Source organism: Nelusetta ayraudi, unplaced genomic scaffold (genome assembly GCF_046127955.1).
Source record: "Nelusetta ayraudi isolate G7.1 ecotype Tasmania unplaced genomic scaffold, CSIRO-AGI_Nayr_v1 ptg000031l, whole genome shotgun sequence".
In the NCBI taxonomy this organism is placed as follows: Eukaryota; Metazoa; Chordata; class Actinopteri; order Tetraodontiformes; family Monacanthidae; genus Nelusetta; species Nelusetta ayraudi.
The window spans coordinates 5784369-5854105 of record NW_027466081.1 but is presented as its reverse complement, the minus strand read 5'-3'; the positions used below and the strand labels follow the sequence as shown (position 1 = coordinate 5854105).

General features: G+C 44.8%; 5 protein-coding genes across 13 annotated transcripts in view; 4 read left to right on the top strand and 1 right to left on the bottom strand.

The window, feature by feature from the left end:
* Positions 1-21922, bottom strand: part of fgf14 (fibroblast growth factor 14) — a 96928-nt gene extending 75006 nt beyond the window's left edge. Inside the window, exon 1 of one of the 2 annotated variants that reach the window (XM_076031090.1) lies at positions 20490-21922. In XM_076031090.1, coding sequence (XP_075887205.1) covers positions 20490-20751 — 262 coding nt within the window. In that variant the 5' untranslated portion in view covers positions 20752-21922. Of the gene's footprint in view, positions 1-6930; positions 7151-20489 lie in introns of those variants that run through there. The other variant, XM_076031092.1, reaches the window with a different exon arrangement.
* An 8604-nt stretch (positions 21923-30526) lies between these two features.
* cdc16 (cell division cycle 16 homolog (S. cerevisiae)) lies at positions 30527-39087 on the top strand. Of its 3 annotated transcripts, XM_076031080.1 has the most exons (22): positions 30527-30660; positions 30855-30954; positions 31132-31206; positions 31373-31491; positions 31665-31851; positions 32760-32814; positions 33674-33771; positions 33882-33920; positions 34022-34162; positions 34485-34644; positions 34786-34880; positions 35478-35611; positions 35855-35934; positions 36050-36099; positions 36182-36255; positions 36347-36472; positions 36697-36849; positions 37018-37081; positions 37174-37235; positions 37578-37713; positions 37832-37922; positions 38282-39087. In XM_076031080.1, exons 1-22 carry the CDS (start codon positions 30641-30643, stop codon positions 38533-38535), a joined length of 2313 nt encoding a protein of 770 aa, XP_075887195.1. In that variant the 5' UTR covers positions 30527-30640; the 3' UTR covers positions 38536-39087. The 3 variants fall into 3 exon arrangements, with proteins under 3 accessions (XP_075887195.1, XP_075887196.1, XP_075887197.1); XM_076031081.1 differs by lacking the exons at positions 30527-30660; positions 30855-30954; positions 31132-31206 and having other exon boundaries at positions 31372-31491; positions 31642-31851; XM_076031082.1 differs by lacking the exons at positions 30527-30660; positions 30855-30954; positions 31132-31206; positions 31373-31491; positions 31665-31851 and adding an exon at positions 32349-32545.
* Positions 39088-40463: 1376 nt separating this feature from the next.
* On the top strand, positions 40464-44142 carry upf3a (UPF3A regulator of nonsense mediated mRNA decay). Of its 3 annotated transcripts, none has more exons than XM_076031077.1 (10): positions 40465-40780; positions 41209-41315; positions 41428-41534; positions 41764-41862; positions 41993-42103; positions 42417-42472; positions 42566-42724; positions 42833-42966; positions 43081-43381; positions 43802-44142. In XM_076031077.1, exons 1-10 carry the CDS (start codon positions 40640-40642, stop codon positions 43988-43990), a joined length of 1404 nt encoding a protein of 467 aa, XP_075887192.1. In that variant the 5' UTR covers positions 40465-40639; the 3' UTR covers positions 43991-44142. The 3 variants fall into 3 exon arrangements, with proteins under 3 accessions (XP_075887194.1, XP_075887192.1, XP_075887193.1); XM_076031078.1 differs by having other exon boundaries at positions 40467-40780; positions 43081-43369; XM_076031079.1 differs by lacking the exons at positions 41764-41862; positions 41993-42103 and having other exon boundaries at positions 40464-40780.
* Positions 44143-46821: 2679 nt separating this feature from the next.
* Positions 46822-50274, top strand: p2ry8 (P2Y receptor family member 8). 3 transcript variants are annotated; one of them, XM_076031086.1, is made up of 4 exons: positions 46822-46964; positions 47042-47138; positions 48301-48612; positions 48734-50274. In XM_076031086.1, the coding sequence occupies exons 3-4, from the start codon at positions 48323-48325 to the stop codon at positions 49464-49466; spliced, it is 1023 nt and encodes a 340-aa protein (XP_075887201.1). In that variant the 5' UTR covers positions 46822-46964; positions 47042-47138; positions 48301-48322; the 3' UTR covers positions 49467-50274. The 3 variants fall into 3 exon arrangements, with proteins under 3 accessions (XP_075887201.1, XP_075887200.1, XP_075887202.1); XM_076031087.1 differs by having other exon boundaries at positions 46827-46939; XM_076031085.1 differs by having other exon boundaries at positions 46823-47138.
* A 230-nt stretch (positions 50275-50504) lies between these two features.
* Positions 50505-57972, top strand: asmtl (acetylserotonin O-methyltransferase-like). 2 transcript variants are annotated; one of them, XM_076031083.1, is made up of 16 exons: positions 50505-50632; positions 51304-51420; positions 52198-52329; positions 52407-52454; positions 52540-52604; positions 52699-52763; positions 53660-53765; positions 54609-54855; positions 54933-55127; positions 55724-55886; positions 55967-56166; positions 56256-56388; positions 56477-56617; positions 56697-56819; positions 57360-57583; positions 57722-57849. In XM_076031083.1, exons 2-15 carry the CDS (start codon positions 51328-51330, stop codon positions 57563-57565), a joined length of 1917 nt encoding a protein of 638 aa, XP_075887198.1. In that variant the 5' UTR covers positions 50505-50632; positions 51304-51327; the 3' UTR covers positions 57566-57583; positions 57722-57849. The 2 variants fall into 2 exon arrangements, with proteins under 2 accessions (XP_075887198.1, XP_075887199.1); XM_076031084.1 differs by lacking the exon at positions 57360-57583 and having other exon boundaries at positions 57722-57972.
* The last annotated feature ends 11765 nt before the right edge of the window (positions 57973-69737 follow it).

Genomic DNA, 69737 nt, shown 5'->3' with positions numbered 1-69737 from the left:
ATTGTGTGAACTGGACTTATCAGCCAGCTTGTCAGCTGTCTCTCAGCTTGTCACACACGGTCCCGCGGCTAAACTTTGCTCTGAGCTAAAACTCATCCGACCAGAGAAGGGGACGCAGGCTCATCGCACATCGCACCAAACAGAAGTTCAGTATTGCCGCTGCAGGTGTCGCCGAGCGACATGCCCAGACTTGAAAGTCCCCCACCTGCTCCAACACAAAATAGCTTTTTTGTTTTTTGCAAAAGCAACGTCGCTAACAGTGCCGGCTAGCTGGCTGGCTGGCTGGCTGGCTCGCGCCGGCTTTTAAACAAGAGTGGTGGTCGGGGGCATTGTGAGCAGAATGTAGGGCAGCCACAGCTTTGGGGAAACAAAGGCCAAGTGGAGCTAAAAGGCTCCAGAAGTTGATCAGCACTCCACCATTTCCAAAAGCATGTTTGTCCAACACAAACGCTTCCCCAATTTCCATCACATGCCCCCGCATCAATAAATCATGTCTCTTTTTTCTCTCCTCAGCGCCACCACAATTCCATTATGAATATTTTACTGTATTGTTTTTTTTTTGTTTTTTTTTTTAATTACACACCGTTAAATAGTTAATACTGTCCCGCCCTCAACCAAAGCCCTCGTGCTTAAAAAAAAAAAAAAAAAAAAAAAGCCATTTACGTCCAAACAGCATGTATGGCGTATAGAGCCAAGTGGAAACTTGGCCATTAACACAAGTTTACATGGAGTAGACGGTGTTGGTTTAGTGCTACTGCTTCCTCTTTGGCTCCTGGGATGTATGGCCTTGTTTTGTTACGGTACTCTTATGATCCATAAATACACTTTCTTCATGAAAAAATTATGATTTGTCTGGCATCAGCTGTCAGCACAGCAATTAGTGCAATATGCAATCTCTTTCTGTGCATTGTGTAATGCCATTACCATTCGGACACAGTGGCCACTGAAGTGTGGGCCTTTTAAAACATAGCCACATTGCGCGTTTGCTGCATGTGAAAAATTTAAATTATTTCACGCAAATATATCAAACAGTATTTGTGTCCCCTGTTGGACACGACCATTAGCATTAAATGTAGGGCACAATGTAAGGGGCGTCAATTCCAATGTTCTAGTAGTGCAAAAACCACAATCTCCTCATAAACCTATTCTATTTTTTTTTTGCAAACAGATGTTAAAGAGGCCATGAGTCACATTTTATCAGCCTATAAACTCACAGCACGATGGTAATGCCTGATTAAAATGTACCGCAGGAACTGAAGCCACGTTTGCTAACGTTAGCTAGCGTGTGCTTACATTATTATACTGCATAATGGTCTTGGACCATTGACGGTGCATTTTTGCCCATTTCTCAGCGTAGTGATTTGTTCTTGTACAATTTTGCCCTCAAAATATAAAGAATTAGGACCAAATTTGGGGATTTCAGACACACCTAACAACTTTTTCACAGAAAATCATACTGACACAAAGAAGGTACAACAATCAAAACCAACACGATGTCTCCAGTCGGTCCGGTGACGCTCCGGTCGGTGGCCCTACGGTGTGCATCGCATCAACTGCCGTGCATTTTCTCTCACATTATAGATCATCTTCGTGCCACGGGGGCCATGACAGAGAGCCTGGATGCACCGCATGGCTGCGGTGATATAGTGGACCATAACAAAAAAAAATGAAAAAAAAGAAGCCATGATCCTTCTTTCGCCATGACATAATGTAGATAAACTGGCATGACTAATGTGTTGCGCACTGTATATCACTCACGGTCATTCTCGCGGGGTCACAAGCACCTTTTTGTTAGGGACGTTGGTGCCGACAGCCGATCGGCTCCGGCGTGCCGGTAAATACTCTCGAACGCCATTTGGCAGCGGCTGACATGTTTATGACAGAGTGCTCAGAGGGGGGGGTTGCTCTAGAGCGACACAAAAAAACCTGGAATGATTCACTTGGATGGCCATTCGTCGTCTGGGGTTGTCCAGGAAAGGCGGCGCGCCAAGTGACAACACGCATGTCTCACCACACCGCGTCACTTTTTCTTTTCTTTTTTTTCCCCCGCTTATGTCATATTTCACCACAATACCATTAACCCCCAGGTGTCCCGTCAGCCGCCTCTTTGTCTTGACTAATACAGTGTTCAGTGGACTGTTCCTCCGTCTATTTTTATCCCGGCACTTCTAATAAGATCAGCTCAAACATATTGATACAGAGAGTCTGAGGAGGCGCTTTTCTGAAGAGCTCAGCAACAATGAGTGGCGTGGTGCAGCGTGTGTGTGTGTGTGTGTGTGTGTGTGTGTGTGTGTGCGACACAAGGACCTTGGTGCTTTGCCGCATGTCCTTGTCAGCTTCTCTTACCTTTTCTCACCATCATTGTGTCTGCCAACATCTCGCATCAATGGGGTAATCGAATAAGGCCCCCGTGCGAATCAGTAAACAGTAAAAATGTGGGGAACTACTGTACGTCGACGACCGTGTGACAAATATGTCTTCATTCATAAACATTTTTTTCTGTACCCGCTTTCTCCTGCGTTCAGAGATCCACTGGTTTGCTGGAATCTACAACCCCGCAAAAAAATAAAAGTAAATTTTGAAATCAAGGACATACCTGTAAAAGCAAAGATAAATGCCTTGATACCATCTGGCTTTCACGATCCAAACTGCATTAAATCATAGTTAACATCTTCACTGCTAGTCTGGTTTTCTTGGGTTTAATGCCAGCAAAGAGCTTGAAGTCTCTGAAATCAGCCTCTCCGGTGAGCGAGACTGATTTGCAAACATCCTCCGTAAGGTTCAGACCCCTCTTGCGATGCATGTCTTGCGTCTCATTACGTAAACGCCGCGCCATCCAGCGAAGTGAAGCTGCTACCCACAGAAAGCCAGCAAGCTCACTGTACCTCGCCGTTCAAAGAACTGCCACTAATGAGAATGCACCAACATTTCTCTGATGTTCAAGAGGCATAAAGAACAACAAAAATATTATTTTATCTATAGGGACCTTCGAAAATGTCCTGCATTCTTTTAACTCACACTCAGGGAGGGGTCTTACGTGACTGATTGCCGAAAAATCTGGATAGGTCTGAAGAAAAGACAAAATTTCTTCTTCCAAAAAGCTAGGGTTTCATTTATTGCTAACCTCCTGACCACCTGGGGGTGTTGTCACCACCCTGGAAGAATTGAAGGTTTTTAAGCGAAGCAAAAAAAAATGTTAAAGACAAACTTTTCCAATTGCTGGGGAGTTCACTGACTGGATCGAGCCACGTTGGTTTAGGTAAACTGGTAAAGTGAACTTTGCATAATGTGGACTTTTATACTGTTCAAACAGTCAAGGCCAAAATATATATCAATATATTTTTAATGGGCTGAACATGACAAGAATGGATTTCAGAATAGATAACCTTGCTGTTGTGCCAGCTCCTGATAGTACACACTTGTTTGTTTTATTATCATAAAAAATCTAAAGGTAGGCCATCAAATTTCAAGCATTTTGGTGGGTGGTACTGTTATATTCAGTATAAGAGAAAAACATGTAGGTCACCTCAAAAAATCAGCTTACTAAAAAGAACTTGTTCACTTTAAACTGGACTGATGAGCAAGAGCACTTTGCCGTCTGGGCTAAAGATCAAGATCCAAACTGGATTATCCACTAATTCTTTGGTCATTATAAGTTCACACACCAGCTCCCTGGTCTGCTTCCATAAATACGGCTTCTATCAGTTGAGCAATATTTTTTTCCTGCTCCATTGAAAAGGTGTGACAATACACCACAGGTTGCGGCTTTGTCAGGTGTTTTGTGCTTATTCCAACCCGCTTGCTGTCTTGGACAAACTGCACAGACGTTCCCCTATTCGTTCTCCCCCATATCAAGAAGGTGACCTTGGCTCAGCCTCCTTTCAGTGCTCACTCTGTTATAAAGCTCAGATCAGACAAATTTTGCTCATATTGATCCCACCCCAGCACTATTCTCCCTGTGCCGATAGACTGCTGATCTGGTTAGAGAGCAGCTCCTGCACCCTCCCGCCGAAGCAAAACCTCTTGGTCGCTGTCAACAGAATCTCAAGTTACTGTCTAGATATGAGGAGACAATTTCTTGCTGCTGTGGTCAGCTAGAGGGCGCAAGGAGGTCACTTGGCCACCGTTGGTAAGACTTTGGCATGAAAAAGATCGGTCCCACTCAGGCTTAAAGGATCAGATTTTACTGACAGGTCGTTTTGGGGCGGGTCTAGGGGAGCCAGAGTTGCCCTTGTGGGGTAAAGTGATACAGCAGAGGAGGAAGAAAAAGAAATAAAGTGCACCGTAAACAGATAAGATGGAGATAAGGCGCCCACAGCGGAGGCTGCAAAAGATAACACTTTTTTAAAGACACAGACTCAGAGTCGAAGGAAAGCTCAAGTCATTTGCAAAATCGACGCAGTGACAAAACCCTCGAAATACCGTCTGCGGGTACCAACAGAAAACCAAGAACGACTTTATCTTGAGTGGATCTGTTGCTGTTGCTAATTGTGCTAACAATAGGTAGCATACAGCAAGTTTTTAGACATCCATCACTGCTGCTCATTGAGCTTTTAAGGCAATACAAAAGCAAGAGAACAAAGAACGTGTTCGCCTGGGGAGGCACAAGCGGCAATCAGTCACTCACTCTCTTGGGAGTTGGAAAGAAAGACAGAAAAAAGAAAGAAAGAAAGAACCGCATTAAAAAAAAAAAAAAAACAACATAAAGACAAAACACATTAATGCCACCAAAGTAAAAAATAAACAAATCACAAGCATCCAACCTTTCACTCATTCTGACTTAGGGCATTAATACAATGTCATGGGTAGCTTTGCTACATTACTTGCAAGTAAATCTACAGTGAAAAGTTTATTTTTCTATCACTTGATTTTGCAACACTTGACAAAAATTGCTGGATATGAAGTCACAAGAGGTAGATTACCAACCCTAAGACTTGATGCTACTCTTTGAAAAAGGGGAATTATATATATCACCAAGTTGAAGGAGGAGGACAATAGGTCAACTTCAGAGTTGCTTTTAAGCCATTCTGAGTTAATCTACAATGTTTCAGACACGATACGTAAGAGAAGAAATACAGCGATGGATGGACAGTTTCATTATTAAACTACTGATATCCAAGCATCTGTCAAACAAGCATTTCATTGACTGTAATTATATAACAGGATGGCTGTGAATTTCACACCTGAACATTCATGACAGGGGTCTTTATCTCTGGCTGCGTCATTATAAAATCGTGGTCTTGCAGAAATAAAAAGAGAAATGATAAAAACAATAATAACTGTCTGAGAACGCAGCCCTGAGAGACACCAGTATGACGTACTAAAAAAATAAATGAGTTCTGGCCACCAATATGAACTCTCTCAAGCCTGTGTTACATTCCAGTGTAATATCAGCTCATAGCTTGTGGTACAGCATGGCATCTTAAACTCAGTGTTAAACCTATTAATTGTTAAGGGAAGAGGATTCTTTTAAATATTTTAAGACACTTCCTGTTTCTTCTTGTGCCTACACTAGACTAGGTGTCTTAGGGGGTTTCATGCTTCCTTGCCGCCTGAGAAAAAAGTCAGCATTTTTACCCCCCAAAAAAGTTGACCTGCCTCATCTTTGTAATGGGTTATGCACAATATTATGGAGAGGTTGTTGTCAACACAGGGTAAATGTCATCTGTGTGGCCATGTTTTTTGTGATACCATGCAAGCATGCAGATAAACAAAAGTAAACAACTTAGATGGGATTTCTGCAGATTTTATAAATGCCAAGACTGATGATATATCCAAGCACATACTGTACATTTGACCATATGCTTTGTGCATTATACCAAGACGTCAGTGCAGCTCAGCAGATCCTAATTTTGCCTAGATTAAAAATAATAAACTGTAATCTGAAAAGGTCAAAAACATTTGAAATAAATGCTAGTTTTTTCACCCTAAACTTATATTTATCCTAATACGATGTTCTCCAAATCCTTGATCCCTAAAAGAAAAGTGTACAATAATTTCACTCTCAGCTTCAGCCATGGTTTTTCATTAGTGCCTGATCTGAGCCTTGTGGAAAAAGTGCCTGGGCCTTTCTGCTTCTCTCTCATTGCACTGTACATACTGTGTTATAACACACTCCCACATTCACCATGAAAAAAAAAAAAAAAAAAAACCCTTCCTCATCTTGGGACGCGGCCACGAGGCATTCAGACTGTCATTAAAGCATCATGCACACCCTGAAAGCGTTTAGCAGGGAGGAAATTCCAATGCTCGCCATCCGTTGGGAATGTTTTAATACTGGTTTTAAGCTGTTGCACAACTCTTGTTATCATGAAGAGACATAATAGTTGGCTCTATTGAGAGCGTCACAAAAGAGAGCCGTGATGTTTGGCCTTGTAGCCGGCGAATCGTGACGGACTCAACAAGAACAGGTCTGTCAGGGCGTCTGCGGTAATGAGGCATTATGGGGGGGGGGGACACAGAGCAGAGGAGAAGACAAAGAGTTTTCTGCCACTGTGGACCCACGGCTATCTATTTACCGCTTCCACCAAAGAAAAGCTATTGTTTTATGCAGGAAAACTACTATCAATACACCCCGGGAGAGCATACATAATAAATACACCTCTTCCTGTTTGCGACGCCGCTGCCGAACAAAAAACAGAGGGCGGGAAGCAGATATGACCGATGGGCAAACACGGTTGAGCGTACAACATGCACAACAAAGAGTGACCTTCAGCTTTGATCATCTGCACTGCAGTGATGAGGTTTCCTGGTTTGTATCAGACAAGCATCTGCGAGACTTTTTCCGTCGCCTCGCCTCACGTTATTATGACTATCTGTGATTTGTCACAAACTCTGTTTCATGAGCTCAGTCACTAAAAAAAGAAACATTTGAATTGTCCGCTACACATTTGTATCAAGACTCTTTCCAATTTTCCTCCCGGGACTTACCACGCTCTTCCTCAACCTTTAGTGCCTTGCGCACTTGCCGCTCCACAATCTTCGCAATAGAAATTGCCTCCATATCTGGCCGCAAACACCTCTCTGATGATAAACTCAAGGCGCTACGGAGTAATCGTGTTCTTAACTATTGAGTTCGCTCCTCTCCGGACTCCTCGTCTCGTCCCGCGGGGGCCTGGCGCAACTTTATTAAGGCAATTGCACGAGACCACCTCGCCTGAACGGTCGCGCCGACTGTCACTCAGCCACGACATTTCCCACGTCCTGATAAGCACGGATTCCCAGATAACGTTGACACTTTCTAAACTGGCTGGGGGTAACCACGCAAAAATGTCAAGTGCTGTCATGTCAGGGCTAAATGGTGTTTGGCGACATGGCAACTCAGTGGTTGCCATGTCGCACAGTGGGGTCACACAGTGCCGGTGTGACCCCCTTCAGCGTGTCCTCAAACCAAAGAAGGCCTCTGGACAATGTTGCCTGGCCTCTTTAACAGTTTTTATTTTTTTTTATAAAGGGATTTTGTTCTGTCCCCAGTGCTCCATGTGGTCAGTAACATCATGTACCCAAGTGCTACACTGTCTTCCCTGGTGTGTAGAGTGGAACTCTGAGAGGACAAAAAAAGAGGCTCTTAATTAGTCACTGCCAACATCATCCCTGTCCCTCTGTCAGAAAAACAGGCTACAGGTGTGTTTGTGTGCGTTTGTGTGAGTGAGTGTGTGTGTGTGTGTGTGTGTGTGTGTGTGTGTGTGTGCGTGCGTGCGTGTCTTTCAGCTTTTTGAGGACTAACCCCTTGACGCATTACCTTCATTGTGAGGACATAGCACTGCCATGGACTGTGTGTTTGGCTGCTCCAACACAGAGACTTTACCTTTACATTTTTTGGGTGAAGCAATGTCATGGGTCAGGGAAAATTTAACGCAAAATATTCCCAAATATATTAATAACCGTATCTGTATAGCATTGTAAATATGCAATTGTGAGGACAGAATATTTTTAATCAATCGACAGACTGAGGGTTTTTTTTTTTTTTTTTTTTTTTTAAGTGAGCATATATTGTGAAGTCCTCACTGGTTCCTCCAATCTTCATCTCCAAAGTATGGGTTAAAGGTTTTTCTTTTGAGAAAAGGTATAATTTGCATGAAGGTTAAGGTAAGATGTAAGGCATGCTGTAGTTTGGGTAATTGTTTTTGAGTTGAATGAGAAAAAGAATGGAAATATTTTCACATGCATTGCGAGCTCTTACTACATGATTGTGTCCCTGCTGCTGATGTTGTTGTTTGTCTCCTGTGGAAGCTTAAAAAAAAAATATATGCAGTGATTTGAGCCCACGACAAATTCAACCACCAGAACAATAAAATGCCATCTTATCATATCACACTGACTAAAGTGTGTTTGTGCATGCGAGTGGTTGTTGAAACCGAAACTGTGCCTCAGAACAGCGATGAGAAAAAATAGTGCAAGGGGGCACTGCTACGTAAGAATGCTTCTAAACAAACGCAGAAATGCTGGGTTTGATGAACAGGACAAATGCCAAGCTGCAACAAAAGAACTTGTACGCCACAAACAAATGCACCCGTATGGAGAGCGGGACAAATAGAGAGAGAGAGAGAGAGAGAGAGTAGAGAGAGAGGGAGAGCGGAGGGAAGACAGAGGCAGCAGCAGCAGCAGCAGTAGCAGCAGCTGCACAATACTGCCTGCTGCACTGCAGCAAAAATCTACACAGCACACCGGAGCCACCACACAACCTCCAGCGCTGCACAGATCAGACCCCTGCACAGCGCAGACAGAGAGGAGTCATGAGGACAAGAGGAGGAACACTTGTTATAGTGGCCCTTTGTTTCATCAAAACCAAGAGTGCATCGTGAAAAATGTCAAAAATGTGCATTAAAAACGTTTATTTTGTAACGCCTGAGAGAAATCACTCAATTGTATCAACGACAAAAGGGTTGACTGTCCATAGATTTGAATAATTAATCCCTCTTAAAGTCTGTAATGTGGTAACATAAGCACTGATAACCAAATTCTGACAATCAACAATTGTTGCAATCAACAATTGTTAAAAAGCACTGTTAATGCAATTCCACATGAATTACGCAATGTTAAAGAAAATAAACAATTAACCACATAATAAATGTAAAACCCAGTATGTTTTTTCCCCCCCAAATATGATACTTAAATCTATTTTTCATTAAAAAAAAAATATATATGTGCCTGTGGTATAAAATACGGCTTATAAATATATTAATTCAAATAGAAACTGACTGACTGACTTCAAGAAATTCAGTTAATGGACTTGCCTAATGTGGTGGTCTCGCCAGTAACGGATTATCTTTGACTGTGTACTTGATAAAAACAAACAAACTCAAACAATGCTATCCATTCGCACATGATCCGTCATCTGGGTTGTTTGTGTTCCAGAGGGTGACAGAGTGGATGAGGACATTTCTGTTCCTGCCGGGGGGGTGGGGGTAACAGCAACTGCTTCATATCAGCCGCAGCAGAGAAACAGCTGCTTGAGTTCAGCCTTCTGATGATGTCAGCGTCACTGTTCTGGGTGTTCTTAAGAATAAAAGGGAGGATATGTGATGTGTTATCTGGTTGTGATTTCAAGTGAGGTCAAATTACAATGTAAAAAATGACAAAAGACCAATGAGTGTTTCCATGAAGTGGATGGAGTTTAAATAATGAAATATGCCATTTTAAGGAAGTGACAGCAGACATAACAAAATGTAATGACGTTTTTGTGACAACTATTGGTTATAACGTGTCTGCAACCACTTTTTATGGGGAAACCACAAAGACATAATCATCATAAACAGCTTCCGCTTCACATCACTATGAGGCATTAGTGTTACTGCCTCAACACTGTTTGCATCTCCCATTCTGCACAATTACCAAGTCAAAAACCACCTCCAGCTAGCGTGCAAAAACTCGGTTGCTGATGACATAGACAATTTTCTTCTAAGTCATGGCATTTCACAAACCATTGCTCCAAAATACACACAGGCAGGTGTGTGGGAACCCAACCAAAGAAGCAGTTACTGTTCTAACAACCATTTACTTCTGAATCCTGCCAGTTCCTCCAGAATACACTGGCAAATTATATGTGCATGGACTCAAGCGATGACGCATCTCGCCGAGTTCATCCTGCTGAGGGGGGGAGCGCAGTCCGGTGATGGACAGTAATAAATGAGATGCAGGCCAATAGTGAGTCATGAAATCATATCAGCGATCAATCATAATCAAATCATTAAAAAATTTACTTGCAGCCCCTCGACTGGCCGACCGACTGACCTCACTCCGAGTTTCCCCCATCCTTCAGCCAGAAGCCTTGATGGGCCCTCTGTCTAATCACACACTGGGCCAGAACACGTTGCGGCCCAGTGGGGCCTGATGAAGGTTAAAAACGTTACATTCTCATCATCAGAGCCACGGGGAACATGACCCAACCTTCCCTGCAACATGCTAATGGGACTGCATCACGCCCGGGCCAAAAACGGCAGTCGGGTTGGGGGTTGCATGACTGACGACATGCAGTGGCACAGACACACACACTGCAGCTGCTTTTAACAAGGGGGAGGATGGAGGCGCTCTGTTAGCATCTTCACAAAGAGATGCATTCAAAGATCTGTGTTTTTGAAACAGTGTTGGGAAGATTAATTTGCAAATGTAATTGGTTAATGTAATCAGTTTCCCTTTTAAACATGTAATAGCAGTGTAACTATTGCAGTTACTTCAGCAAAGTAATGTAACTAATTCCATTTGGCTGCATTTTGATTGCTTTTCTAAATTTTCAATCAAGGTTCTCAACTGTTTAGACCTGACAACGTTCAGCTTCCAGCTGTACTCAAAACGGCTGAGAGACAATTCAACTGGCAGGCGAGTGGAACCAATTGGAAGCATCAGAATAGCATCAAACTTTTGTCTGTGGGGGGAGAAGCAGAAAAGGATGGCGCTCGTGCCAAGCCGGTGCACGAGGACACCAGGCAGAGCGACACACGAAATTCAATTACATGTTTTTCCAGTAATGTGACTCATTACAATTATCTTTATTCTGTGATTAAATTACTCCCTTTTACAGAATAAAGGGAGTAACGAGGTTACATGTGCCCCAACACTGGTTTTAAATGACAGCATTAGCAAGCGGTGAGTTTTCACTGCCGAGGATGCCTCTTTGTTCTTGTAGCGGCAGTTAAATTGTCGTCATCATTTCTTTTTTTATATCCACAAAACACTTCAGCGGTTCGTCACATTCATTTATCGACTGGACTCGTTCCATTTACTGTCTTCCTTCATTCTTTTTTTCCTTCCTCTGCATTTCTAGATCAAGACTGCTGTTGTGGTTTCACTAACACGAGGTCTAAACAGGGCCGTAGCATCACTCTATCAAGCTGACTGACCATTAGCCCGCCAAGATATCATCCTCCCGGAGAGCCCGCGGATCCTCGCTAATGTAACACAACCGCTCGCCGCCCCCCCCCTCCCCCCCAGTGACCGCTAAGGACCCGTCACGCAGGTAATCATGCCTTTCGCAGCTTCTTTGCAAATTGCGCCGTGTTGACCTGCGCGGCAAGAATTACGGCTCTCCGAGCGCTGCATCAACAGGAGTTCAATGGCCTTTTTGAAAGTATCCTGTTGTTATAATCTCCCATTGAAAAATTGTCAGCGAATGAGAAGATAATTGGGAACGGAGGCTGTTGAAACAAGGCGAGTGGTTTCGTCGGAGGGCTGGAGTGAGAGTACGCAAGAAGTTGGCACTTGGCACTACTTGGGCAGCACTTACACATACGGTACATAAAACAGATCTTTATTTTTAAGGTATCATTCCCTTCTTCAAACTGTCTTACAACCTTTCTTGCAATCTAAACAGCTTCCAGTAACCAGCCTACCAGTGTCTTCTGAAAACTTTCTCAGCTGGAGAAAATGCAAGGCCTGCAGCGCTCTTATCTTCCAAATTCTCAATTCATCCTGGGCATAAACATTTCCCAACCGGCAACTGGCTAAATTGCACTAATTTTCTTCTCTTTTTCAACCACAGTGCAGTGGATCGACCCTGGCAACGGAGCTCAGCCTCCCCAGGAGAACCCAACATGTGTCGAAGTCCTCTGAGATCCTGGAAGAACAAGCATCGGGTCTCTCAGAGAACCCCGCGTAGAGTTTTTGTAACACATGGCCACACCTTCGGTCACACAAGCGGGAGACGTGTCACACAGCCTATTAAGGGCAAAGGAGTGAGCCGAATTAGAAGATGATTTATGGGAAGCTCCGGAAGATCCAGAGCACAAAAGCCAAGCAGGAAACGCAGGGGCTGTTGCACATGCTGCTGTAAAAGGCTATTTTAAGACGAGCCTCCAATTCCCAGTGTTAGTGAAACAGAACAGCGCTAACATTGTTACCCAGATATTCCGTAAGCCCCAGCAGCAAATCTCGCAAGGTCAAGTAAATGAAACAGGTAGGTAGAGCTGAAGGAACGCGCCGCGGCACAACTGAAGCGAGGTTTCGACTCCTGCCTGATTTTTTTTTTTTTGAGTAGTTTGAGTCGCTGAGGCTGTCACCCACGGTGTGCTGGAAATCCCTGCGAGCACACGAGCACCACTTCCTGCCAATCCCCAGCGGTCATACAGCAGAAACCAATGATCAATTTCATTGTTGAAAGAAAAGGGTGAAAGATCAACAATTCTCAATGGACTAACATTTGTTTTCGAGTGCGCTGGTTTTAGTGAGCGGGGCCGGGCTGCCGCGAGCAACCGCGCGATTTGTTCGCTCACAGCTCAGCTTCATGGCAGGGAGGGAAGAGTTGAGTTGATACAAGAAGCCAGAGGTGTTACCGAAACAGCTGCTAAATTAAATAAATTCAGTAAAAAACAAAAAATAGCAGTTGCACAAGGGTAACATGTTGTCCCGACTCTTCTTTGCAGCTAGCTAGCTAGCAGATAAAGAAATAAATAAAAGAGTTGGGGGCGACGAGGAACCATGAGTCAGTAAAAAAAATGACAAGAGTTTTGAGCGATTCTTTTTCCGGCATCAGTGAAATAGGCTGAGGACACTTCTGGAGAATCTTAATACTATTATGTTAAAAGCACTAATAAGGTGTCATATTAAATCCATATTCAGAGCTTTCAGAAGACGGCGTGTTATTTTGTTATTGCAGATTGTTATTTTTCAGGTCAGTAGCAGCACAGCTCACACAGCACCTTGAAAAACTCCAACGCAGCAGGATGAACGTGTTCAAAATTGCTCCGCTGTCCTTTCCGTTGTCTTAAGAGGATATATTGATGTCGTTCCAGGCCTACAGTAAACATGTCAGTCTCGGCATCGGCGTAAATACTCTCGCTGACCTTAAGCAGGTGGTTTCGGATTAGAAAGTCTACGAAGCTGACGCATGCAGTCAGTTCACGCCATGTTCTCCATTTAGACCAAGGGCTTTGACAGCGAAAGAGGAAAACCCGCCGCGCGTTCCCGGAATTTCTGGATGAAAAATTTTTCACATCTTAACTCATCTTGTTTTTCTTTTCTGAATCGCAGCCGAAGCACACATTATTACTTTGACTCAGGCACGTGGGGGTCCCGTGTAACAAGCGATCACGCCGCAGGTAGAAAACTGTCTCCTCGGCTCGACTCGCGGAGCAATCAGCTAATCTCCTCAACTCGGCTCTATATCGCCCACCAAATGCACACCGGCATTAGGAGCAAAGACGGAGCGGAGATGCGTTGGATGGTCTAAAGTGGAAAAATACAACCTCCTACCTCGGTTCATCTAAAATGACAATATTTACCGTAATGTTTTCAATCTCAGAGGAGCACGTAGCAATAAGCGCAGCCTTGGCTTGAAATACAGACACATTTCCTGCGTCATGACTCTAAAAACGACTGTTTTTTTTGTTTGTTTTATTGTCTGACGTGAGCTCCAAAGGAGCTGACGGTGAACTCATCACGATGTCTGGGCCGACTAAGACAATTATGTTAGAAATGGGTGTCAAACATGCGGCCCGGGAGCCAGATCAGGCCCGCAAACATGTTTTTTTCCGGCCCGCAAGATGATTTTGCAAAGTTCCATTTTTTTTTTAATAAAAGAGGATGTTGCAATAGCATTTTCTGCTATGCAAACAAACTGAGCAAGTGGGCCCAAGTACAGCCACTCTGCAGCTACGTTGTCTTCCTACCTAAAGAGAAAAGTGCATGCAGAGTGCAGTGTTCCAAGAACAAGACCAAAGTAAAACAAGGAAAAAAGTTGTTGTTATTTTAAGTTATTATTATACCATGATTTTACCAGTCCAGCCCGCTTAGGAATAGATTTTCCTCTATTGGCCAGTGAACTGAAATGAGTTTGACGCCATCATCCAGAGGATCGTACGTAATACAAACACATCCAACAAATTACCCTTTTCTCTGGAGCCCAGAAAGTGTCTAAATACTGAACTAGGTTTAACATTGCCTCTAGTTGAGCCTTGAATTAAATCATCATTCAAAACTTGAATTTGCAACTGCAATCTTTGTCTGTCCCGTTTGGTGGCAAACAGGTGCACACGGTGGGTTTTAGAGCTTTTTAACTGTCAACAGCTGGCTGTTGCGACTGCGAAGCCCAAAGAGTGAACCCAAACAGGGAAGTCGGGAGCGTTAATTAAAAACAAACAGATGCATACGTTGCATAAAGCCGAGAGGACTCCCAGGGTCGGCGGAGCGGCTCTTTCATAATCGTACAATCAATCGGTCCCTTGTTAACAAACACAGACTGCCGCAGCTTTAATTCAAATAAAAACATGTTTAAAAATAAATATATTCAAAAATCTGCGTCAAAGCTGTACGGCTGGCAGGTTTCACAATGTGACTCAGTGACAGTGTGAAATCGTCAAGAGAGGGCACTTCAATAGGCGACGCACCAGCACATTTTAATTCTTGCGCCGATATTAACAAACCTGGAATGAGATGCCGATGTCAAACAACCCGCGTGTCATGTCAATTGGCAAAAGACGCCGTGTCACGCCGGGTCTTTCCGGGGTGCACGGGAGAACTGATCCGTTTCATGGTGGCTGCCCTTGGGATGAACTTCCATCAGGTGTAAACCCGTGGGAGCGCACGGCAGCGGGACCATCCACCTGCGAATCTGGAGTCAAACTCCAGTCCAGTCCGGCCAGTCTGGGCCCACTTCCATCCTGAGGCCACACTCCATTCCAGGTTGGATGCTTCCCTTCTCGCCTTGTGGATGACTTGGATGAAAACTCGATCGTCTCTGTTAAAGGAGGCTCGGGCCAGGCAGCTACTTGAATCTTATCAACCCCTGCAGGTAAAACTTTACGAACGCAGGCAGAGGCAGCTACAATTAACACGGCGGAAACGGTCGACAGTGCCGCTGTTCTCACACCAGCTCCGTGTGGACGACCGGGCTGTGCGGTTCCTCAGCGGATTTATGAAATTGCACTGACCACGAGACCTCAGCCCGAGCCTGGGAACACGCAAAAGCTGCAGCCGAGGCCGTTCCCGGCGAACTTGCAGCGATGTTTTTGTATGCAACCTAGCAACATGCCACAGTGATGGGAGGAGGATATTTTTAGCTAACCCCGCTGTTAGTCTAATTGTAGGAGGTCTTGTTTGAATCTTACCCGGCCCAGTTAATCAGACGGCAGGCCCTTTGTTATATATCAAGTTAAAGACAGATTAGACCTGTAGATTAGATTCATCGGGGGAGGCAGATAAGAAATGCGAATGTCAGATGTTTTGTCTTTGTCTAACATTTAGAACGAGACGACCACAGAAGTGGCATTTTAAGCAGTAACTTGAGTCCTTAACTGTTCAAGTGTCTGCTCAGTAGAGCCGGACACCAACAGTGAACACCTGTACAAAAGAAATATCATTTCAGACAGGAAGAAAGCAATAACAGTAACTGTGTCCTTAAAGAAAAGCTGATCCAAATTTCCAGTTGTGACTGTTTGACTTTTGCTCTCTTCATTTTTGTTCCTGACTTAGAAATAGAGACATTAAACCAAGCCTGGAATAATCCAAACCTACTGACCCTCCTGTCCAGACAAGTCCACTGTAGAAGACAGTTTACAATTACCCAAAAAAAAGCCTTTTAAGTCACCGACTACTCCTACAGACATCTTATTTCACAACATGTAATATAAAATAACATAACAACCACCTACGGTATTATTTTATGTTTGAGGGAGCTGGGCAGGAGAGTAATATAAAAAAACATGTCCACATACACTGCGATAGTTTTCTAGCACCATCACCTGTGAGCCTGACGAGGCAGCACCAGTGACTCAAGCACATTATTTTGGGTCACAGCCCTCAGTGTGAGGTCAGGCCTCAGCCTCGCAGGAGGCACAAACAGAAGCAGCCCGGGCCGCTGTGGCTTCCGGTTGTCGCACGCCACGCGCCACGTGCGACGGCGCCCGCCGAGGCGCACTCTCACGTGGACGACCAGCGCTGCCCGACGCTCGGCGAGGAGCCCCGTGACTTCGCACGGCTAACTTTGTGACTTTGTCCTCTTAATGTTTTATCTCCAAATGCCCTCATTAATACCCCCCCTGACAGTCATCTTGACTATATGATCCACTGGATGACACTCAGATGTTGGGGGGGGGGGCTGGGAGAAAAAAAAAAAGTTTTAAGATGACAGCTGTGGTGATTTGCACAATCATCAGCGCTGCGCAGGCTTCGGGGCGTATCTCCATCCTTGCCACTCAGTCCCTTCGTTACTTAATTGACTTAATGAAGAACGTCCGCTAGGATGTGCGCGGCCGAGCCGAGACACGAGGACGAGCATTAAGGTTTCGCCGGAGCAACGCGATGATCATCGGGCCTCGGGACACGTCAGGCGGATAAGATGCTTGGAAATTGGGTTAAGTTAACTGCACTGGCCTCGACAAATTCGTCACGCCGTCGCGCGGACGCCGCGAGAAAGTGAGCCGTTGCGTTCGGGGTTCGGACTTTGGAGTGGGTTTGCTAATTTGTATTGGAATAAATCATCACTCGGCTCTTCATCTTTATCGAAAGAAGTGTGAAATAGCGGTGGCAGGTTCAAGAGGCTGACTCAAGCGGGAGGAGATGCTCGATCAAAAGCGTGTGATGTGGAAGCCTCGCGCTGCTCTTTGGGTGCCGCGCAGCCACTGGGACGGACCTCTCGACACCAGACTGTCTTTGAAGAAAACAATTTTTCCTCAGCGTATGAAGACGTAAAACCGCCGAACAAGCCAGAAATGTAGATATTTGCCATCAAATAATTTGGATTATGCAGGACGACAAGCCTTCAACTTGAATTTACTTACCCTGTAGAGCAGATGGGTGCCAAATTTGAAGAATAAAAACTCAACCATCCTTTCTGTCAGTCACTGGTGCAAAATGTTTTGGATTGGTTTTAATTTTCAACAGATTTTATAACCAATTTGCTTACATTATGGGTAAAGAGGCTAACGTACAAGGTTGCGAAGTGGCTGAAAAACAAATGGAAGTAGACCAGGAAGACAACGCTAGCACAAGGTGCTAATTAGAATGGATGCTGCTATGGTGACAGTTTTATCAGTGGGTGAAAATTTGCTCTTAAGAGAGCAACATGCAAGTCTTGTGTTCATTTTCCAATGAATGAATGGTGTCAATGTCTTCACTGGTTTACTGCCTGTCGAGCATTCTGCAATCAACTTTTGGAAGCAGATCATGGACTTGCAAGATCGGAGACAACCGCCTATAAAGACTCATTTTGGTGACTGAAAACCATATCTACCATATATATCTTTCCACACACATGACTTCACGCTTCTCATCCTCGAAGGAGCCCTCACGCCAAAGTGTCTCAGCTCTGCTTGTCCATGATTAAGGAAAAAAAAAAATAACCCCAACAGGAAAAAAAAAAAAACACCACTGAGGAAACAGATGCCCCCTGAGGCACTGGACCCAGATTTAACCTCTTTGGATGCACTGGTGATAAGCAGTCGGCGGGCCTGTTTTTTGTTTGAGTTTTCTTTTTTTTCTTCCTATTGTTCGGAGTGAAAGACAGAGATAACGCCGCAGACAGATGTTTCTATGTCGACAGCCTTATTGATACAGCCTGGTTGGCTTAATCTCTCTGTGTTCTCTCAGTCGTGTTACTAAAAATACAGCCAAAGAGCTGGAGCACTCTATCTAGGCCTCTGCAGCTCGGGCCTATAGTGAGCACTATACCAGAGACACCTGCCACGGCTGACGGTGGGACACACAAAGGATTCTCCGCGCTATGGCGACGCTGAGACTTTGAAAAAAAAAACTGGTCTCAGGTGGTGTTGGGGGCAGCTCTGCCGCCGAAAATAATCGGTTTGATTTGTTCACATCTGCTGAGTTGGCTCTAGTTTGCAATAGAAGGGCGAACGCTTACGATTGAGACACGTCTCGGCCCGTCCTGGCCTACTTATTTTCCCCCGCTAAGTGCGTACCGCTTCAGCAGAAAGTCCCACGGCTGAGCCCTGTTGACACCACTGTTCAGCAGAACGCAGGTCCACCGAGGTACTGGCAAGCCAGCTTTAGGTGCACATTGCGTCTTCACATCTGACAAGTTCCACAGGCTTAGTCTCGATCGATCCATTGCATGTCGGAGGGATACAGAATGTCTGTCTGCAGCTTCTAAACTTTGCTGCACTCGCACATTCACAATGGTGAGGATAAAGGTTGTCAAGCTAAATAAAAACCCCTGCCACACAGAGTACTTCGATGTAAATTTACATATAAATATAAAAAAGAATCACGATAATAAGAGCAAATGCATTGGAGTAATATTTTAGGGCCATCAAAAGCATCCAGCAAACCAGTTAAAACTTCTTCTATTTAGCGCCAACTGTTGGTACTCACAGACTAAAAGGGTAATCCAACCTTAAATTCTTTTCAAGAAACAAAAGAAAATTCCAACTTGTGTCACCACTGGGATCTACTTAGATGTATGAGTCACTGCAGTGCCACACAGTCCCACCAGAGTTTTCCCACTCTGCTGCATTCACTCGTGTCCCAAAGTTTATGTAATGAGAATGTGCTAGCAACTTCATCACATGCACAGTGGCACAGGCAATCTAGGCCCTTAAAGGAAGCAGACCTGGCTGCCAGAAAGGGTAGGATTCCACATAAAAGGGAAAAAATATAAAGTGACTAATTTTAAAAAACACAAACATCAGGCCTGTGATAAGGCCTATGAGGACGTGGCGGCTGCTGCTGCTGCTACGTCTCTTGCTTAACAGCTGAATGCGCAGCGAAAACCAGCAAACTTCAACTCGTGCGGCCACTTTTGGGCTACTTCGCCAAACGCATGTGTCACTGCAGTGGCAGCGGGGGGTGCAAACAGTCCTGCGACGGCGCGGCGATGATCTACTATACCGCAGTCGCAGCGTGGAGGATGAGCTGCAGAGCCGAGCGGATCGCCCTCAAAAGACCCACATCAGCTGGTAGCAGCGTCACCCTCCCCCCCCGACCGGACCCCGACCACCTGGGGCTCCTCCTCAACCCACTGCCGCCTGTTGAAAGGCACGACCCCCGGTCGGAAGGGGTGCGCGGCACTGATGAAACCCGTGACATGCTCGTAACACCCGGGGTCGCTTTAATCACTGGACAAGTCAAGATGCGAGGCCACGTCCAACGCTCAAAGTGTTACGGCTTTGGCGGCGGCAGGCTGGAACCTCTGGCGGCGGCGAGAACGGCGACAATAACAATAGTAGCAATTTATAATCGAGGGCTGATCTGGAAAATCCCACGGCCGCCGCACGATGAACGCCGGCGGCCTGCCGCGGCCGAGGGAGCAACGCTTGAGGAGCAGCCTGTCTGCAAAGACTTGCCTGCCTTCCTGCTGAAAACAGCAGCTATGTGTGTGTGTGTGTGTGTAGCCTGTTTTAATCCAGAAGTGGTGTTGCAGAATGTGGTGGTGGTTGTGAGTGTGTGTGTGTGTGTGTGTGTGTGTGTGTGTGTGGTGGGGGGTGCAATGCTGCTGCAGTAAACCCGGGGATGGAATAATCTGGTTAACGTGGAATCACGCTGGACGGAATAATTGAACGTGGATTCGAGCCCCTGCAAAGGAGGAAGAGGAGGAGGAGGAAGGGGGATAAAGCATCCTCAGTGTGTGTGTGTGTGTGTGTGTGTGTGTGTGTGAGTGTTTAAAAAGTTAGATACCGTGGTGATGCGGGAGGAAGAGCCGCTGAGGAGGAGGAGGGGGGGGGCGATGCTGATGTGTTACTCTCTTTTTTTCTAGGGTGTCTGCGCCCCCCTCACTCACTCACCCCCCCCCCCCTCAAAAAAAAAAAACAGCTGATAGTGGCTGCACTGAATAAGTTGCCCTCCCCCCCACACACACACACCACCACCACCTCTGCATGATCCACTTGCTGCATGAACGCGATTCGCAGATCTGTCACCATTACGACAAAAAACAAACAAACAAACAAACGAAGCAGCACGGCACGACGCACGCATTCAGTCTCGCACTCGCTCGCTCGCACGCACGCAGGAGAACAGGAGGAGTGTGGGCAATGGTGGTCGCCGGCGGCGGGTGGGGGGGGGTGTAGGGGGAGGGATAGTGGGGGGGTGAGAGGGGGGCTTACCACTTGGATTCTTGTTTTTCTTGAGACTCTTGCCACAAAGACACTGCAGCATATGCGTTCCTTTGCTGACAATGTTCCACAGAAACCACATTGACTTGGGCGAGGAGCAATCCCGTGGCTTAAACACCCAGATGGAGACGAGGTCCTCGCGGTTGCATAATAAGAGCAGCAGCAGCAGGAGGAGGAGGAAGGAGGTGGAGGAGGAGGAGGAGGAGGAGACGGCGGAGGAGACGGTCGGACCGCTTCTCCGGGATGGTGTCATGAAGAAGGAGCGGGAGGCACATCCGCGGGCGGCGACGCGCTCGCGTTCACGTGGCGAAGCTCGCAGCCGGGCGTCAGTCGGACTTCTTGACAGTGCCGCGTCCGTGCCTGCTGCGCCCCCCCACCCCCCGCTGGCGTGCTGTGCGAAAAAATAAAGAGGTGAAAAATGATGAGAGACACGCGGGGACGCCTCCTCAACTGGTCGACCGGCGGGGAAGCGGACTCTGCCAGTTGCATGTGTTGCGGCGGGAGGAGGAGGAGGAGAACGCAACTCAAAAAGGTGGAGAGCGGTGCGGTGCGGCGCGGCGGCGTTCCGTTGCCCGCCCGTTCACTTCATCACTCTGAGGAGAGCAGCGGAGGAGGAGGAGGAGGAGGTGGTGGTGGTGGCGGTGGAGGAGGAGGAGGAGGATCTGCACAGCATCAAAAGCCAGGGGAGGATGCATCGTATGCGCACGCTGCTGCTCCTGCCGCCGCCGCCGCAGCAGCCGCTGCAATGATATCCCCGAGCGAGCGCAACATTGCCGGGGGGAAGAGAGGGAGGTCGAGGTGCAGTCCGGTCCGGTCCGATCCGATCCGCAGCTGCCGGTGCTGGTGCTGATGGTAGTGGTGGTGGTGGTGGTGGTGCAGCTGCAACAACCAGCTCGCTCAGCGAGGTCAGACAACGGCAGCAGCACTTCTCGTCTCTTCCCAGTCCCACACTGCAGCTCCGCCGTCCTCCTCTTCCTCTTCCTCTTCTTCTTGGCTCTGACTCCTCAAGTGTAGCTTTTATTCTCCCCCTCCTCTCCTCGCCACCTCTTTTTTTTGTTCTTCCCCCCCTTCAAGGCTTTTTCACGCGAGCGGTATCTCCAAAAGTGCGACGACGCGCTTGCAGGAACGCATGCATCCTTTCCTGCACCCACTCCCGCAGCTTTTCCTTTTTTCTTTTTTCTTTTTTTTTTTAGCGTCGGACCTCAGTCAGAAATAGACGGGGAGGGAGGAGGGGTTAAATTAAAAAGAGTGGCTTTCCATTACGTAAACACGTGGTTTCTGCGCCGTCATTTCAGTGATGCTGTGGGATCTTTTTTCCCCTTTCCCCCCTTACCCCTCCCCTTCCCGGCGTGTGTGTGTGTGTGTGTGTGTGTGTGTGTGTGTGTGTGTGTGTGTGTGTGTGTGTGTGTGTGTGTGTGTGTGTGTTGTAAACGAGACTATTGTCCAAAGCCGACTCTGCTCTGAACAAACACATTCGAGGAAAATTTTCTGCACGCGCCTCGTCGTACCTAGCTTCCGCGCTTCCTCCTCCTCAAGTTGACGCAGTTTTTTGTTTGTTTGTTTGTTTGTGTGTTTGTTTTTGTGCTTTAATTGTTTAACCCGACAAGTCATTCGCTAAACTCCACAGTCACAGGTGTGACGAGTCGACTCACCTGTTAGTAGCTTTCCCGGCGACACTTCCGTGTTCCTTGTACTTCCTCTTCCTGTTCCACGCAAAGCAGCAACAAATGGCTGATTTTTTTTTTGGGCGGGCAAATTGGACTTTGGCTAAAATAAGCTGTTATGTATTAATAAGTGTGAGAGAATTGAAAATGAAACATATTTAAAGTAAAGCATTTTCACAATTTATCGACTTAAAAAAAATAATTGATTTTAAAGGTTACTTACAGTTTGTGTTGCCTCTCTATTTACAACCTTTGTTATGCTAAAACTGGGTTGATGGGCGGTGAAGGCGGAGCCAATACCTGGCTGTGGACGTTGTCACTGACCTAGCGAAAGCAACAAGTGGCCCCCTCGTGACATTATAAAGAGAGATTTTCCAGAATGTGGATGTTCTAGCATGAAAAGGTAAAAGAAAGTGTTTGGTTTTCCTCATTTCTGGGGAGTTCGCTGACAGAGCAGAGACACTTGTCAGAGTTAACCTGACATTCATTTCTGAAAGTCAGCTATGTTACGCACTGGGCCTTTGGTTTTGCATCATGTTTATATGAACGTCCTCTGTTTTTCTTCGTCCTCCCCGAGGCTGGCTCGCGTTACTCTTGACAACTGTTTGCCCTGCACCGCCGCTCTTCTCCAAGGATTTGAAGGTTTTCCATCACAGGCCGAGACATTGTTTTCACTCGGATTCACCTGCTCTCAGCAGGCAGGCAGGCAGGCGGGCAGGTTGTCGAGAGGGAGGAAATTTGTCTCAAGTGGGAACACTGTGTTTTCTCTCTCTCTCGCTCTCGTAGATAAACAAGGATGCTGAAATTGATGTAAAACCAGATGTTACTTTTTTGATGTTTTCTTTTGTTTGTGTTTTGCCCGCAGTCTGGTATTGAATTGCAGCTTTGGTAAACCAGAGTTACTCACATGCACACAATCAGGAGACAGTTTGCATGGGTTTTTTTTGTTTGTTTTTTTTTTTGTGAAACTGGACCTATCAGCATCTCAGGGCTGCTCAATCCCACACACAAGTGTTAGACAAGCGCTTGCCAGAACAGCTTCTTCTAATGACTGACGTGCAAAACAAACGCTAACACTGCAAGAAAAACACACGGAACACTTTGTTTCTTTTCAATGACTTTTAACCTACGGTGATGTAATGTAAATACAGTTGCATAAGAATGTTTTGTATTCACAGAGAAGCAGAGCCCCCTTTCATTTTCTTTATTATCTATAAAATCAACCTTGAAGCAACGCACGTCTTCGCCAATAAAGCACCCCAAGTAATGTTGTCCATATATGATTGAGAGAGTGATAGACAAAGCTGTTTTTCCACCAGCGGAGCGAGAGCGTGAACGTTATCAGCTGAAGCGGGTTGATGTGAGACTGCAGGACTTAATCAGAGGGCTCGTGTTGTGCGTCCATCTCTGAGGTGCAACATTTCTCCGCTTTAATGACTCAGTCTTCTGGTGCCCAGGTTGCTTTGGCTGTCTGGGATTAGCAGTGCTGCCAGACACTTCGGAACAACTCCTTCTTCTTCTTTTTTTTGCCTTCTCGACTGTTTTTTGCTCTTAAACGCAGTTATGATTTTGCAGAGTCACCGCTTAAAAGTCTAAAGCACGGGTGGGTTTTTGCAACTGTCTAACCCTTAAGTGCACCTGTGGTGTTTTTGCTACCATCATCGAGAAGAGGTAAATGCAGAGGTAAATGCACATACATATATATATATATATATATATATATATATATATGTGTATATATATATATATATATATATATATATATATATATATATATATATATATATATATATATATATATATATATATATATATATATATATATGTATAAGGGGCTGGGGGAATATATTTCATACAACCAGGATAATATGTAGAATTGCACATGTAGTTGTGGGATGAACATTGATTTGAATCAGCAATATCACAGTGTAGCAATTTCTTTTTTTTTTTTTCACAATGTCAATATGGACAGCTTTGTCTCCCTCCGGGCCGCACAAGTTGATGTACAAGCAATTAATTTACAGTCATTTAAACTGGATGAATATATCCGTTCTATGAGTTCAAATGGACTACGTGGCATTAGCGGCTGCTGGGTGAGTGCACTGCAGGGCTCTCTCCACCGAGCCACTGCAGGAGCCGCTCATGTCGTCCTCGCTATCGATCCGTCGAGTGTAATGTAAAGTATCATTGCACCCTGGAGGATATCGCCGCACAATTTTGTCAGGGATCATTAGAATACTTCTTTTTGATTACCCCGGCTGTGGGCGGCCGCAAGCGGCTCCCGTGGGGCTGTTTGGCTTTTGTTTTTTGTTTGCCTGTTTGTCAAGTTAAAGAAAGGGAATTTAATATGCACAGAGACTGCCTCCTTTGTAGCTTTAATGGTTAAAACACTCACGACTGTCATATCATGGACTATCCTACACCTGCTGAAATATGCACAACTTCAACCCCATTTTTTATATCTTTATTTCCAGCTCGACTTCAGCAGGCGTCTGCTTACAACCTCCGATCCTCGCAAGTTTTCTTTTCCTGATAAAACCGATGCTTCATCGGACGGTGAATACTGCTCTGCTCTCAGTAATGTGGGCCTTGCAGGCGATAAAGTGGAGGGTTCCTGAGTCCTCACAGGGCCGGAATGTCATTGCCTTCACCGCTCGGCAGTAATGAATATCGCCGGTCACAGTGGATTTTAAAGAGGAGCTGCTCATTATGTGCGTGGGATTTCTCAATTTGTTCTGTTGGTCTTTCGCCCTATTAGTCACGATGTGGGTGCGCTGGAGAGGTTTTTTCGCGGAGCTGCGTCTAAACACCGTATATGGAAATGCATTTTGTCGAGGTACCAGTGAGGAGTAAGTGACAGTAAACCAGAACTGAATGCTAATGTGGCGGGTCAGCTGTTCCAGAGGCTCATCCACTCATTCTGATTCAGCAATGCCAAGCAGCAGGTCCTCTGGTGGGCCAGTGGGCCAGTGGGCGGGCTCAGGGTTGGTTTCGACAAAAGCTGCTTGATCTCGGCCCTCCTCAGCCAAAGCACGCAAAAATTTCAAGCGCTTCGTAAAAACACGCCGGTTTTGGTTGCAATTGCTGACACGGGCATGTTGCGATATGAAAACCAAGAAAGGTCAAAGATCATCCGGGCAGCCGGACATGCTATATCCGGAGACATCCGTCACAAAGGCGCGTGGTGAAACGACGAGGGAGGATCATTCTGAGTTTTGATTTCAGGGCGAGGCAGCGAAGTGCCTCGGCCGTCGGATCAGTAAAAGCCCGGGAAGCGTCCCGCCGACAAACGGAGCGACAGCCGAGTAAGTTGATATAAATAATGAATGCTACAGTGGTCACTCGTGCCAAACGGACACCGGGCCTCTTCTCCGACACATGCGCGCGCTTCCTCATCACTTGACTAAGACAAAACTCAAGCGCGACACATACATTGCATGTTTTAATCTAAAAGGCCCCTTTTAACATCCTGAGTTTTCATTCTAGAATCCAGCAGAGCGGCTCTGCTGAGGTAATTACAGTATCCAAGAAACTACAGGTACATTTAGCCTGTTGTTTACAGCTCCCCTCCAAAAAAATATGTTAAAGTTGCTAAAACTGATACTTTGTTTGGAAGGGGAGGAAAATACAGTGGCAGCAAAGTGTTCTCACAGGGGAAAACGGACACATGGAAGAGGTCTCAATGCCCTTTGTGACATCACAAAGGAATGAAAAGTGGAGTGAGCCTCTTGCTAAAAACTATTTTAGCTTCCTGCTGAAGTTGATGTTTTGATGCTGCTTCTGGAAAGAGGCGAAAAACAAGGCGGCCATGAGTCAGTCCTAAAGGGTGGAGCCAATACCAGGCTGGGTGCTTTGTTTGACATCACAAAGGGCTGTTTACGGCTTATTTGTGATGGAATCGTAAACTGGTTTTATTTTCTTACACACTCTTTTTAGGTTTGAATGTATTTTAAAGGGCTTGTATTAATAAACAGGTTTTCTTTAAATTAGAAGTCGAATCAACATGCTCTCATTGCATTTTCTCACTGGCAGCCAGTGGCACGGCACTACTTTACATGGCTGTGATGTCACAGTTACACAGCCAGGCTCATGAGGGCTGGAATCTACCCTAACACGCGGCCGTGCTGGGGCCATGTGATTGATTGTTTCCTGCAGTGCCGATAAGCTAATCAATACTCCGGCTATTTCACCCTCTCTCCCCTGCCACTGATCTGCCACGCGGCGAAGCATTCCGTTCCGCCGCACACTTTATCCTGCACATCTTGTACTGATATAGAAGACACTTTACCAGCCAGGATAAAAAAAAATCACGTTGTAGACTTTTTTTTGTTGTTGTTGTGCCATAAAAAAAAAGCAAGTAGGTGGACAGTAGTAAGTGTGATACCATCAGGATATTTTCAGAGTGAGGCATGAGGCGAATGTTTTCCTGCAGAAACCTCTTCGCCGCAAGCCACAGGGTGCAGTTCATTGGCAGACTTCAGCATCCAGGTCCAGTGAGTTTGTAAGCGATTAAACATTCCCTCTTATGTCATTTATTTAAAACACTGATCCGACAGACTATTGTTTGTGTGTTGTGTTGTTGTTGCTGGTTTGTTTGTTTCTTTGTTGTCTTATTCACTGGTTTTTCCCAATGTAACCAATTGGAACAGCCAAAATGAGAAATATATAGGAAAATATATTATGTCTTAAAAGATGAGTTTTTGCCAGTTTTGAAGTGAGATGGTGAGAGGTTCTAAAGAGTTGCCAAGGGAAACAACATTTATAGCCATGGACGCAACCAAGGTTATGCTTAATGGGGACAAATCTGAGCTGAGATCTCTGTGTGTGTGTATGTGTATGTGAGTGTGTGTGTGCGCGCGCATGTGACTGCAGCCGATTAGTGCGACATGTTGCCGTACTCTGCTCTCATAACTCATTCTGCAGTTACGTAACAGCGCTGTGGGTCTAGTCTAAATTGTAAAAATTGTCTTCTTTCATTTTTAATGCCCTTTCATCGTGCAGATCTATCAAGGATGTGGGCCCGCATAGGTCCCGGCATCTTCCCCCATGCAGGAGGAAGTGCAGCACGTGCAGCAAAGAGCACTTTCAGGAGGATAAAGCCTATTTCCGAGTCAAAGCGTCCCTTCTGCCGTAACTCGGCGCCATTAGCGCAGCAGCAGCAGGCTGCAGTGCCTCAGACTCTTTCCCTATTCTGCAGTCCATTAGCTTGAGAACTGTGTTCACTTTGAAACTAGTTTCTAAATTGACTGAGAAGGGTCTTGGGTGCTGTTAGTGTTCCGGTTCTGCAAACCAGCACGTGATGGAGAAACAAAAAAAAAGGAGATGGAGTCATGCTGGCTCATTATTAGCATGAAGTGCGGTTCCAACTGTGTTTTATGGCGTGATTAAATAGTTTGCCCTCAATTATCTATCATCATGGATGATGGCAGAATAAAGTCGGCTCCTTGAGATGTCTCTTTTTACAATAGGGCAACAGGAACAGTTGGTGACAGGCCCAAAACCATTAGGAGAGAATAAAGTGCAGAGCGGAAACCAAGCATGTTCAAAACCATGGTTGATCTTTTCAAAATTAAGACATCAGGTTTGACTTTTAATTCATTTTCGATACCTGCTTCTTCCTGAGGGTCTGCTGGAGCTTATCCCAGCTGTCATAGGGCAAAGGCAGCGTGACAACCTGGACAAGTTGTCAGTTCATTGCAGGGCCACATAGAGACAAACAACCACTCACATCTATGGACAATTTAGAATGTTCAATTGACCTCACATTCATGTTTTTGGAGTGTGGGAGGAAGCTGGAGAGAACCCATGCAGACACTGGGAGAACATGCAAACTCCACACAGAAAGGCCCCAGGCCCGGAATTGAACTCACAACCTTCTTGCTGTGAGGCGGCAGCGCTAACCACTGCGCCGCCGTGTCGCCCCAGGCTTTTAATTAAAGGGAGGAAATGTGGCATTCAAAATGATACATGATACAAAAAGACAGGAATCAAATAATGTTGAGTTTATGGTCTTTCAAGCACAGGAAATTAAATGTGTTGCTCGACCATGTGTCCAAGTGTTTACATACTGCTCAATCAATCAGTCCATCAAATTTTATTTGGTATTGCACCTCACAACAGCCAAATGGTGCACAATGTGCTCTCCAGCGTAAAGCATAATAAAAGCAGTACTAATAAAACATAGTAATGAAATAAGAATAAAATGCCAAATTAGTGAAACATAATTAAAACACAAAGGTTAAACCAATAAGCAGCAGTCCAGTCAGTGTGTGTATTGTGTATAAAATGCCAGCCTGAATAAATAAGTTTATAACTGAGTCTTAAAAACTGTGAATCCACCTGCTAATCTGATAATCTTTGTGATTATCATTCATTACCCTGAATGTCTGTGTTCACTTGCCTTGTCACAGATGGAGAATGACCTAACACACACTCTCACACGCACACGTTCATGTGTGTGTCAACTCTTCCTGTGCGCCCTCGTCCCAAAGGTGCCGCCTTTCGCGGCAATTATTCCCCAGATGGCGCAACACAGGATGCACCAATGAGACTAACCTGCTGTTCTGCAAGAGCCACGAAAACAAGCATCATCAGCTGCAATGTATGTCATTAGGGTCCAGCCCAATTTATGAATGCAAGGTAAACAGGAAGACTTTTTGCACCTTTTTTTTTGTCCCAGCTGTCTTCAAAGTTTCCAATTCGCCTCACGCGCATGTTAATGGTCTGTGGGAGGAAGCCGGAGAAGCCTCGCAGACACACATGCAAACTCCACATATAAAGGCTCCAGGCTCCAGACCTAAAATTAAACATTGACATGAAAATACTCGAAAGAATCACCCGCTGTCCATCGCACTTAGTCGTGAAAACAAGATGAAAACTTGATGAAACTTTCTTAAAAATATGTAGACACTGAACTCTGTTTTGTTTTTGTTTTGTTTTTTTTAAAGAAAAAAAAGGGTTTGTTCTGTACATTGTTTAAATCTACATATCTAAGACAAGCATATTCACACTTACGACATGCAAAATAGCAGCTAAGCATGCATGAAATACAAAGCTTTAAAAACAAATCCTAATATCTGTCTATTCAACATACTTTCTCATAAACAGCAACGTGGAAGAAGAAAAAAAGTTAGCTTTGTGGGTTTTATCGCCTCTGAGCCATTCATAAGGGCTCCTCTAATGCACTGAGTTACGACTGCACTGGGAGGCTCAATTAATTGGCTTGTGAGTGCGTCAGTGGGGAAATGTCCGACATGAAGCTCTGGCCTCCTGCCACGGCAGCATTTACAGCAAGTGTTTCAGTTACGCCGCACAGCCACAACCGGTAAATGCTTAAATGAATTAAAAGTGCAAGCTGAGTTATGTTGTAGGATTGTGTTTCCGTGCCAATGGCCGGCGGCACACGAGGGGATGATCCACTTGTGGTGGATGTACTTCCTGGTTGTATATTTGGTTTCATTTTAATTCTATTAGGTGAATTAATAGCGTTGCACACTTGCATATTTGGGGTCAATGTGAACTTCTGTTGTTTATTTTGTGATGCGACGCGTAGATCGTAAACCGTAAACTGCTTCACCACAACGTGTTGTGACCAGCTGTGGGCAGCAGGGGGAGGTGTTGCAATGTTGTTTCTCATTCATGAAGTCGCATCGCCTCAATGAGATTCATTCATCAATTTATAAAGATGATTTTCCTCTGTTTTTTTTGTTTTTTTAGCATGCCAAACATGTGATACGTTGCATTCTATAAACTGTATTTACGTTTTTAAACTTTAAATTCATTTTTACTGCAAGGCTGCTTTTCTGACCAGGATTTTGGTAATCTGGCATTGAGTGTGTGACATATTGTGTAAGCTTTCCTTGTATAAAGTGTGTTTACTCTTGGGAGATTATGCCGAGTTGCCATGATACAAGTTTCCAAAGTAACAGTCACCAGGAGTGTGTTTCAATACCGAAGGCTGCAAAACGCCTCTGGCTCCACCACTTCTCCCCTAAGTCTCCAATTTGATGCAATAAAGTAATATCACATGTTAGTTCCACAATTTCTCATACACATACAACAAATCATTTTAAAATAGAAAGCCATTGATTGGCTTCTTCGTGTTTCTAGACACAGACCCGCTGTGCACATCTGGCAGCACAGTTTGTCTTCCGGGTTCATTCACAGCATTGAACTGAGTGAAAGGTTTCCTTTGGTTTCGCAGTTACTGTCTCCGCCGTCTCCTCCATAATTACCCCCGGTCTTTGTGCCCGCGTGCGTTTCCCCGCGCCGGGTGTCTTGCCAAACAAGCACATCATCTGAAAACCATTCATTCATCTCTGCAACCACCGCCTCTCCATTCTTCCCCCATTCCGAAGCTACCATGGCAACCGCGTATGATCGACAGACAACAAGAGCGAGGGCTCTCTGAGCTGCAGTCAACCTGGAGGCTTCGGAGCGCAAACACATGATTATTATGAGCGTGTGAGGAGTTGGGACATGGAGAGGAAGTCACTGAGGTGAGTGGGAGAGAGAGAGAGAGAGAGAGAGAGAGAGAGAGTGAGGGAGCCTGATGATTGGGTCAGAGAGGCACAATCTGGGCTATTAGTCATTTATTTTGATATGCAGGAGTAATGATACATCAACAACAAAAAAAGTGCGTGTTTCCACTGCGGTGGATGTTGAGGCAGGCAACTTTGTTTTGACTCGACAGAACCATGAGTCATCTGGCCTGTCGACCCCTGCTCCCCGCCGGAAATAAATATCTGCAGCAGAAATGGGACAAGGCTTTGTATGAGTTGCACAGAACAAAGGTAAGGAAAAGTATTTCACCTCAGGTTGTTCAGTGACATAAATGATTGCTCCAACTTCTTGCAACAATCTTGCGCTTTGTGTGACTTGATATTACCCTGCAATTCACCAATACTTAAAGGTTTAGGCAAACCTGAGTCTAATTGCTTCTTCTTCTTCTTCTGTTTTTGTTGCCTCAGGTGAAGTCAGTGAAACCAATGACTGACACAAGCGCGCCAAAGACTTACAGCCCCCTTGTGTTGAAGAAACATCAGGTTGTCTTTAATCTTTTAAGAAGTTAATCATTTAGACAGTAGGTTAAGTCTAAAATAACATAAAAAATAAAACATACAAATAAAAACTGTCTATTTATAAAATGCAATGCAAGATTAAACAATTAGGTTTCATGTGTTCAGAGTTGTTTTGTTTTTTTCATCTTAGCTGGACAAGGAGCTGACAGCAAAGATTCAGCGGGAGAACAACATGCTAATGGAGAAGATATCGCACATCACGATGACAACTGGGAGAGTTGACAACTGGAACTATTATGACAAAAAAAGGTTATGATTGGGAAAGAATTATGTAATCAATCAAAGGCCTTTAAGTAAAGTAAAAAAAAAAAAAAAAAAAAACAACTGCCAAAAACATTGACTTAACATTCTCCTTAATGTTATATATAAAATATATGCTTATCTGGTTGTCTCCTAAAGCTTATGTTTATTGTCTGCTGTAGCCTTGGGGAGCAGAGGCGAAATATGGAGTTAATGCGTATTGCCAAGGAAAATCAAATGATCCTGTTCCGGTTGAGTCGGTGCAGGGCTCACTATAGTGTGAGGAGCTGGAATAAGGACTGGCTTGAAACTGCCAAACTGAAGGACAGCATTGCATGTTTCCCACAAGGAAGAACAAACCAAGCAAAGGTTACCACTTTCCTTCTTTGTTATGGATTAAGCAGTCAGCGACTCCTGCACTCACCATGTTAATGTGGATTTTCTACTCTGCAACTGAAATAAATAATGAAAATATTATATTACAAGTAATAAATAAATATTATTTTCAATAACAGGATCGAGGGACAAAATGTAGTGCTGATGATGTGGAACAAAGTAAAGGAAAGAAGAACAAGAATGATGGAACCACGTAGACACACTGTCTCTCAACCGAATGTACCAGTGCCAGTGAAATTCCACTGATTACAATTTTCAGCGGAATTATACATAACAATTATACAATAATAAAAATCCTGTTAAAATGTCACCAGTTTTTTTGTTATGTTCATTTTATATTATTTTATTTGGTTTTACATCAACTCGTCGAACATTTGTAGAATGAGATTTTTCTTTTTACACACTCCAAGTTCATGTGGAACGGTAAAGGCGTCAGGTTTCCCTACGACAAAGTTCCGTGGCGCACTCGCTGCTGAAAGAAGCCGCGGATTTGATTTTACCCAGTTAGCAGGCTAGCACGTAACGTTTCTGTTTTGTGCAGTTTGGTAAATTGTTTTGTCTTTCTTTTGAAATGACAGACCTTTTGTAGACAAACGCAAACACAATCAAACCCGTTAAAATGAATCTGGACAGACTTCGCAAGCGCGTACGGCAGTATATTGACCAGGTAAAAGAAACATTGTGGTTCTTTTCTGAGTTTCTGTGTCGCTAGCTAATGCTAGCTAACCTTCCGTCAATGGAAACTAATGGTGGTGAAGTGCCTGTGTTGCTAGCTCAAAGCTACGTCTAACCCTGTGAGCTCTCACAGATATCATGCGACACAAAACAAGAAAAACCACACACATGAGTGACCGTTGTCCTGTCTGTCTGTGTGTTTACAGCAACAGTATCAAAGTGCTTTATTTTGGGCTGACAAGATAGCGTCTCTCTCTCATGGTAAGTGAATTATGTGGCGGTTACAGCACAGGATGTTAACCTCACCTGCCCTTTCTCTCGACAATTTAAAAATACATATATATATGTATTCATTCTCAGCAGTGCAGGTGTTTAGTAAGGAGATCTTTTTTTTTTGTTCTGTTATTGCTGTGTGGTAGCATCGTCTACACCACCGTCAAAATAAACCCTCAAGTTGTGGTCTCGGGAGATGAAGTTGTCACAATGAATCGCAAAATGCCTGTGCGGATTCTGACAATAAAGACAGTCCACGGTCCGTGGTTAGTTTGTTCAGGTTTCTATATTTGGCTGACATTCAGGTCGTATCCAGCAGCGTCTGCTTGCTGGGTGTGTTGACAGTATGAGGACGGTTAGCTCTCCCGCCAGGAGGACACAGGCACAACATGTATACACGTTGCCGAGATGATGAATCACAATAAGCGACCGGGTTGCTAAATCCGTTTTCCCCTGGCCACATTTTGCGCGAGACGATGATAATGTTTACGTCATATGAACCGGGTAGCTTCATTAGAGTGTGTTCCGTTTTGCTACTGTTTGTATAAGCGAGTGAAGTGTATACGTTGACTGCAGCTAAATGAAGTGACCTTTTTGCCTGTTATATTGATTGTTTTAAACAAGCAAAGTTTAACAATGATATCAAGGCACTTTGGTCATTGCAATACCACAAATTTGTCTCATTACTTCCCCATACAGAGAATATTGTTGCATCTGCAATTTTAGAATATCACTCAAATGAATGTAGCCATGTTCTCCAGTAGCTGAGTCCAGATGAGCAGTGACAGTCTGTCCAATAACCAAACCCTAAACTGACCTGATGGTGTACCCGACTCTTTGCACGCAGAGGACCCCCAGGATATCTACTGGCTAGCTCAGTGCCTTTACTTAACCTCACAGTACCACAGAGCCTCCCATGCCCTCCGCTCCCGAAAACTTGACAAGGTAATCGCATTTGAGCGCGGGCGGGCGATGTGCTTCCCGTCGACAACTAACGACATTATCTACAGCCCGTGCCATCCGCCAATCTGAAAACCTTTTTTTTGTCTGCACAGATGTATGGAGCCTGTCAGTATCTTGCTGCCAGGTGCCATGTAAGTGACCAAATTCCCACATCAACTCCTATTTAGGTCATATCAGTCGGTTATTGTTCGGGGGGATTGGGAGTAACAGCGTTCTGATTTTTTACATCCAGTATGCTGCCAAAGAGTTCCAGCAGGCCTTGGATATCCTGGATGGAGAGGAGCCAGCTAGTAAGAAGCTGCTGGACAGAGGTGGAAAGGAGGACAGCGGGTCATCGGAGTCGGCCAAGGACTGGGACATGTCCCCTGCATCTGTAAGTTACTGGTCATTATGGAGGGATAAAGAACACCGGTGGGGGGGGATGAGGAAAACATGCTTCATGTGACATGTTAAACATTGCAACGGTGGTTTGACTTGGACTCAACTCATAAATACTGAATGCAGTGCTGGTGCGTTTTAGTTTGTAACAAATATAGACCCTCTGCTGCTGCTGCTGCTGCTGCATGCAAGGGGGTCAAACGCAGCACCTGTGTATGTGGGATGCACGTCTGCATATTGTGTGATTCATCAAGACTTCCCCTCCGCTGTCTTTTTTTTTTTTTTTCTTCCTTCCTTCCGTCTCTTGTATATTTTAGATCAGCAGCTCCATTTGCCTGCTGCGCGGTAAGATCTATGATGCCATGGACAACAGACTGCTGGCCACCTCCAGCTACAAAGAGGCCTTGAAACTGGATGTGTACTGCTTTGAAGCCTTTGACCTTTTGACGTCCCACCACATGTTGACCGCGCAGGAAGGTGAGATGGATCAGCCGTGAGGACTTCCTCTCATCTTTAATTTAATTTATTCTTCCCAACATAAATGTTCCATCCGTTCTCTTTTTAAGGAATTATCCGCATCGACCACTAAGTGCTTGTTTTATTGTGTCTTGCCAACAGAAAAGGACTTCCTTGACTCGCTTCCTTTAAGTCAACAGTGCACCCAGGAAGAGGAGGAGCTGTTACATTTCCTCTTCGAGAATAAATTAAAGAAGGTGGGGCTTTGATTTTAATTTTAATGAGGGTTGAAAATTGTTTGCTTTCCTACCACTGGTGAAACCATTGGGCCAAAAGCTGGTGCGAGTCAAATATCAATAATGCATCAAAACTCGATCAGTGATCGGCATTAGTGTGGCCTTTTAGGATTCTCCATGATGGAGGCGCCATGCAAAGATGTAAGCAGGAATGAACTCAAAATCATGGGTATACATATTATGCAAGATATTACATATGCAAAGCAGCAGAAAGCTAAAAATAGATTAATGAATTAATTAATGATTAATCAAGCCAAACATATTAGATTTATTTTTCCTCTACGTGTAATGTTTTTAAAGCAACTAATTGAGCTTTTTAATGCTGGATGTTATTAGGAGCAAGCTGCTAATGTATCATAGCACTGAATCATTAGGTTACGTAAATCCTCACGTCATTTTTAGCCAATCTGGTTTAAATTGTCCCATCTTCTCTTCTACTCTTAGTCTGATTGAGAGCTAAAGACCAGTTCAGCTGTTGCCAAGCTCTATTTACTTGCAGCTACATAATAGATGTGTGACAGTCATTGATATTTTCCTGCTCTTGTCCTCCTGCCACAGTATAACAAGCCCAGTGATTTGGTTGTACCAGCGATGGTCAACGGTCTACAGGACAACCTGGATGTCGTGGTGTCTCTCGCCGAGAGACATTACTACAACTGTGATTTCAAGATGTGCTACAAACTCACAGCAATGTAGGTGTATCGTCGTTTCCTCTCCAAGTGGTTTCGTGTTTAATTCTGGGTCGTCTGTGTCACTCGTGAGAAGGGTCGTGATTCACAAGAACCCACTGAAAATGTGCATACGTCACTACTGAGGGCCTTAAATATATCCTCGGCGCACTGAGGCCTTTTCTTGCTTCACAACTATTTATTTTTGCCACAGGGCGGTGATAAATGGCTAACACGTTCAACACCACACTTGTTTTTGTGCTTCAGGGTGATGGTTAAAGATCCATTTCACGCTAACTGCTTACCAGTCCACATAGGAACCCTGGTGGAGCTTGGAAAGTCAAACGGTAGGTCGCTGATGCCATCTGAGCTTCGTGTTGTTGGTTATTAGCTTTTCATTGCAGTGCTTCATTGCTTCATTGCTCTTCATTTGAGCCTTTGCTCTGTATTTTCCACCCACAGAGTTGTTTTACCTCTCGCACAAACTTGTGGACTTGTATCCCAACAACCCAGTAAGTGTGCATTGACACAACCAGACATCTGTCTAAATGTAATTTTCAAAGCTTGACAACTCAATAGAAAACTTCTTATCAGGTGTCCTGGTTTGCAGTCGGGTGCTACTATCTAATGGTTGGCCATAAAAACGAACACGCTCGCCGATACCTGAGGTACGTCCATTAATGCGCACGCACTGAAGGAAGAACTTCCTGTTTGCTGCTGGCGAGTTGTTGAGCTGCTGTTTTTGTGTGTGCGCTGCAGCAAAGCCACCACCCTGGAGAGGACGTACGGCCCTGCATGGATAGCGTACGGACATTCTTTCGCAGTGGAGAGCGAGCACGACCAGGCCATGGCAGCCTACTTCACTGCTGCCCAGCTGATGAAAGGGTTGGTAGACTTATTGGTTTTGCCTGAGAATGCTAGCAGTGATTCAGATCAAGTTCAAGACCAAAGCAAGGTCAGGTTCCTGTGATACACTGACTTCCTGACGCTGTCGGCTTACATCAGACAAGTCAGTTACAAGTCAATGAATCATAAAAATGTTATAATGGTGCAGCTTTTTTTTTTTTATTGTTTTGGTCATAAAACATCTTCTCCACTGTGTTGTGCAGGTGTCACTTGCCGATGCTGTACATCGGCCTGGAGTACGGTCTGACCAACAACTCCAAGCTGGCCGAACGTTTCTTCAGCCAGGCCCTTAGCATCGCTCCAGAGGACCCGTTTGTCATCCACGAAGTGGCAGTGGTCGCCTTTCAGAATGGAGAGTGAGTCACAGAGCAACAGACGCCCACAAAACACCAGGCTGACTATTGTAAAATCACACAGAATTAAAGAGCTTGCGCTGCTCGTGAGCAACGCGGCAGGGAAACGTGAACGTAATGTTTATTTGAATTTAGTTGGAGTGCTAATTTTGGGTTTATCTGTTGCACCAGCTGGAAGAATGCAGAGCGCTTATTCCTTGACGCAATGGAGAAGATCAAAGCCATTGGCAGCGAGGTATCTGCTAACTTGTATGCATGCTAAGGTGTAATCATCATAAATCTGTTTTGTTGGTTTTTTTTTTTAATTTTTACATGATCCATTTTAAGGTCACGGTGGACAAATGGGAGCCTCTGCTGAACAACTTGGGTCACGTTTGTCGGAAATTGAAGTGAGTACAAAGCGGTTTCTCTAATTTTCTACTCCAGCGTAGAGCCTTCAACAGCCCAGTAGAGTTTACTGAGGTTCTACTTGCAGTTCTGCTATTCTTTGGGTTTGAGCTGTGGTGCCACAAACATAGTGAGTTACTAACAGTACTGATAATTTTGGAAGACTGGCTGGCTGCCAGTCTCGTTTCCTCACCAGCCTGCATCAAAGTATTTTAAGCTCTTGTTGTCTTTCAGCAGAGGTAGAGAAAACACCGGTCAGATAACACTTATATGGATGAGATGTAATGTTTCTTCAAGCATCGTCATGTGACGTTCTCTTCGCTCCATTACATTTGTGGCTGTAGAAAGTACGACCAAGCGCTGGAGTACCACCGCCAGGCTCTGGTTCTCATCCCTCAACACGCCTCCACCTACTCTGCCATCGGATATGTGCACAGCCTCATGGGCGACTTCGAAAGCGCTATCGACTACTTTCACACGGTATGGTTCCTTCTAGCTTGGCCTGCATGGGTATTCTTACCCATTCTGAACCAGGCTACGGAATAGCACGAAAAGCGCCGACTTGGACTCAAATTGGTTTGATGTTTTATCCTCGCAGGCACTCGGGCTGAAAAGGGACGACACTTTCTCTGTTACAATGCTCGGCCATTGTATTGAAATGTACATTGGCGACACGGACGCTTACATAGGTAGGAAACACATCCCGTCTTATTTGTGATATTTGTGTGTTCGAAAAAATATTTAAAACTCAACTTCAGCTTGATGTTGAGCAATTGAGCAGTAGATTCACCTTTTGCTTTGGTGTGATACCACAGGACTGTCTAATTATTATTATGTCATTATATGGGATTATTGTTCTTTAGTGTTGTTTTTTTTTTTTTTTTAAACTGGGCTGGCAGAAATATTGTTTTTAAAAATGCCTGTGCATTTGTGGACACAGCCTGAATCTCTGATAATAGTTTTTAAGATTAAAGATAAAGATTGATGAGCGTTGATCAATAAAACAAAAAAAAAAATCCAATACAATTTGTCACTTGTGTCCACCAAGGCACAGACCTCAACGACAAGGTGCGAGGCAACCTGAACACTCCGGCCCTGATGAAGATGCTGAACACGTCGGAGGCGGGTGACCTTGTCACCACCTCAAAACTAGAGGACAGCAGCATCACGCCCCTGGAAACGCCACTCTCTAATCAGGACAAAATGATGTTGGAGACCCCTCTGCGACTCTCTTTGACTCTGGAGTGCGACATGTACGAGAGCGACGTGATGTTGGACACCTTGTCAGACACCAGCACGTGATGTCATCCTGCCAGGAGGCGGAGCTGACTGCTGTCACAGGAAACAAGTCGCCGCCGTAGCCGCACACGTCCAAGCCCAAGGAAAAACTGATGGAACCAACCAAACCTTGGGGCGTATTCCAAACAAGTATACCTGTGGATTCTCCCTCTTGTGCATAAGATACAGTTGTTTCTGTAAGAGAAAATGCATAAAATGTGTTGTTTTAACATTATAGCGAAGAGTAATAATGTGAATTTGTCTACAGCAGCCGCTGTACGTTGTCCTAGTTTTCTCAAGAATGCACTTTAAAAGGGAGAATTTACATGTGCCTTGGTGAATTGGGAGAGAACTTGGTTTCGCAGCGGATCTTGGGTAACGCCTGAAAATGGATTCAAACGGTCCTCTGACGCTTCTGGGACAGAGCACGCTACAGCTGCACACCTCACAACAGATCTTAAGGACTACAGTCGTTTATTACCGCCTATGGCGGGACACTCTTGTGTTGCTGTACCTGTGGATTTACACCTTTGAAAAAGAGCCAGCTAAATAAAAAGCAGTCTTGATGGAAAATAATCGGTATGTTCAGTTCTTACAATAAACCACGGATTTGTTCAAAAGATTATAAAATATTACATCCTGCAGAGTTTTGTTTAATCTCCTTCGACAATTTGTTCGCTATTTCCCCACCACTTCACATTCAACGGAACAGCTTTCACGGTGAATTATCAAAACGTAGTTATGGAGCCAAGCACAGAGAGGCGTTTCGGTGTTGAGACCAGTTTAGGGGAGGGGTGAAGGTCACTAACGAGGAGCGGCAACGTCCCTCCGACCACCTCCGGAACTCTTCCCCGATGCCGAGCCGCTGCGGCCCCTCCAGGGAGGGAGAGATGGGATGCACGCCGTCCAAGTTAGCCGCGGTTTACGGCGAGGACACGGTCTGTCAGGACCTGGACACCTGCTCCACCTTCGTCTCCAGCCTGAAGAGCTCCGTGTCCACACCGGAGAGAACCCGGCAGCGTGTGGGCGCCGGCGGTAACCCAACATCGCTCAGTGGTGAGTTCAATGCGCGGCATAAAATTCAATTGTTTGATCACCGGCTTTTACGCAGTGACATTTATTGTAGTATTATCTCAGATTAGAGACGGGTCTGAAAAGTTTTTGTGTGAAACATATCCTTAAATATATGTTTGTTTGTTTTTTTTGTTTTTTTTAAATTACTTATTTAGTTCCCAGCCCAAATATCCACGGAAACCAGTGCCACCCTTCCCGCTGGAGCTCTGCTGGAAGCGCCGCCCCAGGAGCCCCCTCTCACCCGGGTCAGCCCAGCACGAAGCCCCGCAGCCCGAGCCCTGACATACGCGGTGATATAACGGCGAGACTGGCGCAGCGCGAAGAGACTGATGATGCGAATGACACAATAAGTCGAAAATTGTCGGAAGCCTCCGACCGACGTCAAACGGTGGCAGCTGCACCCGCTGAATAACAAGCCCACGGATGTTAAAAAGTTCAATACGTAAAGTTATATTTCAATTTTACAGAAGGGGATAGGAATTGGCCCGAACTTAAATATTTTTTGTTTGTTATGTACAATATGTGTTGTCTCTATTTTACTTATAGACCATCCCGTTCGTCACTGTATCAAAATCATTTAATGTGATATATGTGAATACCATCAATAATAATTGTGTTATTGGAAGAGATGATGGAGCAGTAAAAAAAAACAAAAAAAAACAAAACACATTCAATTCAACCGAATAAATGCATTCTCAGAATTTTTTAGTTTAATGCGATGCATTCAACATTTGTTTTTTTGTTTTTTTACCCAACTGCTATCATCAAAATTCCGCTCGAGTCTAACCTTAATGAACAATCTAAAACAATAAAGACAACAATACATCAAAGATCCACATAACACCAGTGGCAAAAAAAATAAAATAAAAACAGGTTTCTTATCTTAGCTCTCACTTCGTGGGGTAATAGTTTTTGCATCCGGAGGGAGCGCGTACTCGCAGTTCGGACTCGCCTCAAGCGGAGCTGTCCCTACACCTCCATACACTCGCGATATTACAGTTCTCTCGCGAGTTCTCGTTGACGACGCTGTCGGGAGAGAGGGAGATGGAGAGAAATGAGGTCTGAAAAGGAGCAAATGACCGCGGGAAAGGAGAAAAACGTCGTGGAGCTGCAGTTCCGAGACATCCCGGGGGAGCAGGAGCACACTCCCGGCAGCGCCAAGCAGAAGGACGAGAAGAAGGAGGTGTTCTCCAAGGTGAGGGGGCCGAGGGTGGGCGACGTGTCGCAGCAGTGTTTACACTCCGTGCGAGGAGAATAAATATGGAGGAGCCGTGGAGGGAGGTGGGCTCGGTTCAGCACCGCGGACAGCGACGGCGAGGTGGAGAAGGACGACTGACGGCTTCTAGAATCGCCTATCAAAGACTATAGTCTGGTGTTCCGTTAGCCTGAATGACCGCTGTCAATAGTGTCACGATGCGTGCGATTGATTATTTCTTCGAAATATTGCGCGCTTAAAATGTTCAAGCATTGAACTTCTATGGAGATGCTATCGATTTTTAAACGACTAAATTACTGTTTTCATCTGCGTATGGTTCCTATTTGACACTATTTAAATATTTAGTATCTGTGTTTTTATTAAAGTTGGCTAACCTAATAATGATAGTCTAAATATGCCCTTTGCAGGTGGTCCTTCGAAGACTGCCACCCAGCCTGTCCAAAGACCAGCTCGAGGAACAACTTAGTCCACTTCCCTCTTTTGACTATTTCGAGTTCTTCCCAGCCGATCAGAGGTATCACCTCTTACAACTCAGATTTTTTTTCTAGACACACCATGATGCTTCTTTCCCTGTAATATGTAACATGGAATAACTGTTGTTTGGCCTCTCCCTTTTCTCTCTGCAGTCTCTACCCCCATCTTTTCTCCAGAGCATACATCAATTTCAAAAACCCCGATGACATCCTGTTGTTTAGGGACCGCTTTGATGGTTATGTCTTCATTGACAACAAAGGTATGTTTTTTTTCATATTTAATTTGACCTAGTTTGTGGAAAAGCGGCAGTTGTGGAGTCGGTGCAGTGCGGCCGTCTTTGTTAGATTAAATACAAACAAAATCGTGTTTGTTTTACAGCTGCAGGCTGAGCGTTATGGCCTTAGAACATTTGTTGCCATTGTTACTATCTGGTAGTCGGTCTCTAAAAGTGACAAAAGGGCTTTTATTGTATTCTAATATTTACTCAGGCCAGGAATATCCTGCGGTGGTAGAGTTCGCCCCTTTCCAGAAGATTTCCAAAAAGAAGCTCAAAAAGAAAGATGCCAAAGCTGGGAGCATCGAGGAAGGTACAGAAAGGCTGATTTTTGGCTATCAATGTAATCAATAATGAATAATCATTCAGCAGTGTAGCTAATTTTTACGATTAAATGTCCTGTTTCCTTCATCCCATCTAATATGGTGCTAAAACTCCCGCAGACCCAGAATATAAACGGTTTCTGGAGAATTATTCCTGTGATGAGGAGAAGTCGATGGCCAACCCCGAAACTCTGCTGGGAGAGATAGAGGCTAAGACCAGAGAACTCATAGGTACAGCACCATGGCCACAGATAGTTGTTTTCTGTCTTGTTTGTTTACTAGTTTGTGTTCCTTAAAAGCATAATTTGTCCTCTAATGGAAAGTATATTAAATACAGTTCTTTTTGAAAAAAAAAATAAATAAAAATATATATATATATACATATGTATATATATATATATATATATATATATATATATATATATATATATATATATATGTATGTATATATATATATATATATATATATATATATATATATATATATATATATATATATATATATATATATATATATACATATTTGTTGTTTTTTTTGATACAGCCAAACGGACCACACCGCTGTTGGAATACATCAAAAACAAGAAAATTGAGAAACAGGTATGAATGAATAAAAAAACATGCTGCGGTGTGGCCATAAATGTAGCCTACGCATAAAACTGAACTCCTCGACGTGGTTTGTCTCCCTTGCAGAGGATAAGAGAGGAGAAGAGGGAGGAGCGCAGGAGGCGGGAACTTGAAAAGAAGCGACAGAGGGAGGAGGAAAAGAGGAAGCGACGGGAGGAGGAGAGGCGCAAACGGAAAGAGGCGGAGAAACAGAAGAAATTGTCCGATAAAGACATCAAAATCAAGGTTTTGTAGTTTCTGTTATTCACAGTCAATAATATATTACTGTTGTGTGGCGTCGCAATAATGTACAAATTTGAACTTGTACCCCTTTTATCTGTTACGTTACCATAGCTCCTTAAAAAGAGCGACAGGGACGACGATGTGGATTCCGACCGAATAAAGGACAAAAGCGACAATGGCGAAACGGAGCGGGGGAAATGGGAAAAAGCTGGGGGGCAAATGAAGCCCAAGGACGCCAAAGAAAAGTAAGAACCACGCACTTTGCTCAATGCCACGGCTGCAATCGAATCACCCGTCACAACAGTTGCTCAAGAAGGCATCTGACGCGACCTGTGCCACTTCCCCTCTTCGTCCACCAGGGGTCAGCCTGAGAGCGACAAGGAGCAAAGGGAGCAGCACGGCCGCAGGCAGAGAGACAAAGATCACCGCGGGAAAGACGAGGAGAGGAAACGGCAGCGGCACCACTACGAGTTCGACAAGTTCATGCGTCGCAAGGACGAGACCAAGTGGGGCAAGGGCTACTGCCAGGACCGGGCCAAGAAGGAGGGCCACCACCACGGCTACTCGTACTGCTCCGACGGCGGAGACAAACTGGGGAAGGAGGACCGAGACGAGCTGAGTAACAGGAAGGAACGTCTCCGTAACAAGGTGAGCGAGAAGGTGAGCATGAGGTCACGCTGAGGGGGAGACAGTGGGAGGGCAGGAAGAAGACAAACGTTCCTGTTCGTGTCAAACCGCACACGGCGGATGCCCCAGGTCATCGCCGTGTCATCTGATGAGTCTGTCTGGTGGTTTGTTCACATCACGATGCCAGTCGTTGCACAAGCATTTGACCGCTAATATCAAGATGAGACAAACGAAAAACATGCATTTCATGCAGACTTAATGCTGGCGATTACACGCAAGAGGGTTTTGCGGTGTTAGAAGAAAAATCAGAAGAAAAAAAAGAAGAAGCTGCAAATACAACACATGCATCATTTCCGTTGGAATAGATAAGTGCATGTCGTCAGGTGGCCACCGGAACGCTGTCACCGCCATCATTCACATTTTGAAACTCCTTGCCTCCCCCTCTCGTTGAAGGACCGTCCGGCCATGCAGCTCTACCAACCCGGCGCCCGCAACAGGAAGCGCATGAGTTCGGCAGGCAAAGGCTACGACTGCATCCCCCTGGGTCACTCGCCCGAACCCGCGTCCGACCACTGCTTCGAGGTCGTCACCCTGGCAGCAGGACTGGAGAAGGTGTTTGAGAAAAGCAAGGAAGTGCAGTGAACGGTTTTGTGTTGATTGAGAGACAAAGAGTGTGTGTGTGTGTGTGTGTGTGTGTGTGTGTGTGTGTGTGTGTGTGTGTACAGATATATATGTATATTTTTTGGCTACCGAGCCCGATTCTAAGGTTGTTGGTCCGATTTGTTCCTATTTAACTTTCAAATATTGGGAAAGAAAACACTGAACTGGTGTTAAATATGATTAAAATGGGTTAAAAGTTAAATGTACAGCACTTCCATGCACGGGCGTAGGAACCAGGGGAGACGGTGGGCCGATATTGAAGTCAGGCACATTTGTTCCACCCAAAAATTATCCTGCAGATAAGAAAAGAAAACTTTTGATTTGGAAATGTCCAAGCTTTTATTTTGAAAGTGCAACACAGCGGGTCCACTGTCCCCACCCCACCAGCTCTGAGACTGGAAGAGGGGCACAGACTGTAGGACTTAAATTAAAGGTCAGTGTATTACTTTCTCACTCTCAGAGGTGTGAAGTTAGATGTCAGAAAGTGTGAAGCGTTATTTTGCTGCTGCTTAAGGCACGAATGACCTTGTGAACCTTGTTTGATGTCAGAAAGTGTGAAGCGTTATTTTGCTGCTGCTTAAGGCACGAATGACCTTGTGAACCTTGTTTCCTTGGTAACCAAAGCTGTTGCATTGAGACCACGTGTAAACAAAACAAAGAACGGCTGGCAACAACTCATCTCTTAACAGGTTGCGCTTAAAAATCATTTTCAAGGTTCCCCCAGACAAAACCCTGTGAGGCGTTGAGGAGTAACCAGTAAATTACAGCATTTACCAAAAACTTTAAACCAGTGGTCTCCAAACTTTTTTAGCAATGGGCAACATGACGGAACTGCATCATGTCGGCGGGCCACGGTCCAGTGAGGGGTGTGGGGGTGTGGGGGTGTGGGGGTGTGGGTGGGGGGACATGCAGACAGAGACACGCAGCGGGCAGGATGTGGCCCGCGGGCCATAGTATATGGTATATAGACAGTGGTGGAAGAAGTACTCAGATCAGTTTGGTAAACAGCACCACTAACAAATTAGAAGTCCTGCATTTAAAATCCTTATATTTTTTTTTAAATAGGCTAGTGGGATGTTTTAATACTTTGGGGACCATTGGAAGAAAGTTATTGAAGCGATTAAAAGCAGTCAAATAAATGTAGTGGAGAGGGTGCAATATTTCCCCCACTGATGATCACTGATGGTAGATGTGGTAAAGAATTACCACAGGTGTATACTGTAACTACAAATGTGCTCAGCACCCTCTTTCCAAGAAACCTTAGGAAAAAGAAAAATAGATGAATGCATTATTTAATGTTTTGCAGTGTAATTATTTCTTACACATTTCTTCACAAACCAGTTCTGCATCTGCCAGCTTTCCGTTGTTAAACTCCTTCCTACGCCCATGGATCGACCGGTTCAAATGTGCACATTTACTTATACAGTGTCACTGAAGACAAGCATTTATTTTTACATGCACAACAGGCCCACTTGCAGCATCAGGGTGGACTTTCCCAGATGCAAGAGTCTGCAGAGTGACAGTTGGTGATTCCACCGGCCATGGCACGCCATGGTGAAAATAAAGGTGTTCAGAAGCAAACGTTGATTGTATTAAAAGAATCTTAAGCGTACTCCTCTGGTATGTAAACTCTGGTATGTGATAACCATTATAGCACAACAGCGATTCTGTGGTGTTAATACCACAGTGATATTCTAGAGGCAGATGCGTGAGCCGATAGTTCCACCGAGGTTTTTGTTTTACTGTTCACTGCTGAGAGCTTACTTCAGCTCCAACAATAGCTGGTTAATTTTAACTGTTTGCACCGAATGCTCATACGACCACAGTGTCATGCATCCCTTCACTGAAGTGTAAATACCTTATATTTTTGTAGTCTCTGCTGTGCATGGATTCTTTCAGAAATCAGATTTGACTTGAATTGAGATTTGTGTGCTGTAAGCTGGTAAATTATGGTAATAATAACAATAATAATAATTTGTACAGCTTTTTACATGTACTTTTTTGGGTCTGAAATGAATTGCCATCTTCCTTTGAAGTGTGTTTCTGGGAAAAAAAAAACCTCCCCCCTTGAAGCTTAGACAAGCAAGTTCTACATTTTTATGCATATTACATCACATCAAATGGTAACTGCACTAATAGAGAATACTTTTTATGGTGTGGTATTGTTTTGTATTAGTTCTTTTATCTAAATGTTAGAGATAATCTTGACCTGGCCTAACATTTGTCAACCTTTTCATTTTGCTCAATTTCCCATTGTTTACGGTGTTATAATAATAAAGCTCCTTGTCAAATATGAGGAACTCAGTGCCTGTGTTGTGTTTTATGCAACTGCCTGGTTGCAGCACCAGAGAGGCGATAGGACCCAATTGCGCCTCGCAACATTGGAGTAGTCGGCTGAATCACTCTGGGCGCTGACAGCCCAAGCTGATACTTTTGTGACACTGGATTCAGGTTCGAAATCCTCTTGGTTTTCCAACGACTCCTTGTCAAAGTCCTAATACAGACAGACATCGCAGTCTGTGTTGCCCTGATTTTCAAAACTGCATTGGAACAATGACTGAGGTCCATGTTGTTGCTCACCGATAAAGGAGAAGTGTGATAATCAACAGGAAGTCAGCTGAAGGAGGGACACATGCCATGACCTTGTGAGCAAAACCTTCTCACTTCATTTTAACGCAGCACGTGTTCCACTCTTGCTGGTGTTTTTTTTTTATTTTAATTTTTTATTTGCTGTATTCCGGATGTTAGATACTTAGAGTATACCTTAAATCCTTCATGTGCACTGATGCAGTTTCTTTGAAATTGCGTTGTAGGCTGTGGCCTGACAGTGGGGAATTCAGGATTATAAAAGTCCCTCGACGACAGTCATTTCGATGGTCAAGGGAGTCTCTGGGCTGTTGCCACGTGCAGAGTGCTCGTCATTCATCGTGGGTGTATCTTTAAGAGCTGCTTCCAGGTTTGAGTCTTAAGGGTCGGCGCCAATGGGACGGATAAAAATTGTCACATGATCAATTTCCTGCCTTCCTTTCTAAGTGTTACAGTAACACCGGGAGAGTCGTACACATACCTCCCGTCTGCCTAAGGTCTCCCCTCGTGCTACCGCTCAACTGTCCCACCTCTGTATCAACAGGTGAGTGTTTCACTGATTCAAACTTGGGTTATCACTCTCGGCTATTGTGACTTACTTACTTTACATAAAAAATAGAAATTGTTTATTTTTGGGAGAGGGGTGGGGGGTTGAGGACACTTGCTGGTCCTCACAAATTGTATCACAAAGGTGACTGTAACAACAAACAACTTTACAAGAATGTGTGTGTGAGTAGATGTACAGGTATGTGTTGATAACAACATTAGTTCAAGGCACTTTGCAACTTTACAAAAATTCCCATCCTGTTAAACTGAAAAATAAAAAACTTTTTTTTTATATGTGTATATATGGATATGTGTATACGTATGTATGTGTTTGTGCATATATATGGATAGATAGATAGATAGACAGATAGATGTATCTACGTATATACATTTATATACATTTATTCACATACAGGTACTACCCGAAAAATTAGAATATCAAGTAAAAGTTGTTTTATTTTGGCAATTTAACATTTTTTTTAAGCTGCAAGACCTGATCAGCAAAATCCAAAGAAATAATAAAAACTTGAAATATATTGATTTGCATATTATTCGTTTATATAATATGTCAAATTCACCTTTTAAGTTGAATTGCAGAAATACAACAACCTTTTCAGGATATTCTAATTTTCTGGGGAGTACCTGTATACTGTATGTCTATTGATAGTGATTCTCTTATGTTTTTGTTTCTATGACTAAGCTTTCGTATTGCTGAAACTGCGTCAGGCAACTTCCCTTCCTCATAAACATGTGCGCCACATGTTATACAGAAAGTGTTTTTCTCTCAGTCAAATAAATTCTCCAAATTGTTGTTGTCAAAAGATAGGGCAAAAAATTTTAAATAAAATAAATGGTTGTGGTTTTCTTGCCACGGTTTGTGAGCCTACAGAGAAAAGGGTTGTTTTTTTTCCTCTGTCGGGAAAAAAAGTGACAGTTGACATGTTTGACCACAGCGTCAGGGTTCTTTCCTGTGCAAAAACCCCAGCCAGAAAACCATATAAGCACTGTGTTTCGCACCTGCAGAACGCAAAACTGCAAACAATGTGCCATATTCATTGGTGGCTTGTGCTTGTGCTGTACTGTACTGCATTTTTTTTTTCTAAATGAATGATTCATTGTTCAATCCTTTTTTTATTTTTTAAATACTCTACTTGCCACAGGTGGTGAGAATCCCTACCGACCATGACTGGGAATTCCTCAAGCAGCCACCTCGACGACGCCACCCTGTCCTTTTTTAAGGATGCGAACAGTGGCATCATCACATCTGTCATCTACATGTTGGTCACAGCCATCAACCTGGTTGGAAACAGCCTTTCCATGTGGATCCTCATCATCCGCACCCCCAAGACGGCATCTGTCATCTTCATGATTAATCTCACCCTCACAGACTTGGTCCTCGGTGTTGCCCTGCCGTTCCAGATCGCCTACCAGCTTCAGGGTTACCACTGGACTCTTGGGCCCAACATGTGCAGGTATTTTTTTTTTTTTAGAAGCATATTGATTTCAGTTCCGCAACTGGCTGCCCAGTGCAAAGTCTGATGTCTTTTAAGATGAAACATATCCTCATATCCCTTCTTTTTTGACCCCCAATAGCATCCTAACACTGGTCTTCTACACCAATATGTACTGCTCCATCCTGACCATGATGGCCATTGGGATTGACCGCTACTTCGGCATCGTCAGGCCAATGCTGTTCAAGCAGATCAGAAAGAGGAAGTCCATCGCTGTTGCCAGCTGCTTTCTCATGTGGGGATTGGTGCTGACTGTTCTTCACCCGCTGATGACCACAGACTTGACCTTTGACATTCCTGAGTTTGGGATTACCACATGCTTTGACGTGCTGAAGAAAAACATGCTTCCCAGCAAGTCAGCTTGGGCGGCCTTTCTTTTAAGCATGGTGTTCATCCTCTTCCTCGTTCCTTTTTGTGTCACGATATTCTGCTACATCAATGTCATACGCAAGCTGGGCAGTGACAACAAGACGGTCCAGAAAGAAAGAGCCATAAGACTGGCCTTCATCGTGCTGATCGTATTTACGGTCTGCTTTGCTCCCAGCAACCTTCTTCTGTTTGCCCACACTCTGCTGAGACTCTTCTACAGGAAATCCATCTACTCGGCCTACAAACTGGCTCTCTGTATGAGCTGCTTGAACAGCTGTCTCGATCCATTCATTTACTATTTTGCCTCCAAAGATTTCAGGCAAAAGCTGAGGCAAATCATGAGGATTCAGAGTCTGTCTGGTACCGACTCAATGAGGATGGAATACAGAGAGAATGGTTACTCCACGCAGGCTCAGGAGAGAGAGAGCACACCAACGCTTGCTTGATGACAAGCACAACAGAATGAATAGATTCAAGACAGAGATAGGAAGGGTGAGAAAGAGTGTGCACAGGACTTCTTCTTCTCTACTGAAGAAGAGAAAAATTAAATTTCACTTAAACACATGCGCACACACACGGGCAAAGAGGCTAAATCTATGATCTGCTTACCTCCACTTCAGTCCGTCTTATTTGTAAGACTTTTCTTTGTTTGTTTGTTCATGTTTTTTTTGGAAAGTTTTATATACGCATTTTGCCTCTGGCAACAACTAGCTATTTTACCAAGATACAATATGTAGCATCTGTAAGCTGAAATCTAATTTAAAATCAAAATGAACCTTTATACTATGAATACAGTAAACACCTGTAAATAGCAAGTCTTATTTCTTTGCCTGTATGATAACTTATATATGTTGGTGTGACAGTGGCCTTGTGGTAGGGTGTCTGCCTTGTGCTGGGCCCTGCGACCCCATGCCAACCTAAACATGCAACAATTTGCTGTGGTGACCCCTGAGGGGAACAGTTTGACCATGTATTTATGTAAATACATTTATGTAAATAAATTTATATTAGTATTGTGTTGATAATAACAGATGTATCAGTCTTTTGGGGCCCATCAGACCAGTTTAGTGCTAAAGTTGGGGTTACACCCTGGACAAACGGGGGGTATCTGGAAAGAGCCCCGAAGACCTAAAAATGAAAACTGTACACAGAAAGCCAAACGTTGTGGTCTCAAACCTATGGACTTCTTACTGTGCAGCAACAGTGTGAACCTGAGTTTGATAAATACATGTATTGAAAATGTTTATTACTCTACTGTTCTCTCTTTCTTTATTATTAGCATTAGTAGAATTGTTAGCAGTGGTATTAGCATTGCAGTTGCTGTCAATTCAATGACAAAGGTGGTAATGACTGGAAAGTACTGCCCACACCACAGTCAATTTCGTAACACAAGCTTTTGTCAACCATTCACTCTGTTTTTTCTTTTTTTAATAGTAATTTTCGTTAGCGTCAGAATACATCCCATGACATGTTTAAAGCCTGCCACTTTAAGGCTAGGGCGGGATAAGAGCCATGTGACCGGAAAACCGGAAGCTAAATTAACGGCGGATCCTCTGTCCTAGTCCTGCGAGGCTCCGGTCCGGGTGGTTACCCCGTGTCTTCTGTCAGACAGGTGAGCCTCATACCTTGTAAATTGTACATATCCAATATTTTTTAATGAAATTTCTATGCGTTCATAATAAACTTTTGTTTGTCTGTTGAAACTTGAAGCAAGTCCCGAGAGTAGAGTTTTTTCTGCGCAGCAAAGAGCATTCAGTTTCGTCCAAATTTGAATTCACAAAAACATTTTTTTTAAAAAAAAGAAGAAGAAGAAAAAAAAGAAGAAAATAATAATAATCAATAGTTGTTCAGCAGAGTGCATGTCATTTCTATGCATTGCGCAGTTTAGCTCGGGCCCAATGTCACATGCAACGCTTGGGTTACGTTCTGAGAATCGTATTGATTTATTCAGTTTACACAGTTGATACAGGTGGTGGCTGCGCGGTCATGACCTCTTGTCACTGACCGGTATAGTTTTCTTCTTCTTCTCTCGTTTAGACCTGCGTGTGATTTGGTAACATAAAAGGCACCTATGATTATGGGCTGGACCAGAGTACACTGAGCTCTTTAAATTCCAGCATTATAAATGACAATGATGTCACCTAAAACACAATTGTGTGTGTGTGTGTGTGTGTGTGTGTGTGTGTGTGTGTGTGTGTGTGTGTGTGGTGGGTGGGGGGGGGGTTTAACCATTGGTTGAAAGTCGGCCACGTTTGTAATGTTTAACTGTGTTCTTTACATCAGGGGCAGTTGCATAAGAAGGCCACCATGGTGCTGAACCCTGTCATCTCCAAGCTGGTCGGAAAACTGGTCGTGCTGGCCAGCGCCTCTCCAAGGAGGATGGAGATTCTCCGCAATGTTGTACGGTGGCTCTCTCCAAATTGTCTCATCAGCTTATTCAGTGTGTGTGTGTGTGTGTGTGTGTGTGTGTGTGTGTGTGTGTGTGTGTGTGTGTGTGTGTGTGTGTGTGTGTGTGTGTGTGTGTGTGTGTGTGTGAGAGAGACATTAAAACTAGGGATGACAATTAATCGATTATCGATTAATTGTTGATTAAGAATTGAATCGATTAAATTAAATTAAATTAAATTAGTCGCAATTAATTTAACTTTTGTTTTACACGGGTAGTTAATATCATAAAAACAGTGTAGTGGCAGTGAAAAGCAATTCACCTGTAGATACAGTGATGGTCACAATATACCCAGAACAAGTTACTTTTAAACAACTTTAAAAAAAAAAAAAAAAAGTTGAATTAGAAGTCAACTTAAAGTCAGAGGATAAATGTTTAGGGTGTTTGTACCTTTCTCTAATGTAAAAATGGAGCACATTGGACCGTCACCATTATTTAAGGGTTGAGTAATGTGTTCCTTACAAATTTTTCATTGTGAAATTTAAGTTATCAGGGAAAAAAAAAATCGCCGCTTATCAATTAATCGTGAATCGATCGATGAGGTCAATCAACTAATGATTAATGAATTAATCGATAAATTGCATCCCTTCCAAAAACGCATCCAAAGTCTCTACTTTGGCAATTCATCGCTTTCCAAGTGTTCGTGTTAAGGGATGGAAGGTCAAGATAGATGCATGACTGTAAACTGGAGTCTCATTTATCTCCACTCTTGTTTTTCTCCTACACATCAGGGCTTAAGATTTGAGGTGGTGCCATCCAGGTTCAAAGAAACTCTTGACAAGAGCCAGTTTAAAACCCCTCAGCAGTACGCTGTGGAGACGGCCAAACAGAAGGCCCTGGAAGTGGCTAAGAGGATGCCCTTTGTGAGTTGACCTGGCCGCAAACGCCATGTGTTGTTATCCCGGCTGTTTGACCAACACTCTGCGTTGATTTGCTTTAGCAACACCTGAAGATTCCGCACATGGTCATTGGAGCCGACACGATTGTGGTAGGAGCAGGAAATCTGCTCTCCTTCTGTTGTATGATTTTGTTGTTGTTTTTTTTTCCGGTAACAGTCACTTTTGTTTCCACAGTCGGTGGATGGCAAGATTTTGGAGAAGCCCGTGGACAAGAAAGATGCTTACAGAATGCTTTCAAGGTGTGTGTCACTGCGCAGGGGTCGGTATTGAAAGATAAGAATGGTCCAGATTTTCCTCAAAGTCTCCATGCCTCCTTTGTTTATTCTCTTCCAGCCTGAGTGGTAAAGAGCACAGTGTCTACACGGGTGTGGCGCTGGTCTTCTGTCACGAAAAAGAAAGTAAGTTACATCAAAAAGCTAGCTGCACTGTTTGCTGCAGAGATTTTACCAAAGTCAGGGGCGCCAACTTTCGCTCATCGACCACTTTTTTTTTTTTTCCACCACGATCTGCAGCGCAAGGAAGCATTGCGGGAGTGGCCTCAATTAAAATGTAGCTGAGCACAAACAAGATCAAAAGATCGGAAACCGTCATGACTAAGCTGTATGATAGTGGTGGAAAAGAGACAATGAAAACCGTTCTCAGAATTTGCAAAAGTCCTTCCTGTGGAGCAATAAAGGGTTGTCTTATCTCATATTATCTTATCTTAGAAATGGATCAACAGAAAAGTTAGAAGGTTAAAATATAAAAGCGATTTAAATCACAGTAAAACCTGAGCGGTAATTTAAATATTTCAGTTTCAGATATGCAGATCGGCAAAAAAACGGCAGTGCGTGGGAGCAAAAACGCAACATAAGTAAAAATCTAAAGTGCCCTAAGGATAGAGAAGGCAAAGAGAAAAGTTTGAAATTATTCTGCGAGTTGTTTCATCTGGCGGGTGCACCGCATCGAAGCAAGCTGTCTGATCTCCTCCACTGCACTTTAACACTTCCGCTATTTGCAGTCAATCTAGCTGCATCATGGAAGCCTACACGACAAGAAGTCATTGTAGTGAAAAACCAGGCAGGGCTCTGTAAATGAATAAACACCAGCCTTTGCACAACAGCCTTCTGTAACCATCTCTTGCAATAAATGGGGTCAGTGCTAGATTGAAGGCATAATAGTATCAAACGTCCCCCCCAGCCTGACCCCAAGGAAGAAAAAAAATAGAAAGTTGCAACAGTAAGCATTTTTGACAGTCGGGGAAGAATCTGTTTCAGTCTGTTTGACAGAACCTCTGAACCTCTGTGCCCGCCAGACGAGGTGGACTACCAGTTATTTGACTTCTACGAAGAAACAAAGGTGAAGTTTGCTGATCTGTCCGAATCCATGCTGTGGGAGTACATCGATAGCGGCGAACCCATGTGAGTTAAAGGCCTTTACCCCGACCCATTGTACGGATGCTGTGTTTGCTTTGAAGGAAGGTGATTGATAGCGCTTCTGTTTGAGTTTAAAGCCAGAGCTGACTTTTTAATTTTTTTTATTTCATAACAGTTTGCTTTGACATCTAGGAAAAAAAATACAACCTCAATTCTAATTGCTGGTGTACAAACATTCAATTTAATGTCACAGTCGTGTGTCTTTAACTAAGTTAAACCCCTATATATATATATATATATATATATATATATATATATATATTTTTTTTTTTACATGCATCATCATTAAAAAATGGCAAAAAAGGCACTGTTGCACTCATAAGGCTGTCGGTTCCTTGTTCGCCGCCCCAGAGTTTAATGGAAACTTTTCCATTTTTTGTGTCTACAGAGGTTTGAAACAGTCACTTGATGGCCCCATTTTATGCAAAATCCCCTTTAGAAGTGTTATTTGTGTCTCTGGATGAACTCCCACGAATGATCAAAGTCCATTTTCTGCTTTTGCGAGCTCCCCTTTTTGTTCAAAGCCAGTACCAGCCCTTTGTGATGTCACAAAGACCACTGGTGACTGACTGAAAGCCTCGCCCAGTTTGTTTTTTTCTCCCTCTACCAAACATGCGGAAGGTCCAACAAAGCATTGGTTCCAACGACGGGCTGTAAACCGAGGGCTAAGTATGCTGAATGGGTCTCTGAAGATCTGAACGGTTTCCCCAAGAATCGACTGTGTGCGGCTGCTCAACCGGAGTCTCTGATGAAAGACTTTGAAGTGGGCTGGACACGAACCAGCAGCCAGTGTCACTGCATTGATTGCTGCACGTGCGTCTGCTTCAGGGACAAAGCGGGCGGCTACGGCATCCAGGCTCTGGGCGGCATGCTGGTGGAGTCGGTGCACGGCGACTTCCTCAACGTCGTGGGCTTCCCCCTCAACCACTTCTGTCGACAGCTGGACCTCCTCTACAACGGCAGCAAGTTGTCCTCCTCCGACTCCCACTCCACCCTGATCCTCAGCCAGCCTTCGCCCGACCACGGTCCCGGCTCCTCCTGCAAACGCAGCCCTCCTGCCAGCCCCGCCCACAAAGTGAGGCTCTCCTTTCGCTGTGGGAGGGGGGGGGAAAGGCCGCAACCTTTGCTAATTGACGGTTTTCTTTCCTGTAGGTGAAAATAAACAGCGAACAAGGCGATGGCTCGAGGACGCCGGTCAACAGCCTGTCCAACAAAACGAGCCCTGGGAAGTCGGCCGAGACGAGGCGGGCGATGCCGCTGAACGTGACGGAGCAGGAGGAGCGCGAGCCCAAGAGGGAGGAGCTGCAGCGAATCATTCAACTGATGGAAGGCTTCAAGGCCTCCAAGGTGAGCACGGCGTTCCTGGTCTGCACAAAAATGTTTCCACATTTAATGGGCTGCACAATTCTTCAATTTGAAATTTTCAATTTTGTCTTCAAATCTCTTAATTTGAATTTGTAAATCTCAGTGCCACTTTACACACATCCATGCACCAGCCAGGTCTGGAGGATTTGACTCTCACCGCAGTCGTGATTTCGAAGTTGCTCAAACAGCCGATCAGCGCGACGGTGCAAATTTAAATTGTTAAAAGTTATGCTTCAATAGTAGCCAAACATAAAGGATCGGCCCCTTACCATTATTTCTCAAGTCGTCTTTGTGCGTTTCGAGGAAACGGATTGTGCAATTACTTCCTGGAATCACAGCCGGTTGCCTAGTTACCAGGGAGACCACAACATTTCAGACAAAAGATGAAAGGCAACTTCAACATGTCAGTGCAGAAGGTGTCAGGTGTGTCGACCTCGCAGTTCGTCAGAAACGGCGGCTCGCGGGGAGGTGTAAAATGAACAGAAATCAAGATAAATCAGTAGAGTCCTGTTATCTTTTCTTTGCTCTTCTCTTCTAAGCAATTTAACTCTTTTGCTTTGTCCCCAAACGTGTTCCAGGCACTTTTCACAGCGTCCAACGTGGGTTTGTTCGACGTGCTCCGACGCAGGCCGGAGCTGGACGCGGCTGAGGTGGCCCAGGAGCTCAAGGCCTCCGTCAGGGGGACCGAGCGCCTGCTGGAGGCCTGCGTGTCCCTGGGACTGCTGAAGAGCAAAGAGAGACGTCAGTTTGATGTTGGTCGGTGGGTGGGTTGGTGGTTGGAGGTCGACGTCTTCACCTTTGCGCCGCCTTTCCTATTCCAGCCAGCCAGACGCCCGTTTATAAAAACACCAGCCTGTCCAAGCGCTTCCTGCTGTCGGACACTCCGTTCTCCCTGCGCGGCTACATCCAGCACTGCGACAAAACCGTGTGGCCCCTCTTCTCCCACCTGGAGGAGGCCGTGCAGGAGGGAAGCAACCAGCACCAGAGGGCTTTCGGCAAGACGTCCGAGGATTTGTTCCAGGTGATAATCTGCCCCCGAGGATGAAAACTGTATGAAAAAAAAAGATCATGTTCTTTCCTCATCGGCGCCATGTTGTCGCTGTTTGCAAGGATGCCGTGTACAACAACCAGGAGGCCAAGTTGAGGTTCATGGGCGCCATGCACAGCATCGCGAGGGTCACGGGGAAGGCCGTGGCGACGGCCTTTGACCTCTCCAGGTTCAAAACGGCCTGCGACCTAGGAGGTGAGGAGAGAAGCCGAGGCCATGCGGAGACGTTGTTCTGGACTGAGAGACGGCGTCTCAGCTGTTTTGATCTCTCCTCTCCCTGTAGGATGCACCGGCGCTCTGGCGTACGAGTTCACCAAAGCCCACCCCGAGCTGACGGTCACCGTGTTCGACCTGCCCGCTGTCGTGGACCTGAGCGAGCACTTCCACCCCCGGCACACGGACAACAGGGTCTCCTTTGTGGCAGGTGCGTTCACGCTAACAGCCGTTACCCCTCAATGAAAGTGGTGTCGGTACCAAGTTTGCTGTTTTTTTTGTATGAACAGGAGACTTCTTCAAGGATGACTTGCCCAAAGCGGACTTGTACATCCTGGCCAGGGTGCTCCACGACTGGTCCGACGAGAAGGTGAACATCCTGCTGAACAAAATCGCAGAGGCGTGCACTCCAGGTAAAGTTGATTTGACCGGCGGTTAAATCCCTCTGCATTACTTATACGTGTGTAGTGACCAGTGCTGGGATGATTGCTTTGCAAAATGTAATTTGTTACAAGTAAAAGTTCCGCAATCGAATATGTAATGGTACTGTAACTATTTAAATTACTTCATCAGAGTAATGTAACTGATTACATTTGATTACTTTTCTAAATTTTGAATAAATGTTCTCAGCAGTACTCAAAATAGTAATTTAACTAATTACAATTATCTGTATTTTGGAATTCAACTACATAACAGTGCCACATGTAACTTGATACTCCCCAACACTGGAGGTAACATGGTTGCACTCTGGTGCCCAATGAAAAGTGAAAGAAAAAGTGTGGCACTTTATTTTTTACCAGCTTCTAGAGCAGCTTTATGCAAATTCTGCACCCCCTCCTACCCAGTCCTCATCGTCGCACTTCATTGGAAAGGGATGCGAGAACTGCCACTTTCATTTCCTCAACTGCTTCAAAGTAAACACGCGCGTCGCGCCCTTCACGCCCTTGTGTCAGGGTGCGGCCTCCTGGTCAGCGAGATCTTCCTGGACGGAGACAGACGAGGGCCCAGGCGCGGGCTGCTCCAGGCCCTGGGCATGAGCGAGGGCAGGCAGAGGAGCGCCGCAGGGTACAGCCTCCTTCTGGAGGGCCACGGTTTCGTCACCGCCCGCGCCAGACACACGGGCAACGTCCTGGATGCTCTGCTGTGCACCAAAGCGTGACCCAACACTTTGCGAAAGGTCACCGCAGCTTCACTCTGCCTTTCTTTCCATCAGGGATGAGGATAGTAATGAGAACTAATACAGCGCACGTCTGCGTTTTATTCTCTCTTCACGTCCCACGTAGCAATGTGTCCTCCTTCTTTTTCCCCCCTACAGGCTGTGCGGTGCTCGTCGCCGAGACCATCCTGGACAGGGAGTCGCCCTACGCTGCCCTGCAGTCCCTCAACATGCTCGTCCAGACGGAGGGACGGGAGAGGACAAAGAGACAGTACGCAGACCTGCTGCGGCAACACGGATTTGGGGCCGTTCGCACAGTTCAAACATCAAACTTCCTCGACGCTTTTATGGCCCGTAAAGTGTAATCACGTGAATCCTGCACATAAATGTTCCTATTGTAATATATCTCATCTCAGTTTGTTTGGGGCTTTTATTATCTGTGTTTTAATGTTTGATACCCTGTATAAGTGATAAAAATATATATATATTTTAAAAGCTACATTAGTTGTAGATTCCAACATTTGATAAGCAGAACTGTCGTGGAAACAGATATTTTGTCACACAGTACATACTTAGGTTTAATATCCTCTGCAATTGAATTGAATTTAGCGGACAACTACTTCTTCAAAGAATCGCAAATTTAGTCAGGAGCTGCAGAGGAATTTCCTTCGTTGGCCGCGTTTCACCAAGGTGCAGTTCCGGCAGACCTCCACAAGGTGGCGCCACAAGCCTGCTGTTCCGTAGTCATGAGGAAATCTTTGTCCTTGCGTTCAAATATCCTCGCTGTTGCGAGGGGAATTTCTTGTTTGTTTTAAGAAAACAGGAAACAGCGCTAAGCCACGAGTATTAATGTCACTGCTTTCGGAGGTTCGCACATTAATTTGTGCTTTGAAAAAAACAAACAACATATAATATATATATATATATATATATATATATATATATATATATATATATATATATATATATATATATATATATATATATATATATATATATATATATATATATATATATATATATTTTTGGGTGATATCCGCAAATAACCAGCGTCAGTTTCCTCGTCGTAGATTTGGATTTTTACTAAGAAGGAAAGTTATCTTGATTGACCAGACAATGTGGAACAAGGACAAAACAATAGAGCCAGAGCAGCGCGGCTGACTGCGGAAGGCCTGGCGAGCCAGAGCTCGGCGGAGTTCCACAGCTGTGAGGGGAACGAGCAGCATGCTGGCCTGAATGTTATTCACTGTCACACCGAGTGTATTCCGTTCGCATCTCCAAAGTAAGTATTTTCCTGGAGGGGCTAGCTAAAAAGCAAACTTTTTGAGTAGGAGCAGAGGGATAGAGTTCCTTAGTGTCCAAGCTCATAAGAGAAGGATACATATATCACAGGGAATGTAGAAAACGTGCTTAAATGTTAATCGAAAATGAACAAAAGCGTTACTACAAAAGAAAGTAATAAGTATACCAATACGTGCTTTTTTAATTTTAATTTAATTTAATTTTTTTAAATGTCGAATGAAAATGAAAACGCATTGCAACAAAATGTGTCTTTGAAGCCTCGGTATTTAGCTCCTTATTGAAATGACTCTGAAAACCCCTTAAAAAAACAAACAAAAAAACAAACAAACTAATGCAATATAGCCATTTAATTACTTACTTACTATTAATATAATTTCTTCAAATTCGTTGGCCCGGATTAAAAAGATACACTGGCCGCATATGGCCCCCGGACCGTCGTTTTCCCCATGCCTGGGCTAGCCGGGCGGGTGGTCGTGTTATTCGGGGCTATTTTCCCGTCAGTCCGGGCTCAGGTTGCTTCTGGCTGAGTTCCATTAACTCACAGTTTTGTGTTTTTGGACAGTGGGGTTGTGTTGAGGAGGGAGGACACAAGTTCAAATTTGACACTCGGCGTAAATAATACCGGGAACACACACACACACGCACATGCGCGGGAATGTCGCGAACAGCACATCTCCTTCTGCACGCTGTCAAAGCCGCAAAGCCTTGTAATGACAAAAAGGCGTGGACTGAAGTATCGCTTTAATGCATGTAATCCACCGAGCAGTTGTGTGTTCCGGGCCAGCTGACTGTGTTTGTCAGCGGACGGGTGACTCACATCTACCGCCAACCTCGATCCTTTCTCCTTCCCGCCATCCTCACCCCCCCCACCAGCCGCTTGCACCCTGTCACCCTGGTGCGTTACCCCGGCCAGGGGCGGAGCTAAGTAGGAGCCAGGCGGGGGGAACAATTGGACAAAAGCCTAACACTCCCCCACACTAAACATCTCAAGTGATATTATTGATATTATTGGTGATTTATTTACAGTATCATTTAAAAAAACAAACAACAACAACAACAACAACATATGTTTCTGAGTTGATGATTAGCCTGGGTTCTGTTATTGGGGAAACAAGATAATCAAAAGATGAAATCAATAGCTGTATTTCATCCATTTTTTCAGTGTTTTAGGAGTCATTTCAATAAAGCGCAAAATATCGTGCGGCTTCTAAGACACATTTTGTTGTAACGCTTTGGTTCATTTTCATTTGACATGAAAGCAACATGTTTTCTACATATCCCGTGATATTTTTTTTTTCTCCTCTGAGGTGGGTCACCAAAACACTCCATCCATCTGCTCCTGCTCCAGCCCCTCTGTCAAATTTTGGAACCCATTGTGGCCCACCAGTCAAAAGGTTTGCCCACCCCTGTTGTAGTGGGTTTACTCTGATTTACACATCTGTACACATCTGCCTGGCAGCAGCTGCTTCAAAACAACACAAAAGAAGAACCGCCGCGCTCGGTAATGCATATCCAGCATCTACATACAAGTCGTGAAAGACTGATGATGTATTGTCTAAATTTAAATGTATTGTAAGCAACATAAGGTACATAACAGTAATTTGCAGCTGGCCTTTGATTAACTGACGAACAGGAGTCAGTCACAAGAAACTTATACGTATCTTTGTGCATTTTTTTTGTGGTTGTAGGGTAATTCAGGACCTTTTCTCATAGTTATATGTATACCTTTAACATAGACTACACCACTGTCCTGACCCTAGGACAGTCAGAACAAAGCTAATATAAGTTGATTATTAATATTTATCATTTGTGAAGATTTCCTGTTCTCTATTTCATAGGAACGGTGACAACACTGAAAACATTTAATAAGTACAAACAACTACAGTGACACTTTGAATAATAATAATAATAAAAACACAGTCCTGAATACATTTCAGCTATGCACTTAATGCCACTCCGATGTGAGTCATGATCTCACCCTGGCAACCCCAAGGAAACATTTCCTGGCTCCGCCACTGGCCCCGACTTTTTGTGTACATGCGCGGACAACAAAAGCCCTCTTAATGAAAACCATTCAAGTCAATCAAGTTTAGCAGAGACCAAAAAGGCCAGCGTAATTTGAGGGAAAATTGCTCCGAACTCCGAAGTAATCTTCTGTAACATGAGCTTTGCGGGCCCGACCGAAAACACTGGCCTGTAACTGTAATGTGTCGGATAAGAAGCTCAGTCATTTTCTTCAAATGCGGCCCCTTGACAAGCGCCGCCGCGGATCCCGCCACCTGCAAGCAATCATCGTTCTCGTGTTAAGTGCTTTGATATTAAAATGAGTGATTTGAGGCCATTCGCCGCTCGCAGATAGCGACATGAAAGCGCTTCCATATGCTGATAGTGGCGGGGATAAAGCGGGCGGCCCTGTGAACCGCCGTGGAAACGACGGGCCGCAAGCGCCAAGTCGTGACTTCATCAAGTTGCATGTTGAGAACGCGTGTGCGCGCCTGTCAAGTCGGAACGAGCGCGGGGATTCAGTGCTTGAAGTGATATTTTTTTTTTTTTTTTTTTTTTTGGGGGCCATGCTGTTGACTTGTGTTCCCACCTGCAACACCAGGTGCGTCCACTTGGGGGCCACCTTGGCTTGAGAGAATTGCAGTTCAGGCGCTGTTTTTTCTTTCTTTTCTTTTCTTTTCTTTTTTTTTTTAAAAAAAGAAGAAAAAACCATATACTTTAAAGTTGCGGTTGCTTTTTGACACTCCTGCGAAAGTAACTGGTGTGGACGTGCAATTTCCATCGCCGAGGCGTTTCGAAATTCGCAAATATCCGTGTCAAACTTTTGTTAGCGCGGATGACAAATAAACAGCGTTGGTGTTTGCACCGAAAGCATCTCTGTGACTTTGGGAAGGATACACAGACTCCAAATGGTTGCGTGCAGACTAACAAACAGTCTCTCTCATCAGTTGTGTGTTTTCTCTCTCTCTCTCCCCCCCCCCCCCCCCCCCCAACCTCCCTCCCATCTTCTTCTTTCTGAATTGCTTCGCCGAACTGAACTCATGCTCGGGCACCTGTTTCAAAGAACGGGCTTTGTTTATCAAAGGCCTCCTCTGTCAACAAACAGAATAAGCGCGATGATGGCTGGCTCCTCGGCCCACATCTGATTTCAGCAAATGTGCAATTGTTCAAAGTGAGTTGTGCTTCATTGATTTGTTTCAAGGCAGAGGAAAAATAACCTCGGGGCTTTTACCAGTTAGAAATAACAATGGAGTCCTTCTCTGCTGTTTGTAGATTTTTTGGCCTGACTTCAGTAGTAGTGGAACATTGGAGGGATTTTTCAGCACAGATTTAGCCGGAGCTGTGTGAAAGAGTTGGCTAATTCTCATTGGAGATGGGGTTCTGCGTTGGCATTTCGGATTAGGGAGCTAGACAGTCTTGTGTCAGGGAAATTGGTTTGTAATGAAAAGGAGAAGCTTTGTAGATGCACCATTTGACTGTTTCTTTTTTGTTCTTTTTTACTACTGGACGCTCTGTGACGTTTTCAGATTTTTTTAGTCCAGACTTCAGGAGCTTGCTTGCTTCAGAAAGCAATCTTGAGGGTGGAATATCAAGCAAACTATGGATATTTAACCCTCTGCTAACAGCAAAGACACATGCGGTTGTTCGTCCTGCTAAAACTGATGCTTTGTTGGACCTTCCACATATTTTCAACGGGACTCAAATGCCAAAGGATGGAATGAACGCCTGGCTTGGGATCTAGTTTCTAAGAGGCATCAATTATGTGGTAGTGCCCTTTGTGACATCACAATGGACTAACATTTTGGAAGCAGAAAAAAAAAAACACTTTGGAGTGACATATTATTGTGAGAAGAATTAGGTAGTGTGTTTTGTGTCGTAGAGTGTATTTTGCAAAACAGTTACCTACCTATTTGTAAAATAATATGCAGAGTTGGAAACATTTGTATATTTCAGAATCTCTCTTAAATCCCCAAATTCAATTTCTTTTCACACCTTGGGCAAGTAAAAGATTTTGGTAAATTTTTTCATGTTAACAATAAGCAAAATAATCATTTGCATTTGTTCATGAGTGTCTGATGCTGACACACCTTTTGAAACGTAACTAAGATTTTGTGTAATATTTGTGATTTTGTTAAATTACAAGAGTGTCTGAAAACTTTCTTTTCCACTATGGTATTTGTTGTCCAAGTTGATAACTTAGCTTAGCTTTGCCAAAGACCTTAAAGCAAGAGGAAACCAGCAAACCCTGCCTGGCTCCGTTCAAAGTTAAGCTTGCTATAGCATCCCTGGCTAATCGCCTCTTGGCTCTCCTTGGGTACAAACATGAGAGTGGTATTACTCCTCTCATTGGACTTTTTGTGGGCAAAGAAAATGAGCCCATTCTGTTTGCTCCAAATGTTGAATTCTTTCTTTCTTGAATTGCATTGTGTCCATGATTGTTCATGAACTCCCTAACTTTTTGATCCTTCCTCTGCCATGGATACGTGACTAGACCGCTCAGACCACGATCGGAACCCCCCCGACCCTCCTCGCCACCGAGGAACACAAAAGAGGAGCGGTTGGGGGGGGGGGGGGGGGTGAGGGAAAAAAAGGCCAAAACAATCCTGTTAACACAGAGAAATATTTGTTGCGGTCAAATATGTGAGACTGTCTCCCCTTCCTGTCTCCATGTGATGTGTGAGGTGTCACTCAGAGATACAGTAGGGGAGGAGACTCTCTGCGCTGAAATGGCTGGTGACAGGGCTTTCATCCGACCCACTGAGGGCCCTTTGTTGTTATTTTGGGATCTCTCATGGGTGCAATCTGAGAGAGCAGCAGACAGACGGGTCTCATCTCTGCACGGGCACGCACACATACAAAGAAGGGGGGCGGGGGGTTGGGGATGGGGGGGAATTGCACGTGCATGAGCTCGCCTGATAAAAAAAATAATAAAAAACAGAAAATGAAAAAAAAAATTAATGACATGCTTACTGTCATGTCAATCAAACTGGCTGATTTTCCGGAGGTGTTAGTTCAGAGGAGCCACTTATTCTCGTTAATTAAAACACAGTTACAAATTTTCATATCAGAAAAGTCAATTGCGGGATCTGAATGTGAGCCAAAAAGAAAATAAAACAAGTTCACAGGAGGAAAAAAAGAAGAAGAAGAATGAAACGTGATATTAGTAAAAATGATGAGGGTTACACTAGGTACTTTTTTTCACCCTTTCATCTTGCAAGTGCAACTCCATGGACAGTAATGCCGGGAGCAAAAAGTCCATTAATGCGGGAAAGAAAAACAGAAGTGATAACTACAAACTTTAGTCATCCACCAACAGGGAGATTCAAGTTATTACAGCAGCAGATTCAAAGCAGAACTGAGACATTTGCAGACAGAGCGGAGAATGAAACTGCTTGGAGTATACACAGAAGCTTTCTTTTTTTTTAAATGAAATCCTATTTGGCATGCACAGGCTCACAGCAGTGAAGATTGAAGATTGGCACATGTGATGTGTGATTATGAGTGCAAAAAGGTCACAATGGTGATGATTTTACGCGACTCCCATGTCTTACTATTTTCCCAGTAAATTTAATGAATTATCGTTCACACTATCAAACCAGCTCTCATAGAAATAACAGTCTTTTGGCCAACGCAGCGCAGGGGTCACAGCCAAAAATGGGTGGGGGGAGGGGGGGGGGGGGGGTTGATTACTTTTAATTGGTTACAGCTACTCACAAGTGGGTTGGCAGGCTACAAAGCTGTCAAATCTCTAAATAACCAGTAGACAAGAAGTCCGGTTCATGGACAATGTGTCACGTCTAGAAGTGGTTTGAACAGCAGAAACATTGGTTTCTGGGGCTGTGGGGATATTAGCATATTAATAAACGCAATTTTTTAACGCCGTTTTCATGCGGTGGTCTTTTTTTTTTCTTCTTTAAAAATCAAAAAAGGGATTTGTGATTACAAACTCCAGCACGGCTGCCCAGAATAAATCAACATATCTCCCGCCGCCGCCGCGTGTTTGAAAATTACGCCGAGCGGCGGCGGAATGAAAGTGCTCGGTTTAACAGCTTCACTCCATTTGATTCCGCCTTCAAACGGCGACAACCATCGTCACCCCTGACGGTGTAAGATGCAAAACAAATGTTTAGCCTACCGGTGGGCTCGTGCCCGATAAGATATTTATGGGGTTGGCAAAGTTGTCTCCGTGTCTGTCTGCGCGCCTGTTATCGCAAAGTTGAAGGTGCCGCCGCCGCGGCCTCCCTGACACGCATCACAGGCGTCTGCCGCTTAAAACAAGCGCGGCGGCGCACTCCCGCTCGCTGCGCGACGCTAACCCCTGCTCTTAACCCCCGCGCGCCCCTCCCCCACCCAACCACCCACCCCTCCTCCAGCAGGAGCTCTTCCTCCAAACAATAACAATCAATTCCCCGCTACATCTGACAAGAGCCGGTAGAATAACTTATAAATGATATGCATCTCCTGCTGGTCCCATGGCAACCGCCTTGACTCCATTGTTGCGCTTCTTTGATCCCGCCAAGCTTTGATTCATTTCTCTTTCACCCTTTTAGCTAAACATATCATGTGAATTTGGAGCTTTGTTCCTGACAGTCCCCGTCTTACCTCGCTCTCTCCACAGGCTCCTGACGCCTCCCCGAGGAGTCGGGCGGAGGAGGAGGAGGAGAGGGAAGAGGAGGAGGAGGAGGAGGTGGTGAGGAATTCCACTGGTTTCAAAGACTCCTGCTCGCCTGCCACGCCTCCCCGGGCATCGCCGCGCTGACCCCAAAGCCCCGAACGCCCTGCCAAACCGTCTCCGGCCCTCGGGGGGTGGGAGCTGCGTGAGCACAGGCACATTCGAGGGATGGAGCGATATCAAGACCTCGCGGTGAGATGGTATCCCGGTAAGAAAGTCCACGGTACGATACCCATTGTCCCATCAATGACTTGGACAAACTGCACTTGGCATTTGCCAATTAGCTATTGAACGTCGAACCTTGCTGAAGTATCGCCATACCGTCCGTCACATGGCCTGAATATTGTTACCGGAAGTGCCTGAGTATTGTGTGTCTCCTCTTCTTCTGTGGTATCCCGGTAAGAGAGTCCACGGTACGATACTCATTGTCCCATCAATGACTCGGACAAACTGCACTTGGCATTTGCCAATTAGCTATCGAACGTCGAACCTTGCTGCAGTATCGTCATACCATCGCATATTGTTACCGGAAGTGCCTGAGCGTTGTGTGTCCCCTCTTCCTCTGTGGTATCCCGGTAAGAAAGTCCACGGTACGATACCCATCGCTCCATTTACGACTTGGAACCACTGCACTTGGCCTTGGTCAAATTTTCAGCACTCCACTTCGCCATCTGTATTGGCAAGATAGGACTGAAAGGATGATGGACACACATTCATTAGGCTTTACTGTGCCCTAATTAACAAATACATAGAGATACAGTTTTTTGCACGTCCCATCATATGAAATTGCCATATGGTGGCATCAAGATCTTAACTAATGTGATTAATCGGAGTTAATGGCACATTGCATCCGTTAGGCACGGGACGAGTGTGTGATGCAGCATTTGGTATCTATTTGGTATTCATTACCAAGTAAATGCACAGCTGGTTTTACTGATGGTTTCATTCCAAAAGCAAAGTAAACAGAGGAACGTTTGCAATACAAACAAGGCAGGCTGGTGACTACTGTATGTTGAGGAGGAATTTAAACTACTCATCAATCTCTCGTGTTCAACTATCATTGGTATCGATGTTACCACTACTGTGATCAAGCCACTTCCCCAAATGTATACATCTTACATGATTGCAAGGAGCTTCTTAATGTCCCTGACAAGTTCCAATAGCATGAGGCTGCCCTTAATGTTCAAGCCTTCAGATCAGCCAATGAGGAGAATAAACATTAGCCTGAAGTTATGGGCCGTTTTTCATTACCTCCCTCTTCTTCTTCAGTTTCACCATCGGAGCCTAATTGGTTGACGGGGCTGCAGATGAGAGTGCGGGTTTCTTACTAACTTCAGCCCACGTCGGCGCTTTGCTGCAGATTCCATTTCGAAAATTCATTGCAGGCGGCCCTCAAAATGAGCGAGACGTCGTATCCACCGGACTCGCGCTGTAATGAAAAATGAAAAGTGTGTGTTTTCTCAGCGCCATCTGGTTTCAATCAGGGCAATATCCTAAACATGACCGGTTTCTTGAATCGGCTACCCTCGGCTTTCCTCCCAGACGATAGCCGCTCATTATTCTGGTCAGGCCGCTGCGACGGCAACATTAAGTCCAGGCTTTTTTCCTTCTCCTTTCTTTTTTATTCACCAGCGAAGGCCGAGCAGAAGTCCAACTATTCCTCCCTCACTTCATTACTGCATTACAAAAGATGTTTTTTTATTGTCGTAACCTGATTCATAATGGTCCAGTTTTTATTAAGGGTAATTTAGTGCACTCACTAATAAGGCCTTGAGAAATGTCTGCTCTTAGCTCTTGATCCTCACTGGCAAACAGCAAAAGTATATTCTATCTCAATAATGGGTCAGTCGCTATAAAAATAAGTTATTGGGACTTTTAAAAATTTGTGTAATATGCATGTATTATTTATTGTATTATTCTTGGCCAGAGGGGCTGCAACACGATAAGGCATTAAAACCAGTGCACAACTTAAAATAAGCATCCTACCCTCTTCACGCAGGGACAGATGAGCAGAGGATGAATAATTTGGCCGGCGACCAACAACAACCTCAGCTACCGTACGATCTCCACGACGTCCCGTGTCTGTTTTGTGCTAGATTCTCTATGAAATTAGCACCACATTTCCCATAAACCTCTGGAATAATGTCTGCAACGAGGGCGTTGCCACATCACACAAACCCCGAGGAGTAATAATAACACTGGCTGCGAGGACCCCGGGCCTCTGCGTACAGTTTTACTGCAGGCAGCCCCGTTTAAAAGCTAATAAAACACATCCTTTCATAAAGGCGGGGAGGAACATGGGGCTTTTATTCGGCTTTCCCTCAGTCGCTCCTCTTTTATGGCCGCATTTTGGATGTGTATTTTATTGGGGTTAATTCCCAGCCACTCTGCAACGGTGCTTTCACTTGTGCCCTCTAATTAGACTTCAGAGCGAGATGGCAGAGCCGTGCTCTTCAACTGCGGAGACACCAGACTTCCTCCCATCAAATTGATGACGGGGGAAGCCGAGCTGAACCCCAGCAGGTGCGTCAAAGGCCAGCAGGAGCTAATGCGCGCCCGCAGCCGGTCAGTCGTCAGACATCTTAAGCAAGGAGGTGACACCCTGAAGGAGGGAACGGCTCTGACGCACTCGCTGGCCCCGACGGGGGCGAGCGCGACTCATCTCGCCGTGCACGTTATGCGTCACGGGAAGCGGCCCCTTGACACGGCGCGGAAGCCGCTCCGCCATGAGTGCAGCATAAGTCTGAGGTGACGCTGATGTGGAGCTATTGGCAAAAACGCACTTTTAGGTCTCATAATGGTTGTGCAAGAGTTAAATACGGGGGGGCTCGGGGGCTTTATAAATCAGCTGCGTGGGACGTTTAAAGGAATATACTGGCATGGAGTAGAACAAAAGGAGATGTACGGTTTCAGTTAGATGAGGGTAGAAAATAAATAAAAGCTGTGCTTTTATATAGTTATAATAAACATATATTTTTGTGTTAAGCGGCAGCAAGGAAAAGACAGAGGGCAGAGATCAAAATGTTGAGCTGCTGCCAGGACGGATGGGCTCGGGAATAGGGACATCAGAGGGACAGCGCCTGGTAGATGTTTAGGAGATGAAGCCACAGAGATCTAGACTGCGAGGGTTTGGACAGTGAATATACGGGTAGAAGGACGCTGGGGTTGCCAGGCAGAGGGCCTAGAGGGCGATCAGAGAGATGATTTATGGATGGAGTGAAAGAAGATGTGAAGTTAGTGAGTTGAGAGGATGCAGGGTGAGACGGTGGCAGGTGATTGGCTGCGCTGACACACAAAGGCATAGAGGCATAAAGAGCAGGTCAGAAAAGACTGATTTAACCCAAACATCACAGCTGGGGTTAAAAAAAAAAAGTGAGATTAAGGTTGGAAAAAGACGACTGGCATTGTTTGCAATTGCAATATATTTTCCTACCATTAGGTGCTGCTAAATATTGGAAACTGGGCCTTTATTAAGAATTACTACGGCTACAATAACAACCCACTTAACATTTATTATGCCCTTTTTAGCTCTCATCTCATTACACCAAACAGCATTACGGGGGGATGAATGGGCGAAAGCCGCATTGTTTGGAATAATTATCGGTGAATTAAGTTTGCGCGAGCGTCATTGTAGCAGTAATAGCTGACAAAAACAAAGTGAAGCATGTCCCTCTTTCCTTGATCAGCCCTTCCAGGGCGCCAAGTGCTCGCAAGCGTCGTGGGCTGGTGCGCATCGCCCGTCGGAACGTCTCAGCCGCAATGGCAACCATGTGTGTCATGTGAGAAGTTTTCGAGCAGCCGCGCGTTTGCCGTCCCCCCCCCCCTCCAGGCGTGAGGAGATAGAAGAGGGCCGAGCTGCCGCCGCCGCCGCTAATTGGAGCTGATGTTTCAGCGGTGACCGCATTCAGCTATGCAATGGCGTAATCTAGTCTTCAAGGGAATGGACGGAACGAGCGATGCGTTGACGGTGACTTGTTTCAACTTTGAGCTGCCTGGGAAGATGTGAGGACGGCGGAGGAAAGGAAAAGAAAAAGGGAAAATTACACTGAAATGAACAAAATCAAGTTGCTTGGAACTGGGAACTTCGGTGGAAGTCGCACGCTTCCATTTCAGCAGCCTGACCCCGACCCCCTCCGCCGTCGCCGCCGCCGCTGCAATACACGCTCCAACCAACTGAGGGCAGTATGACTATGATGA

Coding starts and splice junctions, on each gene's coding strand:
- cdc16 (XM_076031080.1), top strand. CDS start 30,641: ATGGAGAGGAAGTCACTGAG. Junction 33,921..34,021: donor ATCTTGCTGCCAGGTGCCAT/GTAAGTGACCAA, acceptor TTTTACATCCAG/TATGCTGCCAAAGAGTTCCA. Junction 36,850..37,017: donor GTCGCCTTTCAGAATGGAGA/GTGAGTCACAGA, acceptor CTGTTGCACCAG/CTGGAAGAATGCAGAGCGCT.
- upf3a (XM_076031077.1), top strand. CDS start 40,640: ATGAGGTCTGAAAAGGAGCAAATGACCGCGGGAAAGGAGAAAAACGTC. Junction 42,473..42,565: donor ACAAGAAAATTGAGAAACAG/GTATGAATGAAT, acceptor TCTCCCTTGCAG/AGGATAAGAGAGGAGAAGAG. Junction 43,382..43,801: donor GTAACAAGGTGAGCGAGAAG/GTGAGCATGAGG, acceptor CTCTCGTTGAAG/GACCGTCCGGCCATGCAGCT.
- p2ry8 (XM_076031086.1), top strand. CDS start 48,323: ATGACTGGGAATTCCTCAAGCAGCCACCTCGACGACGCCACCCTGTCC. Junction 48,613..48,733: donor CTTGGGCCCAACATGTGCAG/GTATTTTTTTTT, acceptor GACCCCCAATAG/CATCCTAACACTGGTCTTCT.
- asmtl (XM_076031084.1), top strand. CDS start 51,328: ATGGTGCTGAACCCTGTCATCTCCAAGCTGGTCGGAAAACTGGTCGTG. Junction 54,856..54,932: donor CTGCCAGCCCCGCCCACAAA/GTGAGGCTCTCC, acceptor TCTTTCCTGTAG/GTGAAAATAAACAGCGAACA. Junction 55,887..55,966: donor GCTGAAGAGCAAAGAGAGAC/GTCAGTTTGATG, acceptor TTCCTATTCCAG/CCAGCCAGACGCCCGTTTAT.